Below are 72,089 nucleotides of genomic sequence, written 5' to 3'. Positions count from 1 at the left end.
CAGTACGTTTGCCTTTATAGGAGCAGATGGAGGAAAACAAATTGAAACGGACCTTTCTGTCGCAGGTGGTGGTGGGTTTGGGAGGAAATGCCAAAAATAAATGCCTGTGTTCAGTAATGCTGCATTTGTAGGGGGTTTGTGGCTTGTAAACTCTTTGGGACGCCCCCTAGTTGTGCATCATTCAGACTAGGGAGCATAAGAGACAGCTGTTACTTAATTGTGATTTCTAATACTCTATCAGCAACAAAGCTTCAAACATTATTTCTTAGTATTACCAACATGCCACAGATACGGGAGTTACCTGTTCAAATTCTGCTAACATCAGCTTTTTCTATTCTGCCTGGTAACAGTGACTATGTCAGGTCTATTTTCCCATTGGCCACACCTTTTTGCCTTGTTCAAACAGTAAAAAGAGACTGAATTTACATTTATCATGTAGTTTCCTACATGTGCTGCACCAGGGATACAAGGAGAATGGGTATTGTGGGCTTTCTGCTGCTTGGTCTTGGAGCCCACATAGCTTCCTGCGGTAAGTCCTTTATCTTTCTTATTATAATTACTCTTTTTCTTGTTACTAATATTCATTGTTAATACTCATTAATCAGAATATTAAAAAAAATAGCAGGGATAGAATTGATATCAGAGCTTAAGATAAGAAGAGAAAGATTGTGTGTCGCTTTATGACAGCGGTTCTCAACCTGTGGGTCGGGACATATTTCCCATGGCCTTAGGAATAATTTTATGGTTAGGGGTCATCACAACATGAGGAACTGTATTAGGAAGGTTGAGAACCACTGTTTTATGACAAACTTTCCCTATACAATATGAGGACACTGAGGAAGTGGTTTAAAACCAATACAAGAGATGCCTAATGAGCAAGAATAGAAGATATTCCTGTTAACATGTATCAAGGGGCATAACTCTGGGGAACGGAGCCCCACCATCATGGGTTCTGGCCCCTCTAACGTTACACCACTGCATATATCTCTTAAGACATACAGGTATGGGATCCCTTATCTGGAAATCTGTTATCCAGAAAGCTCCAAATTACGGAAAGCCCGTCTCCCATAGACTCCATTTTAATAAAATAATTCAGAATTTCAAAACGGATTTCCTTTTTCGATGTAGAAATAAAACAGTACCTTGTAACTGATCCCAACTAAGATATAATTACCTCTTATTGGGGACAGAACAGCCCTATTGGGTTTATTTAATGGTTAAATTATTCCCTTTTCTCTGTAATAATAAAACAGTACCTGTACTTGATCCCAACTAAGATATAATTACCTCTTATTGGGGGCAGAACAGCCCTATTGGGTTTATTTAATGGTTAAATTATTCCCTTTTCTCTGTAATAATAAAACAGTACCTGTACTTGATCCCAACTAAGATATAATTACCCCTTATTGGGGGCAGAACAGCCCTATTGGGTTTATTTAATGGTTAAATGATTCCCTTTTCTCTGTAATAATAAAACAGTACCTGTACTTGATCCCAACTAAGATATAATTACCCCTTATTGGGGGCAGAACAGCCCTATTGGGTTTATTTAATGGTTAAATGATTCCCTTTTCTCTGTAATAATAAAACAGTACCTGTACTTGATCCCAACTAAGATATAATTACCCCTTATTGGGGCAGAACAGCCCTATTGGGTTTATTTAATGGTTAAATGATTCCCTTTTCTCTGTAATAATAAAACAGTACCTGTACTTGATCCCAACTAAGATATAATTACCCCTTATTGGGGCAGAACAGCCCTATTGGGTTTATTTCATGTTTTATTGATTTTTTAGTAGACTTAAGGTATGAAGATCCAAATTACGGAAAGACCCCTTATCCTGGGCATTCTGGATAACGGGTCCTATACCTGTACTAGATTTAAAAAAAAAAGCAACGTACCCAAACAGGAACTAGGAGGGCTACTTCAATGTTTCCCCTTAAATAATTCCATGCAGTAAATGTTATTCTGTTTCCTCGTCCTACTGGTTTTGGGAGCTGTCATTTACGTCATGCATGAAGTATGGAAAATATGCATAAAAATAAATATAAAGTTGAAAAACAGCTTCATGTTTCTGGACCCAGTTTAACTGTTCTTCTTGGTTACATTTAATATCACATCAATAGTGTTTACAGTAGCTTTTTTGCTTTTAGGCAGTCACATTCTACATTACTGCATTACTGCGGTGGTTTCAGACCCTGCCTATGGCCTGCCGCAGTATTCCATTGTAGGTTATGTGGATAACTTGCTTATTGGAAGGTACAGCAGCCAAACACGCCGTCCTGAGTTTCTCATACAATCACTGAGAGACCTATTTGAGCACACAGAGGAGCTAACCAGAATTATACATCATAAAGAGAATGCAGATACAATGATAATGAAAGTCATACTATCTTCATTAAACAAGACTGGTGAGTGTACAATGTAATATATACCTTGCAGCCCTCCCTCCCTAGGCCTAATGTTATTAAGTTAATTAAGTGAATAATCATGTTTCAATTAGTTAACTTGTGCAATTGACAACGCCAAGAGCAGCTATAATGGATTGCCATTTCCAGTATATAGAGAATAATGTACTCCCTATTGTAAATGATAAGGATATTAGTAGTCACTGAGGTGTTCTGTGCCCATATAAAGGCACAAGGCTGCAGGCTGAGTTATACAGGGAACTCTGAGTATCACTCATGTATTATAAGGGATAATGTACCCCCTACTGTAAATGATAAGGATATTAGCAGTCACTGAGGGGTTCTGTGCCCATATAAAGGCACAAGGCTGCAGGCTGAGTTATACAGGGAACTCTGAGTATCCCTCATGTATTATAAGGGATAATGTACCCCCTACTGTAAATGATAAGGATATTAGCAGTCACTGAGGGGTTCTGTGCCCATATAAAGGCACAAGGCTGCAGGCTGAGTTATACAGGGAACTCTGAGTATCCCTCATGTATTATAAGGGATAATGTACCCCCTACTGTAAATGATAAGGATATTAGCAGTCACTGAGGGGTTCTGTGCCCATATAAAGGCACAAGGCTGCAGGCTGAGTTATACAGGGAACTCTGAGTATCACTCATGTATTATAAGGGATAATGTACCCCCTACTGTAAATGATAAGGATATTAGCAGTCACTGAGGGGTTCTGTGCCCATATAAAGGCACAAGGCTGCAGGCTGAGTTATACAGGGAACTCTGAGTATCACTCATGTATTATAAGGGATAATGTACCCCCTACTGTAAATGATAAGGATATTAGCAGTCACTGAGGGGTTCTGTGCCCATATAAAGGCACAAGGCTGCAGGCTGAGTTATACAGGGAACTCTGAGTATCACTCATTATTATAAGGGATAATGTACCCCCTACTGTAAATGATAAGGATATTAGCAGTCACTGAGGGGCTCTGTGCCCATATAAAGGCACAAGGCTGCAGGCTGAGTTATACAGGGAACTCTGAGTATCACTCATGTATTATAAGGGATAATGTACCCCCTACTGTAAATGAAAAGGATATTAGCAGTCACTGAGGGGTTCTGTGTCCCCCATATAAAGGCACAAGGCTGCAGGCTGAGTTATACAGGGAACTCTGAGTATCACTCATGTATTATAAGGGATAATGTACCCCCTACTGTAAATGATAAGGATATTAGCAGTCACTGAGGGATTCTGTGACCACTGATTATAACTAATGATATCACTAAGCAGCATTTATACAGATATAATGTACAGGATATTTATGGCTTTTATATTATAAAGATATATTTAAAGCATTTTTACAATTGAATAACTCCCAGTGTGTAACTCCATTACTGTCTTGACTTGGGTCTTATTTATTTGTGACTTTTGTATTGCAGGTGATGGAGATTTTCACATTTTTCAAATAAAGTATGCCTGTGAGCTGCTCGAGGACAGCAGCATTAGTGGTAAGGAAGAATTAGCACTGAATGCCAAAACGTTTATAACATACAATACAGAAAACCCAGAGTATATCCCAGTAGTGCCGGCGGCTCTGACTGCCGCTCAGAAATGGACTGAACTTTATGCCAAACTAGAAAAGGACTATATGGAACATGAGTGCGTCAGTCACCTGAAACTGTACCTTCCTTATCTAAAGAAAGACTTGGAAAAGAAAGGTGAGAGCAATATATTTCTATTTCTACAATTAAAATGGCAATGCCAGCAATAGAAAGGATACGGGGTAACCCCTCTTCTCTCTGGGGCTCATTAAACATTTTCAGCTACAGTTGTGGCCGTGCTAAAATTGCCGCAGTCATTCACACAAATTTACGCCGTGGTACGGGTAAGGGATCTCTTATCCAGACACCCAATATCCAGAAAGATCCTAATTTCAGGAAGACCTTCTCCCTTCTAACCATGAAATAAACCCAATAAGACTGTTCTGCCCCCAATAAGGGGTAATTATATCTTAGTTGGGATCAAGTACAGGTACTGTTTTATTATTACAGAGAAAAGGGAATCATTTAACCATTAAATAAACCCAATAGGGCTGTTCTGCCCCCAATAAGGGGTAATTATATCTTAGTTGGGATCAAGTACAGGTACTGTTTTATTATTACAGGGAAAAGGGAATCATTTAACCATTAAATAAACCCAATAGGGCTGTTCTGCCCCCAATAAGGGGTAATTATATCTTAGTTGGGATCAAGTAAAAGTACTGTTTTATTATTACAGAGAAAAGGGAATCATTTAACCATGAAATAAACCCAATAGGGCTGTTCTGCCCCCAATAAGGGGTAATTATATCTTAGTTGGGATCAAGTACAGGTACTATTTTATTATTACAGAGAAAAGGGAATCATTTAACCATGAAATAAACCCAATAGGGCTGTTCTGCCCCAATAAGGGGTAATTATATCTTAGTTGGGATCAAGTACAGGTACTGTTTTATTATTACAGAGAAAAGGGAATCATTTAACCATGAAATAAACCCAATAGGGCTGTTCTGCCCCCAATAAGGGGTAATTATATCTTAGTTGGGATCAAGTACAGGTACTGTTTTATTATTACAGAGAAAAGGGAATCATTTAACCATTAAATAAACCCAATAGGGCTGTTCTGCCCCCAATAAGAGTTGATTATATCTTAGTTGGGTTCAAGTAGAAGTTAATGTTTTATAATCACAGAGAAAAAGGAAATCATTTTCAAAAATTAGAATTATTTGCTTATAATGGAGTCTATGGGAGAAGTCCTTTCCGTAATTCGGAACTTTCTGGATATGGTTTCCGGATAACGGGTCCCATACCTGTAGTAATACAGGTAATAACTAATAATCACTGACATAAACACCATATTAGTCAAATATATTGCTTTAAAAAAATGATCTACTCCAGCACTGGGTTCTGAAACGTGAATCTTGCAAGCAGTCCTAGCACAGATCATTACATTAGTACAGGTATGGGATCCCTTATCCAGAAACCCAATATCCAGAAAGCTCCGAATTACAGAAAGCCTGTCTCCCATAGACCCTATTTTAATCAAATAATTCTGATTTTTAAAATGGATTTTCTTTTTTCTCTGTAAAAATAAAACAGTACCTATACTTGATCCCAACTAAGATATAATTACCCCTTATTGGGGGCAGAACAGCCCTATTGGGTTTATTTCATGGTTAAATGATTCCCTTTTCTCTGTAATAATAAAACAGTACCTGTACTTGATCCCAACTAAGATATAATTACCCCTTATTGGGGGCAGAACAGCCCTATTGGGTTTATTTAATGGTTAAATGATTCCCTTTTCTCTGTAATAATAAAACAGTACCTGTACTTGATCCCAACTAAGATATAATTACCCCTTATTGGGGGCAGAACAGCCCTATTGGGTTTATTTCATGGTTAAATGATTCCCTTTTCTCTGTAATAATAAAACAGTACCTGTACTTGATCACAACTAAGATATAAATAATCCTTACTGGATGTAAAACAATCCTATTGGGTTTAATTAATGTTTTATTGATTTTTTAGTAGACTTAAGGTATGGAGATCCAAATTATGGAAAGACCCCTTTTCCGGAATACCCTTGGTCCCAAGCATTCTGGATAATGGGTCCTATACTTGTATAGGAAAGGGAAGCAGGCAGGCAAGGGCCATGCATAAATAATCAAGTAAGAGAGAATGAGTTAAAAAAACCATTAAAAACAAGCGGTTTAGGAAAGAAGTTTTGTAGTGCGGTGGAGATCATTAGTGTATAGTCATATACCTCAGCTTAAAGCACTAAGGTAAGAAAGCTGTGAACTCTGACCCTGCAAGGTCACATGGTATAAGCAGACAAACCAATTCAACTGCGCTGCCAGATTCTTCTTCTCAGTCAAGCATTTAAGCCCTGATAGACAAGCCCCAAGGGACCTACGGGTGGGCGATATCGGGCAAATCCAAGCTAATTCGATCGTTTCTCCCCAGGGTGGATGGGTACGACAGGTATAGGCAAAGTCGGTTCAGGGACTGCATCAATGAACCATTGCGGTCCCCAATCCGACTAAATTTTTTAACCTGCCCGATCGATATCTGCCCGATTTCAGGCCAGATGTTGGTCGGGCAGGCCCGTCGGTAGTGCCCCTACACGGGCTGCCGAATACAATTCTGGTAAAACCTGAAAAGTGTCACTATCCCTTTAATTAGCAGGGAAGCATGTTATACTCTATCCTCCATGTCCAAGTGCCCGACTTCACTATCATCTCATTTAGATGAACATTTTATGAGCTCCCTTTGTATTTATTGCTAAATGTTTTCAATTTTCCTGCCAGTTCCCCCCAAAGTGAAGGTTTCCAGCTCAGAGTCAGAGAGCGGTACCAAACTGCACTGCCGGGTGTATGGGTTCTACCCCCGAGATGTGGAAGTGAAGTGGATAAAGAATGGGAGAGATGAGATTCACTCAGAGGAGGCAGCACAGATCCTGCCAAACCCTGATGGCACCTATCAGATCAGAGTCAGTGTGGGGGTAACACCAGAGGGGGGCGCCACTTACTCCTGCCATACAGATCACAGCAGTTTGGAGAAGACACTGGTTGTTCCCTTTGGTGAGTAACTTTATGGTTATTGGGCACATACCAGAGCCCATTGGGCTATAAATGTTGCTTTACTATGTCTAAAATAAAGGCATATTAACATGTATTGATTGTATATCTGCATTGTCATGGGGTAATACCTGGGGTCACTGTTTGGAATGATTATTCTGCATTTATGCTTATTTATATTAGAGATTTGTTTCTCAATTTTCTTAAACAGAAGCCAACAACGGAATGCTCCTCTACATTTTAATCGCTCTCGCTGTGACTGTTATTTTATTGGCTGTTCTCCTGGGAGTATTTATACACAGAAAGAGATCGGGTAATTTCTCAGTAAATGTATATCTTGGTAATAGCTGTAGGGAAATGACTTGGCCATGAACCAGTAGAGACTCAGAGCTAAAGGAAGGTAATAGAACATAGATAAAGATAGAAGTAGTAGAGTTCAGGTTAGTGGGACCTCTTATCCAAAATGCTCGGGACCTAGGGTTTTCTGGATAAGGGATCTTTCTGTAATTTGGATCTCCGTAAACTAAGTCTGCTAAAAATCATTTAAATATTGAATAAACCCAATAGGGCTGTTCTGCCCCCAATAAGGGGTAATTATATCTTAGTTGGGATCAAGTACAGGTACTGTTTTATTATTACAGAGAAAAGGGAATCATTTAACCATGAAATAAACCCAATAGGACTGTTCTGCCCCCAATAAGGGGTAATTATATGTTAGTTGGGATCAAGTACAGGTACTGTTTTATTATTACAGAGAAAAGGGAATCATTTAACCATGAAATAAACCCAATAGGGCTGTTCTGCCCCCAATAAGGGGTAATTATATCTTAGTTGGGATCAAGTACAGGTACTGTTTTATTATTACAGAGAAAAGGGAATCATTTAACCATTAAATAAACCCAATAGGGCTGTTCTGCCCCCAATAAGGGGTAATTATATCTTAGTTGGGATCAAGTACAGGTACTGTTTTATTATTACAGAGAAAAGGGAATCATTTAACCATTAAATAAACCCAATAGGGCTGTTCTGCCCCCAATAAGGGGTAATTATATCTTAGTTGGGATCAAGTACAGGTACTGTTTTATTATTACAGAGAAAAGGGAATCATTTAACCATGAAATAAACCCAATAGGGCTGTTCTGCCCCCAATAAGGGGTAATTATATCTTAGTTGGGATCAAGTACAGGTACTGTTTTATTATTACAGAGAAAAGGGAATCATTTTTAAAAATTAGAATTATTTGCTTATAATGGAGTCTATGGCAGATGGTCTTTCTGTAATTCGGAACTTTCTGGATAACGGGTTTCTGGATAAGGGATCCCATACATGTACAAAAGAAAGGATTTGAAGGAAATACAGTTGTATTTGGATATCGTAGCCAGTGAGGGATAGCCATAGGATAACTAGTGAACGAGAAGAGAAGGGGAGGGAAAATAAAATAAAAAATAGTCTGGTAAGGATATAGTTAACATTTAAAGAGGCATAATAGGGTTGCAAGGTGTGATAGTTTTATCAGCCACTGAATAAAGATAACCAGAAGCAAACAGATTCCTCTGCTTCTCACTTTCTCCCCGTACAAACCTTCTGGGTCCCTCAGGGTTGGGTGTCTCCTTTAGGGGCACCTATATAGCAAGGAAGATACTATAAAGTGAAGTAAAGCAGTAGAATACTGACCACATATTTCAAAAAACTTTTCTTTCTTTTAGACCGACAACCTGTGAACACAGAAGAGACAGATTGAATTGAGCCATTAAATGGCACTTTATCTTATGTGGAACTGCCCAGTAACATGGCTCTTACTTTCTCTTCACAAATACTTCCTTCCCATCTGTGACAACTTCCTGACTAAATAGGAAGAGGTCAAGCAAGAAATGGCATTTACTTCACATACCAAACAAAACCCTGCTCAGAATGAGAGGACAGATGGACGGACACATTTGGGTTTTTGTACCCCCAGAATAGGGTTAGACAGTAGTTGGTAGTGCCGGTACCCCCTGGGTATGGTGCCTGTAGCTTTCTGGTTAATGCCACTTGTAGTGGCAAATGGAGGAGGGGCTGGCAGTGAATGATGGCAAATGGAGGAGGGGCTGGCAGTAAATGATGACAAATGGAGGAGGGGCTGGCAGTGAATGATGACAAATGGAGGAGGGGCTGGCAGTGAATGATGACAAATGGAAGAGGGGCTGGCAGTGAATGATGACAAATGGAAGAGGGGCTGGCAGTGAATGATGACAAATGGAAGAGGGGCTGGCAGTGAATGATGACAAATGGAGGAGGGGCTGGCACTGTATGATGACAAATGGAGGAGGGGCTGGCAGTGAATGATGACAAATGGAGGAGGGGCTGGCACTGTATGATGACAAATGGAGGAGGGGCTGGCAGTGAATGATGACAAATGGAGGAGGGGCTGGCAGTGTATGATGACAAATGGAGGAGGGGCTGGCAGTGAATGATGACAAATGGAGGAGGGGCTGGCAGTGTATGATGACAAATGGAGCAGGGGCTGGCAGTGAATGATGGCAAATGAGTGGACAATGAGGGAGTGTCAGGGGTGTTGCCTCCATATGGCCCTCAGTGTCCATATCTCTTGGATTGGTAATGCCCGATCCCAGCTCTTGGGGGAGACATAGGTGCCTCAAACACTACTGCCACACTTACCCCTACATGTCTGTAAGCTTCCCACCCACTGTAAGCTCCATGGGGCACGCACCACCTTTCTCTTAATAGAGAGCCACTAATTTTGAATGTAAATGTATTTTTGTATTTAGTTCTATTCTATTTTTTGTATTGACCTCTGTGTGTGTTATTATTGTATAGTTTAAATATACAGAGCACAAGGTTCAGTGCTCAGTGGTGATGTCTGCGGTCTGGCCTGTCCTACACTCACTCACCCCCGGTCTGGCCTGTCCTACACTCACTCACCCCCGGTCTGGCCTGTCCTACACTCACTCACCCCCGGTCTGGCCTGTCCTACACTCACTCACCCCCGGTCTGGCCAGTCCTACACTCACTCACCCCCGGTCTGGCCTGTCCTACACTCACTCACCCCCGGTCTGGCCTGTCCTACACTCACTCACCCCCGGTCTGGCCTGTCCTACACTCACTCACCCCCGGTCTGGCCAGTCCTACACTCACTCACCCCCGGTCTGGCCTATCCTACACTCACCCCCGGTCTGGCCAGTCCTACACTCACTCACCCCCGATCTGTCCAGTCCTACACTCACTCACCCCCGGTCTGGCCTGTCCTACCCTCACTCACCCCCGATCTGTCCAGTCCTACACTCACTCACCCCCGGTCTGGCCAGTCCTACACTCACTCACCCCCGGTCTGGCCAGTCCTACACTCACTCACCCCCCGGTCTGGCCTGTCCTACACTCACTCACCCCCCGGTCTGGCCTGTCCTACACTCACTCACCCCCGGTCTGGCCTGTCCTACACTCACTCACCCCCGGTCTGGCCAGTCCTACACTCACTCACCCCCGGTCTGGCCTGTCCTACACTCACTCATCCCCGGTCTGGCCAGTCCTACACTCACTCACCCCCGGTCTGGCCTGTCCTACACTCACTCACCCCCGGTCTGGCCTGTCCTACACTCACTCACCCCCAGTCTGGCCTGTCCTACACTCACTCACCCCCAGTCTGGCCTGTCCTACACTCACTCACCCCCGGTCTGGCCAGTCCTACACTCACTCACCCCCGGTCTGGCCTATCCTACACTCACCCCCGGTCTGGCCAGTCCTACACTCACTCACCCCCGATCTGTCCAGTCCTACACTCACTCACCCCCGGTCTGGCCTGTCCTACCCTCACTCACCCCCGATCTGTCCAGTCCTACACTCACTCACCCCCGGTCTGGCCAGTCCTACACTCACTCACCCCCGGTCTGGCCAGTCCTACACTCACTCACCCCCCGGTCTGGCCTGTCCTACACTCACTCACCCCCCGGTCTGGCCTGTCCTACACTCACTCACCCCCGGTCTGGCCTGTCCTACACTCACTCACCCCCGGTCTGGCCAGTCCTACACTCACTCACCCCCGGTCTGGCCTGTCCTACACTCACTCATCCCCGGTCTGGCCAGTCCTACACTCACTCACCCCCGGTCTGGCCTGTCCTACACTCACTCACCCCCGGTCTGGCCTGTCCTACACTCACTCACCCCCAGTCTGGCCTGTCCTACACTCACTCACCCCCCAGTCTGGCCTGTCCTACACTCACTCACCCCCGGTCTGGCCAGTCCTACACTCACTCACCCCGGTCTGGCCTGTCCTACACTCACTCACCCCCGGTCTGGCCAGTCCTACACTCACTCACCCCCGGTCTGGCCAGTCCTACTCTCACTCACCCCCGGTCTGGCCTGTCCTACACTCACTCACCCCCGGTCTGGCCAGTCCTACACTCACTCACCCCCGGTCTGGCCAGTCCTACTCTCACTCACCCCCCGGTCTGGCCTGTCCTACACTCACTCACCCCCGGTCTGGCCTGTCCTACACTCACTCACCCCCGGTCTGGCCTGTCCTACACTCACTCATCCCCGGTCTGGCCAGTCCTACACTCACTCACCCCCGGTCTGGCCTGTCCTACACTCACTCACCCCCGGTCTGGCCTGTCCTACACTCACTCACCCCCGGTCTGGCCTGTCCTACACTCACTCACCCCCAGTCTGGCCAGTCCTACACTCACTCACCCCCGGTCTGGCCTGTCCTACACTCACTCACCCCCGGTCTGGCCAGTCCTACACTCACTCACCCCCGGTCTGGCCAGTCCTACTCTCACTCACCCCCCGGTCTGGCCTGTCCTACACTCACTCACCCCCGGTCTGGCCTGTCCTACACTCACTCACCCCCGGTCTGGCCTGTCCTACACTCACTCACCCCCGGTCTGGCCTGTCCTACACTCACTCACCCCCGGTCTGGCCTGTCCTACACTCACTCACCCCCGGTCTGGCCTGTCCTACACTCACTCACCCCCGGTCTGGCCAGTCCTACACTCATTCACAGATCATCTATGAAGCAGCCATAGGTGCGGAGTCCCCCCTAAAGTCCTCATCGGACCATAAAAACCGATTTTCCCATATTCCCATAAATAAATTTACATATGTGGGTGAGAACCCCACCCCCATGGCCGCTCCTTTTTATACAATTCAAATTAATTACCTATGTTCACATGTAAATTGGGTAGATTTCTCCAGAAAATATGAAACAGCTTGCAAGCCTAACTTATGTTCAATACTTGTATATAAAGACACTACATCAATTGTGATAAATATATACAGGTATAGGACCCGTTATCCAGAATGCTCGGGACCAAGGGTATTCCGGATAAGGGGTCTTTCCGTAATTTGGATCTCCATACCTTAAGTCTACTAAAAAATCAATAAAACATTAATTAAACCCAATAGGACTGTTCTGCCCCCAATAAGGGATAATTATATCTTAGTTGGGATCAAGTACAGGTACTGTTTTATTATTACAGAGAAAAGGGAATCATTTAACCATTAAATAAACCCAATAGGGCTGTTCTGCCCCCAATAAGGGGTAATTATATCTTAGTTGGGATCAAGTACAGGTACTGTTTTATTATTACAGAGAAAAGGGAATCATTTAACCATTAAATAAACCCAATAGGGCTGTTCTGCCCCCAATAAGGGGTAATTATATCTTAGTTGGGATCAAGTACAGGTACTGTTTTATTATTACAGAGAAAAGGGAATCATTTAACCATGAAATAAACCCAATAGGGCTGTTCTGCCCCAATAAGGGGTAATTATATCTTAGTTGGGATCAAGTACAGGTACTGTTTTATTATTACAGAGAAAAGGGAATCATTTAACCATGAAATAAACCCAATAGGGCTGTTCTGCCCCCAATAAGGGGTAATTATATCTTAGTTGGGATCAAGTACAGGTACTGTTTTATTATTACAGAGAAAAGGGAATCATTTAACCATGAAATAAACCCAATAGGGCTGTTCTGCCCCCAATAAGGGGTAATTATATCTTAGTTGGGATCAAGTACAGGTACTGTTTTATTATTACAGAGAAAAGGGAATCATTTAACCATGAAATAAACCCAATAGGGCTGTTCTGCCCCCAATAAGGGGTAATTATATCTTAGTTGGGATCAAGTACAGGTACTGTTTTATTATTACAGAGAAAAAGGGAATCATTTTTAAAAATTAGAATTATTTGCTTATAATGGATTCTATGGGAGACAGCCTTTCCGAAATTCGTAGCTTTCTAGATAACGTGGTGCACTCTTAGGGCTCTGGTACACGGGGAGATTAGTCGCCCGCGGCAAAACTCCCTGCTCGCGGGCGACTAATCTCCCCGAGTTGCCTTCCCTCTGCCATCCCACCGGCGAACATGTAAGTCGCCGGCGGGATGGCAGACGCGGCGGGGCGATTTCGGGAAATCGCCAAAAAAGCCTCGCGAGTTCGCCGGTGGGATGGCAGAGGGAAGGCAACTCGGGGAGATTAGTCGCCCGCGAGCAGGGAGTTTTGCCGCGGGCGACTAATCTCCCCGTGTACCAGAGCCCTTACCTTCCAGTTTGTGTCTGTATGTTACCCAACCACTTAGACTGTAAGCTCTACGGGGCAGGGACCTCCTTCCCACTGTGTCTCATACCACATGGCACTTACTCCCTGTGTATTTATATATATTTATTGTATTTATTATAACACTTGTCCTCCCAGTGTGTAATTGTGTATATTGTAAGATTGTACAGCGCTGCGTACCCTTTATAAATAAAGCTATACATACATACATTCAAATTCCACCCTCGATGTGTTATTTAAAAGAAGGTTTTTATCTGTGGCAGCTCAGCCTTGTACCAACTTGCCTTTAAAAGGAAGGGAACTCAGAGAGCAGCACCCGTAATGATGGGTCACATGACCTGAAACGTGTAGGGAGCTGCTACACAGGTTTTCCCAAGGAGCAGGAATAAGCCCACCCACCTTCCCTCACTGTTGGCTGAGGATATGAAAGAAAACTGAAATTCTTCAGCCAAAAAGACCAGGAGGACTGCAAAAGCTTGACAATACTGGGGCTCAGAGGAGGAGAAGGGCTCCCATATTGGCTACAGTAGCACGATGAACACTGATAAGTATGATAATTAATATCTACATGTTATGTAACCTGATTGAACAGACTGTTACCTGCACACTGGGGAAAGGCTACTTGCCTGATATGTTTTTATAGAACTACACTGGAGAACGGTGTTTTATTGAATAATAGACTTTTAAAATGTTTTTATAAACCATATTATAGGTTCTTGCCTATAGGCGGCTTGTGCCTCAGAAAGGCTGAGCTGCCTGAGATAAAATAACACATCGAGGGTGGAATTTGAAAATAGAGACAGCGCTGGAAACAATACAGACTTGCATACTTGAAAAAGAAAAAAAAACGTTTATCCCTTTCTAAAAGAGAGTTTCATGTACAGCAACTACTAAATACTTAGTGATATGTGTCCCTTTGCCCAGACAATGTATTAGAACTCTCTTTCAAAATAACTGGCTCCAACACAAAGCCTGCATGTAGAAAGACAGATTGCTGAGAAAGGGGTTTAGTGAAGGGGGGTGTGTATTGTGCAAAGTGCAATTTCAAATGCCCATGTTGATGATGATACCATATTTTTTTTACCCACATTGCATTTTTGTTGCCCAAATTCCAGCATCATTGCGGCAGAGCAATTTGTCATTGGTTCGAGTTACCGTTAAAATGTCCGTATCTGGGGCGGCATCACTTCTGGCCTGTGGTGTTAAGACGTTGGTAACCTGTGATTCTTCAGGTAGAAGTGGGATGTTTGAATGGGCACTCAGTGCAAAATCTTGTAGAGTGTAAGCTCTTTTGGGCAGGGCTCTCTTCACCTCTTGTATCGGTTATTGGTTGCTTTATATGTTACTCTGTATGTCCAATGTATGTAACCCACTTATTGTACAGCGCTGCGGGATATGTTGGCGCTTTATAAATAAATGTTAATAATAGTAATAATGTAGATTGTAAGCTCTTTTGGGCAGGGCTCTCTTCCCCTCTTGTATCGGTTACTGATTGCTTTATATGTTACTCTGTATGCCCAATGTATGTAACCCACTTATTGTACAGCGCTGCGGGATATGTTGGCGCTTTATAAATAAATGTTAATAATAGTAATAATGTAGATTGTAAGCTCTTTTGGGCAGGGCTCTCTTCCCCTCTTGTATCGGTTATTGGTTGCTTTATATGTTACTCTGTATGTCCAATGTATGTAACCCACTTATTGTACAGCGCTGCGGGATATGTTGGCGCTTTATAGATAAATGTTAATAATAGTAATAATGTAGATTGTAAGCTCTTTTGGGCAGGGCCCTCTTCCCCTCTTGTATCGGTTATTGATTGCTTTATATGTTACTCTGTATGCCCAATGTATGGAACCCACTTATTGTACAGCGCTGCGGGATATGTTGGCGCTTTATAATTAAATGTTAATAATAATAACAATATGGAAGTAAGGAGAGGGCTTGTACCTTTTAATGAATATTATTAATACATGCACAGCCTTGGGCCCATCTCAAGTGAAGCACACTTGCCCTTAGGTTCATACGAGATCCCTACTGTGTTAATGAACCAATATAAAATCAAATACCCAGAGGAGCAATGGTGACCATAACACAATTGGATAAATGTTTTGGAAAAAAAATGGAAAAATAAGCACCAGTGACTAGAAACAAGATACACCAAAGAAAGGCTAACAGTGATCAATATAGAAGGGATATTTCAGGGTTTGGGCAACTTTATGCAATGGACTTTATACAATACTTCTTTTTGGATTTCTTGTGCCAGTGTCTGTAACCTCTGTAGCTCTGCACATTGTGAGTTTTTTCCCCTTCAGCTTTCACTTTACATACAGAATGGGTGTTACCCTTTAGTACGAATACAAAGCTGAATGCGTTCTCTTTCCTGTATGGAACATGAGTCTGGCACAGATCGAATAACCTACTTCGGTTACTGTAAAGAACCTTCTTTATGTTTCTGCCTGGCAACTCTGGCTGCAACTGTGGCTAAGGCTATACTAGTTCTATTATTGGACAGAAAATTTAGCTCTGCCAACGCTGACAAGTACTTAACACTTAAGAAATTAACCTTATTTTCTCAATCAGCAGAGCTGGAGTATAGACTCAACTGACAGTTTTGTATAATGGAACAATGAATCACATTGCGGTGCTGCTGTTCAGCCTCGGCGTGTGTGCAGTACATTGTGGTGAGTAGCAATAGCCTGTGCAATGGCTTCTCTTTCTGCTTCTCCGGATGGCACCACGTTATTGTTAAGCGCGGGCACTTATTAGCCGGAAATAGTTTCTGCTTTATTGCTGCATAGTAAACACGTTATATACATAGTTAAAGCTTGGTTAAAAGAAGAAAAATGAGTTTAGTGATATATATGTGCAAGTAACACTTTCCTATGCACTAAATAAGACGCAGGCATCTTAATCTGAATTACATACACAGCCTGGAAGCTTGTTATTTCCCCTGTGGGGCTGGAGGTGCCATAGTCACCGGGCAGGGTTACTAACAAATGGAGATGTTCCCCAAAGGAACCGGTCAGATCTTTGTATGTACAGTATTTCTATGGTGCTACTTATGTACACATGGCTGTACAGCAAAACAATACATTAATAGAACAAACAGGGGTCTATATAATACCAAATACAAATAAATACAAAGTGGGGTGTTTCTGATGATGTGCATTCAGACTGTGAGGGTTGTACTACTCACAATTACACATTAGACATTCTTGCTGGAATAGATCTGTATTAGTTACTGCCTAGGATATGCCAAGATGGCCGCAGATGCTCCTACACCAACTAGTTTCACTTTACATGAATAAAGATGAATAAAACATGAAAAAGAAGCCAGGATATCAGAAAACCCTGCACTACACTGATGAGCCCCAAGAAGGGCGAAACCGGTCTGTAGTTGGAAATCTGATCAGTAGTGATGGGCGAATTGTTTCGCCAGGCATGGATTCGCTGCAAATTTCCGTGTTTCGCCATTGGTGGATTGTTTTGCGGAACAGATGAAAAAATTTGCAGCGGAAAAATTCGCCACACGTCCAAAAGTTGTCGCCGGTGTCAGAAAACAATAGGCGCGGGCGACAAAATAATAGTGCGGGTGACATGCTGCACGACATTTTCGCCGTTTCGCTGATCTTTTGAAAGGTTCGCAATTTTTTTGGCGAAATGGAACAGATTCGCTCATCACTACTGATCAGCTATTATCCCGGCTTCAGCTTTAAACCCAGTGGGTGAGCTTTAGCCTATAGAATAAACCCATGTAAATGGGATTTTCTTGGAGCATGTTTGGAATTAATTCCCAGAATTCCTTTTGTTTATTTGTATCTGTATGAGGCAGTCTCCTCAACCCTAATGATTGGTTTGTGAATCCCCACTCCTGGCTCTACCTAAGCTGATCAGAAAACCCTGCACTATACTAGCCTATAGGATAAACCCATGTAAATGGGATCTTCTTGGAGCATGTTTGGAATTAATTCCCAGAATTCCTTTTGTTTATTTGTATCTGTATGAGGCAGTCTCCTCAACCTTAATGATTGGTTTGTGAATCCCCACTCCTGGCTCGGCCTAAGCTGATCAGAAAACCCTGCACTACACTAGCCTATAGGATAAACCCATGTAAATGGGATCTTCTTGGAGCTTGTTTGAAACTCATTCCCAGAATTCCTTTTGTTTATTTGTATCTGTATGAGGCAGTCTCCTCAACCCTAATGATTTGTTTGGGACTTTACATGAATAAAATATTTTTCTGTTGTAGTGACCCCCTAAGGGCAGGTTTACTAAAACTCTAACATTTTTTTATATTTAAAAATTCGAAGAAACTCAAAGAAAGTTCTTCTAGGGAAGGAAAGGGGCCTCTGCCATCGACTTGATCTACATGATCTCGCCAAGGCCGCCACCCACCCCCCCTGCACATCCAGAGAATTCAACCAGCAGGAAGTGGAGCAGATGGGCGGGGCTAGTGGGGTTTTGGTGGAATTTCTCAATAAATCAGTCCGAAATACAACTTTTTGAAGAATAATCCTTCTATATTTAGCGGAGTATAATCCCTAATAAATAGGGATTATATGAACTTTGCATGTATTTTTCCACTTACTCAATTGTTTATTTTGGCCTCCATATATATTTCAGTAGTAACATACCATAGTGTAGAGGGCACATACACTAAAAATGTCCATGACCTGGGTGCCGTGTTGTAGTTCAATACAAATTCTGAAAAAATAAACCAGCACTCTCCGGATTCCCATACTACAATATACCTGCTCTGTTTGTTCTTGTTGCCCCGCAGGCAGCCACACTCTTGAGTACCACATAGCCCTTGTCTCCTCCCCTGGCCCCGGCGTGCCACAGAGCACAATCACTGCCTACATCGATGGCCTGAAGTATGGCAAGTACGACAGCGACACGAGCCGGGCGAGGTTTCTGACTCCATCGCTGAGTTCCCTGACTGAGCACCTGGATATGCAGACTAAATATGCTCAGAGGTTTGAGGTCATTCAGAAACACAAGATGGAATTTCTAATGGGGTATTTAAACAAGACATATGGTGAGTAGAATCAGGGGCAAATCTGCCAACGTTTACTATATGGTATAGTACATTCTGCCTGTTCATGAATAATAATTTAGGTTAAAAAAATACACAGGTCAAAATAAAACTTGTCTAACTGCTACTTGATCCAGAGGAAGGCGAAAAACCCTTTTATTAAGGGTATTGTATATGTTTATAACATACAGTTTGGTCATTTACCTATGGGACCAAACTGTAAAGTATATCCTTATAAATGTTGCTTAGTGATGTCATCAGTTATGTGATGTAAATTCTGTCACATGACTCGCTAAAGCTTGTATATTATAATCAATAAAGTACCCCCTGTTGTAAAATATAGGGATATTAGAAGTCACCTCGGCGTTCCATGAACTGTATAAAAGCACTTGGCCTTCGGCCTCGTGCTTTTATATGGTCATGGAACCCCTCTGTGACTTATAATATCCCTATATGTTACAATAGGGGGTACTTTATTCACTATATAATATACAGGAGCCACAAATACCCTTTATATGGCCATGGAACCCCTCTGTGACTTATAATATCCCTATATGTTACAATAGGGGGTACTTTATTCACTATATAATATACAAGAGCCACAAATAACCTTTATATGGCCATGGAACCCCTCTGTGACTTATAATATCCCTATATGTTACAATAGGGGGTACTTTATTCACTATATAATATACAAGAGCCACAAATAACCTTTATATGGCCATGGAACCCCTCTGTGCCTTATAATATCCCTATATGTTACAATAGGGGGTACTTTATTCACTATATAATATACTGTTTGTTCATTTTCCTATGGGACCAAGCTGTAAGTGATATCCTTATAAACTGTGCCTAGTGGTGTCATCAGTTATAATCGGAGCTTAGTGATTTACACATTGTTGAATACACCAGCTAATGCTAAGAGGACCTGTTTTGAATTCAAATTCTGATGGACTGAGTTTTCTAGATGTCTTCTAGATTTCCTAGAGAGAAGACAAAAGCCACCAATATGGTATAATAAATAAATACCATTGGGTAACAAATGGGACAACAATATGAGATGCTATGTGTCCCAACCAGGTACATACACAGAAAGCCCATTTTGAAAGTCACCACAATATTTTCCTATACCAGTAGATCTTTATCAAAGTCTGGACCTCCAAGGAGACCTTGCACTAAAAAAGTCCAACAGCCACTGATGTAACAAAGAAGTTTGTACCTGGGTACCCTTGACTTTTTTTGAAAAGTAGTGGATTAATGAGTATGCCCAACCATGCCATACCCAACCCATTTAATACCTGCTTCCACCAAATTAAAGAAGGTGTAGCTGTTTCATGTAATGTTTTATTTGCAGTTAATGGAGGCTTCAACATCTACCAGAGGAAGTTTGCCTGTGAGCTACATGAGGATGGAACCGTTAGTGGATATGAGGAGATTGCATATAATGGCAAGGAGGTTATGATGTTTGATAAAGTGAGGGTGGTGTATGTCCCTGCATCACAGGAGGCTCTGACTATGACCCAGCAATGGAACCAGCATTATAATCATGCAAAGATAAATAAGATCTACATGGAGAATGAATGTATCCAACACATGAAGATGTATCTGCCTTATCTATCAACTGACTTGGAGAGGAAAGGTGAGATCATATATCACTGTTTGCCCTTGGATGTACGTAGTATTTACCCATTGCACAACAATACCAGTACGATTAGATGTACATTGGCCACCACAGTGGCCAAACATTTTTGAACTTGGCATTTATTTCTTCTAAAATGTTGCATTATTTTACGTCCTAATCTTCCTCTTCCAAACCTTTAGTTTAAATGGGATATCAACCTTCCCTAAATATTTCCCATGTCTGCCCTAATTACAAGGAATTCTCCAATGGGGAGCATCCTATCTGCCAGGTTGTTGCTTGCACGTTTTTGGTATATGTTATACCATTGTGTGAAGCCTACTGGAGCCATTATACCAAATCTGTTTTTTTGCTAGTTTGCCCAAAAGTGAAGGTTTCCAGCTCGGAGTCAGACGGGGAACAGAAGCTGCACTGCCGGGTGTATGGGTTCTACCCCCGAGATGTGGAAGTGAAGTGGATAAAGAATGGGAGAGATGAGATTCACTCAGAGGAGGCAGCACAGATCCTGCCAAACCCTGATGGCACCTATCAGATCAGAGTCAGTGTGGGGGTAACACCAGAGGAGGGCGCCACTTACTCCTGCCATATAGATCACAGCAGCTTGGAGAAGCCACTGGTTGTACCATTTGGTGAGTGTCTTTAAAGGGACAGTACACACCCCCTTTCAACATGGGCTCAATGATTAGGACTTCAACTGAACCTACTTTTCCCTATTGTTTTAATTAAGACATATCTATGATTTTTCTGTTATCTCTGCCAAAAATGAAACCAGTTTCACTTTAGCACTTCCTGTTCCTGCAGAGCAGAGGAGGATCTGATAAAATTATAACTAGGGGTAGGCAGAAGAGGCAGCTGCCTAGGGCACAACGATTGGGGGGTGTCAGGCAGCCTCTCCTGCCTACCCCTAGCCTGCTCACTTTAGTCATTGCCTCCTCCGCTCGTCATTACGCGGTGGGGGCAATGATCTATCGCATTGCGAACTGTCGACCGGGTTGTTTAGGGCACCCGGTCATCTTGGCCCGCCCCTGAAATTATTGACCTGTTCCATGATAACGAGCCCCTCAAAGGCTGGAGCTTAGGGAAGGGAGGGACTTGTTTGTTCAACGGTAGATTGGGAGCTCTAAACAAATGACCTTGTTTATAAATTAGTGCTTTAGTGTTGCTTTATTAGTAATACACAGGTCCGTTGTAGTGGAAAAGATTTTAGACACAAAAGGTACATTTCAATGTTTTCTCACCTTATATTACTGTATTTAAACCCAGCAGCAATGTAAAAAGCCAGAAGATAAACTTTTTTCAGGCTCCAGAAAGAGTCTACATATGTTCATTTTTATCGAGTTTATCCTTTTATGTGATTGGTATTTGTTTTATTTGCATTCATAATCGGATTTTTTTTCTCTTTCCCACCTAAATACAGAAGCCAGTGATATACGTAACTATTATATTGTGATCCCCATTGTGGCGGCTCTCGCCCTCGCTCTTGTTGCCCTGGGAATATTTGTTTGTAGAAAAAGAACAACAGAAGGTAGGACTTTCACTTTCTCCTTTTCAGTTAGCTATTGTAATGTGATAGGTACTGGGAGAAACTCTTGAAGTCCTTCATTTATATTTTGTTAGCCAAGCATAATATTTGCTAGATGAGCAATCAATGCACAAATATGTTGAAACAAAGTGACCAAGGGCTCCTAAGGCAGCTCTTAAGTCGAGTGATCGGATGCATGTGTTTGCCCATAGCTATAATGTGTATTCCCTGGAATCTGTCCGGCCTTCAACTGCTTCCTCCAAGTTAGGGTGCACAAACTGGTGTGAGATAGTCTGGGTGACCGACAGCTGGACCTGGTCAAAAAGCGATAAGGTGATCATCATACATCTATACCAGGGTTCCCCAACCTTTCTTACTCGTGAGGCACGGTCAAGTGTAAAAAGACTTGGGGAGCAACACAAGCACCATAAAAGTTCATGGAGGAGCCAAATAAGGGCTGTGATTGGCTATTAGGCAGCCTCTATGCACACTATCAGCTTACAGGGGGCTTTATTTGGTAGGAAATCTTGTTTTTATTCAACCAAAACTTGCCCCCAAGTCAGGAATTCAAAAATAACTCCCTGGTTTGGGGGCACTGAGAGCAACATCCAAGGGGTTGGGGAGCAACATGTTGCCCTGAGCCACTGGTTGGGGATCACTGATCTATACATTACATCTATCATAACACTGTCTTTGTATGGTATTTATAAATTTGCCATAAAGGTATCTGCCTGATGCTTTTACATTCCCTATCTGATCCCCCATGTTCCTCTATGAGGTGGTGGCCATATTTGTGCAGCAGGAGGCCGTTAGCATTAGAAGGTATAACTGACAGGCTGAAAAGGGACAGTCAAGTTGGCCAAACTGTCAGGTTTAGGGAGTTAATTACTTATTAAAGCAGCCCTATCAATGAAACATTACTAACATGACCTATAGGGAACTTTGTATGTAGATTCATAACTTAAAAAGTAGTTTTTTGTGACAGTATCACTTTAAGATCTCTCGAATACCATGTGTTTCTCTGGATATTGATATTATACCCGTAAGAGGGGCCGCTCACTCCAAATTCCCATGGTTACAATGCCACTATCTTCTTCTTTGGATCTGTTGTTTGATGTAACAATTCCTTGCCTTGTGCGATGGTGTGCGATGGTGAATAAACAATATTTTTGTTTTCTTTTAGGATCAAGAAGCAGCCAAGAGAGCTTACCTCTGGCAAATGAAAGCCACGGCCCTTAAACTAAATGCTAGGAATAAGTTACAATGGCATTTAAAAGGCTACTTAGTTTTTCTATTTGCTTAGAACCAGGCCGCTTCTTCCCTAGGGGCTTCACTGAGGGTAATATATGGATCTTAGGGACGTATAAGTGCCTTATAAACCTCCAACCTCTCTGTACAACAGCCAGAGTAGCAGTGAGACCCTAGTCCTGCAGAGGCAAAAAGTGGCAAAAGCTATCTCCTATAGACTCCATTATAATCAAATAATTCAAATTTTTAAAAATGATTTCCTTTTTCTCTGTAATAATAAAACAGTACCTGTACTTGATCCCAACTAAGATATAATTACCCCTTATTGGGGCAGAACAGCCCTATTGGGTTTATTTCATGGTTAAATGATTCCCTTTTCTCTGTAATAATAAAACAGTACCTGTACTTGATCCCAACTAAGATATAATTACCCCTTATTGGGGCAGAACAGCCCTATTGGGTTTATTTCATGGTTAAATGATTCCCTTTTCTCTGTAATAATAAAACAGTACCTGTACTTGATCCCAACTAAGATATAATTACCCCTTATTGGGGGCAGAACAGTCCTATTGGGTTTATTTAATGGTTAAATGATTCCCTTTTCTCTGTAATAATAAAACAGTACCTGTACTTGATCCCAACTAAGATATAATTACCCCTTATTGGGGGCAGAACAGCCCTATTGGGTTTATTTAATGGTTAAATGATTCCCTTTTCTCTGTAATAATAAAACAGTACCTGTACTTGATCCCAACTAAGATATAATTACCCCTTATTGGGGGCAGAACAGCCCTATTGGGTTTATTTAATGGTTAAATGATTCCCTTTTCTCTGTAATAATAAAACAGTACCTGTACTTGATCCCAACTAAGATATAATTACCCCTTATTGGGGGCAGAACAGCCCTATTGGGTTTATTTAATGGTTAAATGATTCCCTTTTCATTGGTTCTTCTGTATGTCAGATATTACAGTATGTACCCTTATGTATATTATTTATTTGTAAATAAATGTAATCACAGTAAAGTAGAGGCAAGGTTGGGTGTTTGATGATGAAAAAATGTAGAAGTTGGGGTCTAGTAATGTTGCCCATAGCAACCAATAAAATCTTTGCTTTAATTTTCTTACTTATCAAATTCAATTGCTTATTGGTTGCTATGGGCAACATCACCGGTGATCCTGGCTTACATAATTACGCCCCTCTGTGTGGTAACCCAACAGCCACCAATCAGCAACCCCACAGCATCCAATAGTCAACTGTCCCAAAAAAACACATCTGATTGGTCTTACCAGTACACAACAGTATTTATCCTTTTTTTGCCCTCCTTTATTCACTTACCATTTACAATATAATGTCACTATATATTTTTTATATTTATTTTCATAAAATAAGAGTATTGTGTCTTATTTAAGCTGGAAGGTGAAATGGGGGAGGGGTAAGGTTCAGTTCAATTGCTGGGTACCAGCAAATCACTGAGCGTATGGACAAAAACAACATAGTGGGAGGGGCCTCCTTTAAACCACCTCCCCAAATTTCCAGCGTTTTTTCAGTGCATAAACTCATTATGACTTCCTATAGAATATTTCTTAAAAAGGCAGGTTGTATAATAATAATAATAATTGGTAAATGAATGTTAGATTTTGCTTCTGTATTTATGAATTTCATAACCCCCCTCACCCCCAATCCCAATAATATAATTGTTTTAGGACATGTATAGATGTAATGTAGAGTTTGGCAGTTATGAGGTATGAGTTTTATGATTCAGTGCATTTATTTAATTTACATTGTGCAATAAACTAAATGACTGAACTTTGATATATGTATCTCTTTCTTCTATACACAAAATAAATGGTTATTTCTTGAGGAAAGATGATGTTTTATTATTGGAAGGGGGGGCTGTTGGGTTACCTTCTCTATCCCTAATTCTTCTTAATTCCTCTACCATAACATTGGTGTGGACGTTTGGTTGGAATAACCATTAAGCCCATGTGGTTCCAGTTTATTTCACAGCTACCTGTGTACGTACTGCACATATAAATAATGGTCATAGAGGACAACCTTGTCCAGTATGGGAATCCATATATATATATATATATATATATACTGTATCCCAAGACACCCTCTTGTGCCCCACAACAACATTAGTCCCTAAACAGACATGACATGCCAAAACCTCCATTAAGAACCCGGACAAATTTCCTCCTGGGCAGTTACCCCATAGCAACTAATCTATGCTGCAGGTAAAACAATAAAGCCAAACATTGGTTGCCATGCACAATATTGATAAATTAGATCCCCCCAATGAGCCCTATTTTCTTGAATAAAATAGCAGCCTTCCTATATGTTTATCATTCTAACCTATTAATTACATATGGGACATTTAGTAGTGAATACTATTGTAGCACTCTCATTCTAAGAGAGATAAGGGTGGGGCTGGGATCACAGAACCTTCCCTGGTTTAACCAAGAATTCAGTAAGCAAAATAGCCAGCAAACTTCTCCTTGTGTAATTAACTAAATGAGAATGCTTTGGCCAGGCATAGTGTGACAATCAAACACCTACAGGTATTAAGGAGAAAATATAGCATTTTTAAATTAAAACCAAGCTCATTGAAGGCAATAATATTATACAATGCCTGATTTAAATGTAAAAAGGTTTGTTACCTTTAAAAATTACATTGGGCTCCCCCATAGGCTCCCTGTGGTTGCTAGGAATCAGCAGTGGGCATGTCCTAACAGTTCTTCCCCAAAGGCACAGTAGGATGTGGGTGTCAAAGGATAAACTGTGGTTTCCTTTCAGGTCCACCAAGCTGCTGTCTGCCCAAAAGATGAGAATTGGCTGGCATAACGCACTGCTAGGTTCTGGGTGCCTGGGGGCACCCTGTATTCCCTCACTTGCTAAGAATCCATCCAGCCCCTTCTTGTACCTATCTAATGTATCAGCCAGTACCACTGATTCAGGGGGGGAATCCCACAACTTCACAGCTCTCACAGTAACGAATCCTTTCCGAATATTTAAATGGAACCTCCCTTCTTCTAAACGGAGTGGGTGCCCTCGTGTCCGTTGGAAGGACCTACTGGTAAATAAAACATTAGAAAGGTTATTATATGATCCCTTTATATATTTATACATAGTTATCATGTCACCTCTTAAGCGCCTCTTCTCCAGTGTAAACAGACCCAACTTGGCCAGCCTTTCCCCATAACTGAGACTTCCCATACCCTTTACCAGCTTAGTTGCCCTTCTCTGGACCCTCTCTAACTCAATAATGTCCCGTTTGAGCACTGGAGACCAGAACTGAACAGCATATTCTAGATGGGGCCTTACCAGCGCTCTGTAAAGGGGAAGAATAACCCCCTCCTCCCGTGAATCTATACCCCTTTTAATACAGCTCAAAACCTTGTTTGCCCTTGCAGCTGCTGCCTGGCATTGCTTGCTACAGCCAAGTTTATTATCTACCAGGACTCCAAGGTCCTTCTCCATTATGGATTTGCCTAGTGCAGTCCCATTAAGGGTATATATGGCTGTACATTGTTACATCCCAGGTGCATGACCTTACATTTATCCACATTAAATCTCAGCTGCCCAGATTGCCAGTTTGCCCAGATCCTGCTGCAAGGTGCCACATCCTGGGTAGAACTGACTGGGCTGCAGAGTTTTGTGCCATCTGCAAACACTGATACATTACTTATAATACCCTCCCCTAAGTCATTTATGAACAAGTTAAACAAAAGTGGCCCCAGTACAGAACCCTGAGGGACCCCACTGAGAACCTTACTCCAAGTAGAGAATGTACCATTAACATATTACCAAACTGCACTGCCGGGTGTATGGGTTCTACCCCCGAGATGTGGAAGTGAAGTGGATAAAGAATGGGAGAGATGAGATTCACTCAGAGGAGGCAGCACAGATCCTGCCAAACCCTGATGGCACCTATCAGATCAGAGTCAGTGTGGGGGTAACACCAGAGGGGGGCGCCACTTACTCCTGCCATATAGATCACAGCAGCTTGGAGAACCCACTGGTTGTTCCCTTTGGTGAATGAATTAAAAATACTGGCGTTGGGGTTTCATTTGAAAAGGGCTTTTATTATTCAGCTTTTTATGTCTGGGTGACAGGTCCACTTTAACCTCAGTAAGGAGACTGAGAGCTCATGTACTGCAGGGCTGATTAGGGGTTCGGTTCAGAGGTACAGTATTCTACACAGCTGTAAAATGATAAGGATATTAGCAGTCACTGAGGGGTTCTGTGCCCATATAAAGGCACAAGGCTGCAGGCTGAGTTATACAGGGAACTCTGAGTATCACTCATGTATTATAAGGGATAATGTACTCCCTACTGTAAATGATAAGGATATTAGCAGTCACTGAGGGGTTCTGTGCCCATATAAAGGCACAAGGCTGCAGGCTGAGTTATACAGGGAACTCTGAGTATCACTCATGTATTATAAGGGATAATGTACTCCCTACTGTAAATGATAAGGATATTAGCAGTCACTGAGGGGTTCTGTGCCCATATAAAGGCACAAGGCTGCAGGCTGAGTTATACAGGGAATTCTGAGTATCACTCATGTATTATAAGCGATAATGTACCCCCTACTGTAAATGATAAGGATATTAGCAGTCACTGAGGGGTTCTGTGCCCATATAAAGGCACAAGGCTGCAGGCTGAGTTATACAGGGAACTCTGAGTATCACTCATGTATTATAAGGGGTAATGTGCCCCTACTGTAAATGATAAGGATATTAGCAGTCACTGAGGGGTTCTGTGCCCATATAAAGGCACAAGGCTGCAGGCTGAGTTATACAGGGAACTCTGAGTATCACTCATGTATTATAAGCGATAATGTACCCCCTACTGTAAATGATAAGGATATTAGCAGTCACTGAGGGGTTCTGTGCCCATATAAAGGCACAAGGCTGCAGGCTGAGTTATACAGGGAACTCTGAGTATCACTCATGTATTATAAGGGGTAATGTGCCCCTACTGTAAATGATAAGGATATTAGCAGTCACTGAGGGGTTCTGTGCCCATATAAAGGCACAAGGCTGCAGGCTGAGTTATACTTATAGTTCTTTTCTGAGCCCCAGTTCAGTTTGTCACAATGTACATAACCTCTGTTGCTCGGCACATTGTTATGTCTTTGCCCTCCAGCTTTCACTTTACAACCAGAATGAGTGTTACCCATTAGTACTAGCAGCTGGTAAAACACAAAGGGGTCTGTGAGTAGGACTATTTACCTATTATCGCTTTATGTTGCTATCTGCACCGTACAGCGCAAGTGTGGCGCAGCTAAAATAACCTTCCCCTAATTACTGCAACATTATTCCTGTTTTCTGCCTGGCAACTCTGGCTCAGGCGCTATCTATTGGACAGAACGTTTATCTCTGCCAAGTCACGGCAAAGTTCTTGATTTTTCAGGAAACTGTAGTTGTTACAGTTTCGAGACGGGTTGGGGTGAGGACTCATCTTGCTAATTTGTATAAAGGATAAAGGGAGAATGATGTACATTGTGGTGCTGCTGTTCAGCCTCGGTGTGTGTGCAGTGCATTGTGGTGAGTAGCAATATCTACTGATTATTGTATATAAAGAATAATGGGGCAATGGGGGACATTGGGGTGAGTAGCAATATCTACTGATAATTGTGTATAAAGAATAATGGGGCAACGGGGGACATTGGGGTGAGTAGCAATATCTACTGATTATTGTATATAAAGAATAATGGGGCAATGGGAGACATTGGGGTGAGTAGCAATATCTACTGATTATTGTATATAAAGAATAATGGGGCAATGGGAGACATTGGGGTGAGTAGCAATATCTACTGATTATTGTATATAAAGAATAATGGAACAATGGGTGATATTGGGGTGAGTAGCAATATGTATTGATTATTGTATATAAAGAATAATGGGGCAATGGGGGACATTGGGGTGAGTAGCAATATCTACTGATTATTGTATATAAAGAATAATGGGGCAATGGGGGACATTGGGGTGAGTAGCAATATCTACTGATTATTGTATATAAAGAATAATGGAGCATCGGGTGACATTGGGGTGAGTAGCAATATCTACTGATTATTGTATATAAAGAATAATGGGGCAATGGGGGACATTGGGGTGAGTAGCAATATGTATTGATTATTGTATATAAAGAATAATGGGGCAATGGGGGACATTGGGGTGAGTAGAAATATCTACTGATTATTGTATATAAAGAATAATGGAACAATGGGTGATATTGGGGTGAGTAGCAATATCTACTGATTATTGTATATAAAGAATAATGGGGCAATGGGGGACATTGGGGTGAGTAGCAATATCTACTGATTATTGTATATAAAGAATAATGGGGCAATGGGGGACATTGGGGTGAGTAGCAATATGTATTGATTATTGTATATAAAGAATAATGGGGCAATGGGGGACATTGGGGTGAGTAGCAATATGTATTGATTATTGTATATAAAGAATAATGGGGCAATGGGGGACATTGGGGTGAGTAGCAATATGTATTGATTATTGTATATAAAGAATAATGGAACAATGGGTGATATTGGGGTGAGTAGCAATATGTATTGATTATTGTATATAAAGAATAATGGGGCAATGGGGGACATTGGGGTGAGTAGCAATATGTATTGATTATTGTATATAAAGAATAATGGAACAATGGGTGATATTGGGGTGAGTAGCAATATGTATTGATTATTGTATATAAAGAATAATGGGGCAATGGGGGACATTGGGGTGAGTAGCAATATGTATTGATTATTGTATATAAAGAATAATGGGGCAATGGGGGACATTGGGGTGAGTAGCAATATGTATTGATTATTGTATATAAAGAATAATGGGGCAATGGGGGACATTGGGGTGAGTAGCAATATGTATTGATTATTGTATATAAAGAATAATGGAACAATGGGTGATATTGGGGTGAGTAGCAATATGTATTGATTATTGTATATAAAGAATAATGGGGCAATGGGGGACATTGGGGTGAGTAGCAATATGTATTGATTATTGTATATAAAGAATAATGGAACAATGGGTGATATTGGGGTGAGTAGCAATATGTATTGATTATTGTATATAAAGAATAATGGGGCAATGGGGGACATTGGGGTGAGTAGCAATTTTCTAAGTTTGCTTGTATTCCTCCATCTATTTAAATGTTTAGTTTAGTCTTCATATACCCTGTGTATCCCAATAGTAAAATATACCTGCTCTGTTTGTTCTTGTTGCCCCGCAGGCAGCCACACTCTCGAGTACCACATAGCCCTTGTCTCCTCCCCTGCCCCCGGCGTGCCACAGAGCACAATCACTGTCTACATCGATGGCTTGAAGTATGGCAAGTACGACAGCGAAACGCGCCGGGCGAGGTTTCTGACTCCATCGCTGAGTTCCCTGACTGAGCACCTGGATATGCAGACTAAATATGCTCAGAGGTTTGAGGTCATTCAGAAACACAAGATGGCATTTCTAACGGGGTATTTAAACAGGACATATGGTGAGTAGAATGAAAGGTAAATCTGAATATATGGTACAATACCTTCTGCCTATATATTATATATTGTTATAACCAACTAATGCCTTTAGGACCAGATTTATCCTGATGAATTGAGTACTCTAGATCCCTTCTAGATCTGCTAGAGAGAAAAGGAGCCAAGTGTCTGGAGGTAGTGTCTCCATTATTCCATTCAACACTACTTTCCCTAATTCTGCACCCCCTGCCCCAGCCCGTCTGGTAACCCATGAACCCAACCAACCCAACTATGAGTCCACCCAATATAACGTGTCTGAAATAATAAAGAAAAACTCTAGTGTTAAACCCATACTGGGGGAGGAAGCATCCTTTGGTATGAATTCTACTGTTTTATTATTACAGAGAAAAAGGAATCATTTAACCATTAAATAAACCCAATAGGGCTGTTCTGCCCCAATAAGGGGTAATTATATCTTAGTTGGGATCAAGTACAGGTACTGTTTTATTATTACAGAGAAAAGGGAATCATTTAACCATTAAATAAACCCAATAGGGCTGTTCTGCCCCCAATAAGGGGTAATTATATCTTAGTTGGGATCAAGTACAGGTACTGTTTTATTATTACAGAGAAAAGGGAATCATTTAACCATTAAATAAACCCAATAGGGCTGTTCTGCCCCCAATAAGGGGTAATTATATCTTAGTTGGGATCAAGTACAGGTACTGTTTTATTATTACAGAGAAAAGGGAATCATTTAACCATGAAATAAACCCAATAGGGCTGTTCTGCCCCAATAAGGGGTAATTATATCTTAGTTGGGATCAAGTACAGGCACTGTTTTATTATTACAGAGAAAAGGGAATCATTTAACCATTAAATAAACCCAATAGGGCTGTTCTGCCCCCAATAAGGGGTAATTATATCTTAGTTGGGATCAAGTACAGGTACTGTTTTATTATTACAGAGAAAAGGGAAATCAGTTTTAAAATTCTGAATTATTTGATTAAAATGGAGTCTATGGGAGACAGGCTTTCTGTAATTTGGAGCTTTCTGGATAACGGGTTTCCAGATAAGGGGTCCCATACCTGTATATAAATCAGTAAAGAGTATTTGTATCCATGTATGATATGTGCTTTTTGAAAAGGAGTGGATTAATGAGTATGCCCGACCATATAGTACCCGTCTAGCAAAAATAAAAAACAAGAACAACAAGGCATAAACGTCCAACACGGTATAATATATAAATATCAATCAAACATAACAAGTTGGACATCAAACCAAGAATGAAGAAACTCCAGTAGCTCACCTAAAAAATACACTTCATCACATTGCTACTGGATTTTCTTCATTAGATGGAGAGCAGGGTTCCGGTTAAGCACCCAACACTTCAACAAGTAAATTAGTGGGCGGGTTGAGTTTTCCTTTATCATCTATCAAACCAAGAATGAGTCTTGGTAAGCTCAATTTTATTTCTATTGTTGTCGTTGTTTTACTTTCTCCAGTAGAAGGTCCTACTACAACCATGCCACCAGTTCTAGGTTCCTATTGAGTACAAAAACCCAATTATATGTATTGAAAAGGAAAAGACTGCTACCCCAATAGTTTTTCCATACATGGGCTGAATCTATGTGGCTTTTCCTAAATCTGGGTCAGTTTATGAAGGAAGATGGTAGAAGATGTGTCCCAACCTGGTCAATTGTTTAATGTTTCTCATATTTGGTTTGTAGGTAATGGAGACTTCCATGTCTACCAGAGGAGGTTTGCCTGTGAGCTACATGAGGATGGAACCGTTAGTGGATATGAGGAGATTGCATATAATGGCAAGGAGGTTATGATGTTTGATAAGGAGAGAGTGGTGTATGTGCCTGTAACACAGGAGGTTCTGACTATGACCCAGCAATGGAACCAGCATTATAATGATGCAAAGATAAACAAGATCTACATGGAGAATGAATGTATCCATTACATGAAGATGTATCTGCCTTATATATCAACTGACTTGGAGAGGAAAGGTGAGATCAAGATATTGCTGGGAGGTGGGCGCCCATATGGGTTTATCCTGAACTGTCTCTTCCTATATGAAGGCATGTTTCATTGTGACAACCGATCAGCAGGTTTAAAAGCAAACATCTTATTGGTTTCTATGGGTTACTGCTATTGGGTAAACTTAGTGCCTTTTGTTATGGGGGTTAAAAGGAATTCAATACACCCGAATAGTGATGAGCGATTTTTTTTTTTTTGCCAGGCATGGATTCGCAGCGAATTTCCCATTTCGCCATTGGTGTATTGTTTCGAGAAAATTCCGTGAAAATTCGCTGCAAAAAATGTGTCGCTCTGATTTTTTTTTTTTTGTGCGTCAAATTGGGCGTGGTCGCGGCAAAAAGGATGCAGTCGCGTCAAAATTGGGCACGGTCGCGTCAAAGGAAGGGCGCAGATGCGGAAAACCGGACGCGGTCGCATAAAAATGGGCGGGGGCGACAAAAATTAGATGAGGGCAACAAAAAAATAGCCGCGGGCGACAAAAAAGATGTGACTAACAAAAAAAAAGTGCAACAAATGTGTTTTGCGAGTGTTTTGGCGTTTCACGAATTTTCTAGCCGTTTTGCGAATTTTATGGCGAAACGGGACAGATTCGCTCATCACACCCGAACAGTAGGTCTTTATAAAAATATATTGTATAAAACAGCCCATATGTGAAACCCTGCTTCATCTAAATAAACTATTTAGTAGTATGTGCTATTGGGTAACCCAAAATAGAAAACTGCCATTTTAAGAATTAAGGGCCGCCCCCTGGGATCATAGGAGTCACAGTGCACACAAACAAGCCAAGGCACACATACATGCTAGGCCCCATCAGCCAATGAATGGGCAGAGTTCTGCCTTTTGCTCCCACACTACTTCCTGTTACAGTTAGAGCTGCATCACTTCCTGTCAGCTGATCTCTGAGGGAGCACACAGCCCAAATGGCGGCTCAAGGGAAAGGATGAAAAAGGGCAATATTTACTGATATATACAGTATATTCCAGTTTGGTGACATTCTTAAAAGGCCACTTAATATGATATAAATTATCTTTTGGTTACATATTCATTCTGGGGGTATAGTTCTCCTTTAATTCGGTGGCAATGCACAAGTAATAGAATAAAAATTGGAATTACTTGTCTTTCTATTTTACTAGTCCCACCATTAGTTTATATGGGATATAAAACTTCCAAAAACCTTTCCCAAAGAAAGATCTTTTAATTGTAAAAGGCACATCTGCCATTGATTTCTACATGATCGATCTCAACAGGTTTTAGATGGTGAATTTTTTCCATTTGGATTCGTCACATAATAAATCATGAAAAAATTGTGTTTTGGTGTCAAAGAACCCCCATTAGTAAACAGCCATTACTAAATTCCCCCTCACGTGTTAGATATTTCCAAGATGCCTTTTGCTGTACACTTTCCCTTTAAACATGTGCTCCCCTCACTGTGCTGGCTGCTGAGAGATAAGGAGTTGGATTCAGGGATATCAGCTGGCAGTTGCGATAAACCTGCTTTATCTCCAACAGCCAGTCTCAGACTTTTTTTTTTAATCATTATCGGAGTTCTCTGTGTGTTCCAATTTCCCATAGAAGCCTGTGATTGTTACAGTGTTGCTTATACAGGTATAGGACCCGTTATCCAGAATGCTTGGGACCAAGGTTATTCTAGATAAGGGGTCTTTCCGTAATTTGGATCTCCATACCTTAAGTCTACTAAAAAAATCAATAAAACATTAATTAAACTAAATAGGATGGTTTTGCATCCAATAAGGGGTAATTATATCTTAGTTGGGATCAAGTACAGGTACTGTTTTATTATTACAGAGAAAAGGGAATCATTTAACCATTAAATAAACCCAATAGGGCTGTTCTGCCCCAATAAGGGGTAATTATATCTTAGTTGGGATCAAGTACAGGTACTGTTTTATTATTACAGAGAAAAGGGAATCATTTAACCATGAAATAAACCCAATAGGGCTGTTCTGCCCCCAATAAGGGGTAATTATATCTTAGTTGGGATCAAGTACAGGTACTGTTTTATTATTACAGAGAAAAGGGAATCATTTAACCATTAAATAACCCCAATAGGGCTGTTCTGCCCCCAATGAGGGGTAATTATATCTTAGTTGGGATCAAGTACAGGTACTGTTTTATTATTACAGAGAAAAGGGAATCATTTAACCATTAAATAAACCCAATAGGGCTGTTCTGCCCCCAATAAGGGGTAATTATATCTTAGTTGGGATCAAGTACAGGTACTGTTTTATTATTACAGAGAAAAGGGAATCATTTAACCATGAAATAAACCCAATAGGGCTGTTCTGCCCCAATAAGGGGTAATTATATCTTAATATTTGTTTTATTACTACAAAGAAAAAGCAAATCATTTTTAAAATTCTGAATTATTTGATTAAAATGGAGTCTATGGGAGACAGGCTTTCCGTTATTTGGAGCTTTCTTGATAACGGGTTTCCAGATAACGGATCCCATACCTGTACTGTTATCAGGTAGATCTTTATGAAATGTCCAAAGTGTGGTCCTTTAATTGCTGAAGTTAGTAGTAAGAAGTCTATGGCCCCTGGAGCTCTAACAACAACAACAGATGGAGTATACCTTGTTTTACATCACAGGGTTAACATGCAATAGACACAGAGTGGCTTATTTATAAACACTGGAAAATTTGCACCATGGTAGTAACCCATAGCAACCTATCAGCGATGAGCTTTTTCCGTAGCCATCTGCAGGTAGACCAGTGAGAGCAAATATCTGTTTGGTTGGTTAAGGTTTGTTTCTGACTGGTCCTGCTGCTTCCTTCAGTTCAAGTGAAAAGAAAGAGAAAAGCTTTCTTCCCAATAGATTAGCCACAATAGGGTAACCCAGAACGCTATATTTATTCTACAGAAAGCTTTACCATACCTAAGTAAAACAGCCCTAGAAGCTCCCTCTGTTTGTTTAAGAAAGCAGCTGCCATTTTAGCTTGGTCTGACTTTACTTCCTGCCTCCATCTCTATGCTCTGGGCTCATATTACAAGCCCATGCCCTGGAGGTTTGAGCAGAGAGAAGGAAGTCTGATACTGAAGAACATTTGTACATAATAGAAGGAAAGAAATGCCATGTTTCTTTTGACAGAGCAGCATTACTTTGAGTGTTTATGGCTGTATTTACATGCTATAATGAGTATAAGTTCACTGCACTTAGCTTTATCATTGAATTACTTTTTTTTCTGTCTTCTTGTCAGTTCATCCTGAAGTGAAGGTTTCCAGCTCAGAGTCAGTGAGCGGCACCAAACTGCACTGCCGGGTGTATGGGTTCTACCCCCGAGATGTGGATGTGAAGTGGATAAAGAATGAGAGAGATGAGATTTACTCAGAAGAGGCAGCACAGATCCTGCCAAACCCTGATGGCACCTATCAGATCAGAGTGAGCGTGGAGGTAACACCAGAGGAGGGCGCCACTTACTCCTGCCATGTGGATCACAGCAGTTTGGCTAAACCCCTGGCTGTATGTTTTGGTGAGTGTAGTTACAATGACAACAATATAAAGGGAAGATGGTGTTTGGTAATAATCTGCCATGTTTTTGCACTTTGCACCCTGCATTCCATGTCATTTCGGAGCACAGAGACCTGCCATGAATACTGTGCTACCCGCGATTGGCAGCAATGTATTCATGAGAATTGAGTGGAGGTGGCAAGGAAATAGGCATATCTCCCCCTCCATTTCCTAACTTAGAGAGCACCAACAGATGCAAGCCACATCAGGGCCCCGTACCCACCACATGCCCTTTGGCAGTTGGAAAAGCCAGGACTGCCTTGTACCCTGCAATGCGGGGCTCTCCCCCTTGATATGGATTTTTTTATTTAACTGTGTGAGACGCAGAGTGCAGCCAGATCCCTGCCAGAAGTGCTGCTGTACTTCAGTCGAGGTTCTTTGTAAATTACCCCTTTTGTACTTACATAATACATTTTGAGCCAATTTGTGTTTATATTAATTATACACATATTTTCTCCCATCTTGTTCATCTACATTTTTTTCAGTGCAACCAACTGATGGTACTGCTCTAAACTCTCTTTAAAATCTATACTGCCTGCATAGTATTTAGGATCAGAATGAGGAGCTGTTTCCTATGTAATTGGAGGAGTCATGGCCAGACTTGGGTGTTTTACTATTGAGTGCTATACTTATATCTATCACTGGGGGCAAACGGGCGTTTTTTTAGCAATACAGCTGTCAGGGAACTGCTACCTTCCCATTGTTTTGCTGATCAGCTGCTGCGGGGGAATGGGAGGGGGTGATATCACATGGCTGTGGCACCCTGGGAAGTGGCTAGCCCCATGTGATATTTCACTTGACTAACCCCATGTGATATTTCGAAACAAAATCTTAAAAAAATCTGTTTGATGTTTTGAAAAATGGATTTCAGTGCAGATCTCTGCTGAAGCAGTGCATTTCCCATGACATTATATCTTCAAATACAGAACAAATTTAGGATTTCACATTTTTATAGAGATTATTCTTGAACCAGCTTATGTTTAATTATTTATTTAATCGTGTCTTTCATTTTGTCACCTTAAAAACAGAACCCAGTGACAGACTGATTGTATACATCATGGTCGCTGTGGCGGCTGTTCTCTCCTTCACTCTTGTTGCCCTGGGAATATTTGCATATAAAGCCAGAAAGAAGAAAGGTATTTATTTCTATTTCACTTTACTTTCCAGTTGGATGTTATGTTGTGAATGGTGCCGAGGTGGTCTATCGTAGTCCTCTATCTGAAGTTATTATTGTTGTTTTTGGTAACCATAGACTGCCAAAGGCCACCAACTCCAGCTATTTGTTTAATGGATTGAGCTGCAGCATGAGGGGGTGAACTTCTCCTTGAAACTGGGTAAAACAGAAAACAATAAGGGGATTCATTTCTCCTTGAAACTGGGTGAAACGGAAAACAATAAGGGGATTCATTTCTCCTTGAAACTGGGTGAAACAGAAAACAATAAGGGGATTCATTTCTCCTTGAAACTGGGTGAAACAGAAAACAATAAGGGGATTCATTTCTCCTTGAAACTGGGTGAAACTGAAAACAATAAGGGGATTAATTTCTCCTTGAAACTGGGTGAAACTGAAAACAATAAGGGGATTAATTTCTCCTTGAAACTGGGTGAAACTGAAAACAATGAGGGGATTCATTTCTCCTTGAAACTGGGTGAAACAGAAAACAATAAGGGGATTCATTTCTCCTTGAAACTGGGTGAAACGGAAAACAATAAGGGGATTCATTTCTCCTTGAACTGGGTGAAACGGAAAACAATAAGGGGATTCATTTCTCCTTGAACTGGGTGAAACGGAAAACAATAAGGGGATTCATTTCTCCTTGAACTGGGTGAAACGGAAAACAATAAGGGGATTCATTTCTCCTTGAAACTGGGTAAATCAGAAAACAATAAGGGGATTCATTTCTCCTTGAACTGGGTGAAACGGAAAACAATAAGGGGATTCATTTCTCCTTGAACTGGGTGAAACAGAAAACAATGAGGGGTGAACTTCTCCTTGAAACTGGGTGAAAAAGAAGATGATAAGGGGATTCATTTTTCCTTGAAACTGGGTGAAACAGAAAACAATGTGGATGAACTTCTCCTTGAAACTGGGTGAAACAGAAAACAATGAGGAGGTGAACTTCTCCTTTAAACTGGGTGAAACAGAAGATGATAATGGGATTCATTTTTTTCTTGAACTGGGTGAAACAGAAAACAATGAGGGGGTGAACTTCTCCTTGAAACTGGGTGAAACAGAAGACAATAAGGGGATTCATTTCTCCTTGAACTGGGTGAAACAGAAAACAATGAGGGGGTGAACTTCTCCTTGAAACTGGGTGAAACAGAAGACAATAAGGAGATTAATTTCTCCTTGAACTGGGTGAAACGGAAAACAATAAGGGGATTCATTTCTCCTTGAAACTAGGTAAAACGGAAAACAATAAGGGGATTCATTTCTCCTTGAACTGGGTGAAACAGAAAACAATGAGGGGGTGAACTTCTCCTTGAAACTGGGTGAAACAGAAAACAATGAGGGGGTGAACTTCTCCTTGAAACTGGGTGAAAAAGAAAACAATAAGGGGATTCATTTCTCCTTGAAACTAGGTGAAACGGAAAACAATAAGGTGATTCATTTCTCCTTGAACTGGGTGAAACAGAAAACAATGAGGGGGTGAACTTCTCCTTGAAACTGGGTGAAAAAGAAGATGATAAGGGGATTCATTTTTCCTTGAAACTGGGTGAAACAGAAAACAATGAGGAGGTGGACTTCTCCTTGAAACTGGGTGAAAAAGAAGATGATAAGGGGATTCATTTTTCCTTGAAACTGGGTGAAACAGAAAACAATGAGGAGGTGGACTTCTCCTTGAAACTGGGTGAAAAAGAAGATGATAAGGGGATTCATTTTTCCTTGAAACTGGGTGAAACAGAAAACAATGTGGGGTTAACTTATCCTTGAAACTGGGTGAAACAGAAAACAATGAGGAGGTGAACTTCTCCTTGAAACTGGGTGAAACAGAAGATGATAAGGGGATTCATTTTTTCTTGAAACTGGGTGAAACAGAAAACAATGTGGGGTGAACTTCTCCTTGAAACTGGGTGAAACAGAAAACAATGAGGAGGTGAACTTCTCCTTGAAACTGGGTGAAACACAAGATGATAAGGGGATTCATTTTTTCTTGAAACTGGGTGAAACAGAAAACAATGTGGGGTGAACTTCTCCTTGAAACTGGGTGAAACAGAAAACAATGAGGAGGTGAACTTCTCCTTGAAACTGGGTGAAACACAAGATGATAAGGGGATTCATTTTTTCTTGAAACTGGGTGAAACAGAAGACAATAAGGGGATTCATTTCTCCTTGAACTGGGTGAAACGGAAAGCAATAAGAGGGTGAACTTCTCCTTGAAACTGGGTAAAACAGAACACAATTAGGGGATTAACTTCTCCTTGAAAAATGTGTCAAGGACAGAATAGTCACTGCCTATTCTATTCATCTGCTATTCTAAATCTCCATAGGACTCACTGGTAGTCGACAGACTAAACCTGCCAAATTTTTTTTTTGACAAAACAAAGTTAACTAAACATTAAGAAATCATGAATTTTTGGTGGGGGGGGAAATTTCCGAAAAACTCAAATTTTTCGGGAAACAATATTAGAAAAGTCGAGAACTGCCGAAAACCCCTTCGTAAATCTCGAAAAATCTAGAAGTTAAAAAAACTACTTTTTCTCAAAATTGCTTAGTAAATGTGCCCCTTAGTGCTGAACTTGATGGCTGTTGTATCTAAGTTTTTTTAAAGTCAAAGAGTACCTTGCAAAGAATGGAAGGGGACCTGATGGAAAAATGTTTGGAGAAAGGTAGAGGCAAAGGAATATTCTAACAGCACAAGGAGATCCATAAATATACCCCTCACAAGGGCGCTATATGGGGGTATGTCTGGTGGAGGAACATTTTAGGGAGGGAGGGAAGGATAAGTAATTACAAATTTAGTGTGCTATTAGCAGTCCAAAACTACTACTAGGGCTACTCCGAGTAAGTTCAGACCAGCTGATGTTTTTGAGTTAATATACCCTTTAAAACCCTTGTGAATGGCTTTTGTCTGTCAACAGCGTAAAACATGGCCGCCTTTCATGGGCCTAGCGATTGGTGTGATATTTTTTTGTTGTTGTTGCCTGTTCAGAAGAATTATGTTCATTTTAATCAAACATTTTTTGTTTTCTTTTAGGGTTGAACAAGATGACAGAGATTGCATTTGGGAAAGCCACGACTCTTCCAGTTACTCACTAGATATAGGTTACTGAGTATTAGTGTGTGCGTTTGAATGCGTTTTTTTAATGCGTTTTAATGGCCCTTTATCAATAAGATGGAAATATAGTGTTATACTAAGCCGGATTAATTAATCAGCAATGTTGAGTCACTGGGAATGGGTGGGCATGAAACCTCCTACTGTGGGTTTCCCTGTGGGTCAGGCCACACTAACATTCTCCCTTTAGAATAGGGTCCCAGGCCTAACTACTCACTTGGCCCTTCCCTCTCATGGTCTCCACTACCTGCACAGCCACTTTATCTATAACTGCCATGGCGAGGAGAAGGTGTGGGAAGGTGTAAGACCCTTCCCAACCTTGAGAAATGGCACATTTGGGTGGGAAAGATTCCCATCCTATGCATTACTGTCAGATGGAAGTTGCTTACTATCCTGTGTAAGTTCCTTTTGCTATTACTTGTGACTAATCAGAATGATTCAGCAGAGCTAACTGTCATATTCATGTTTGAAATGTCTTCCTATATCTCCACTAGGGATATACTATATTCACCCACAGTGAGTAAGTCACTCTTGGATTTGAAGAAATACTTACTCATATTGAGCCTGGCCCCGAAGTTCCCACTGGGCCTGACTTGAACCATTCAGATTCACTCAGGATATGAAGCAGCTTTATATATATATATATTAATACAGAGTATTACTATACAATGAACAGTATTAACTAATAGCTTATATGTCCTAAGAGCTTGTAAGGACATGGAGGAACAAATTCTAATACAAAATGTTGCAGTTTAACCATTTCTTCCTACATGGGACTGATCCCATAGCATCCAATCATCATCCTTGTTTTAGCATAACTGTGTCTCTCTGTCCATCTTTAGGCTTAGGCTTTAGGCTTAACTGTCTCATTCACCCCAAGCAGATAGAATGACCTCTGGTCTTGATGTCTATAATCACCCTACAATTGCAGTTGGTCTGTGCCTGTGTCCTGTTCTAAATCTTTATTCTTTGATAACAACTAATATATGTGTTTATAGGATACATCTAAAACACCAATATCTGCACTTGCACCTACAGACCCTACTGTGCGCACTAAGGTCAATATCTCCATAAACCAATTAACCTGCCAGTTTTTAGTCTGTGGGCAACAACTGGATTAGAAGAACTGCATCCAAACACAGGGAGAAAATATATAAATATTGGAATCCATCACAGAGCCAGGGCTGTATTCAGGTCTAGTGATGCCCTGGGCACTGGTCCTTGGCCCATTAGGGTTAGGCCTTATTGATCCAGTGTGGCATTTCTGTGCAATAGATCCCAGCACTACAAGCAGTTCCAACCATGGCGCCACCTTATGTATAGGGTTGCCACATCTGCCAGCTTCTTTCTTCAGGCAGGGGGTGGGCAGTGACATCACAAGGGGCAGGGAGGAGTGGCCAGTGATGTCATGGGGAAGGGGTGGGTTGGTGGTATCATTGGGGGGCAGGGCTTTGATGTGATGATCCTCAACTTGGCAATTGCCACATCAATCTGAGCTAGTCCTCCCCGGTTTTCAGGGCAGGCAGTTTTGAACTGGGATGTCCGGGTCAAATCCAGGCAGGTGGCAACTCTACCTATGTATTAGGCATGACTAGTTGGGAAGGTGATGCTAAAAAGCTTTAATGGGTAAATGAAAGTATTCTCTGCATTTTTTACTTAGTTATTGGGATGGCATTCTACTAAGGCAGTACTATCATCAACATGAATAGTTTGTATTTGGGTTTGCATTTTGGGGTGTTAACCAAAGGGACCCGTCTCTAAAACTTTGGGTTTGTTTGGCTTGACACAGTAAACACAGTGGGCCTCATTTATCAACACTGGGCAGTAACCCATAGCAACCAGTCAATGATTGGCATTCTTTAGCCAGCTGCAGGTAGAACAATCAATGCAGCAATTTGATTAGTTGCCATGGGTTACTGCCCATGGGTAAATATGGTCAGTGTTGATAAATGACCCCCAGTGCGTTCTCTGCCATTTTGTGCAGTTGCCAAATCACTATATAGTTTTTCCAAGCCTCCTACTACAACAGGGCCACTGACAACACCCCCATCTGCCCCCCCCCCCCCCCACCGTGATAGTTGCCCCGTATTAATGTGTGGTGTGTAGTGAATAGAAAAAAAGACCATTTTCTGCTTTCTTGCAGGCAAAGATTCCTCCTAATTATCTGCCTTCCTACTCCCCCTCCATAACTGCTGGTACCCGGCTGCTTCCCTCTGGGCTGGTGATGGTACAAGGATCTGATAGGTTGAAAAGACAATCCAATAGCACCTCCAGCCTATCAGATCCCTTCACCAACAAAAGTCCAGTGAGAAGCATATTTATTACAGTGTGTAAGCCAGTGATGTTGCCCATTGGCCACCAGTAGTTAGATTTAAACAGTCAGCTACAAGTTAGAAAGCAAAAGCAAAGATCTGATTGGCTGATATGATTGATGACATCACCGGCAATATTGGATTGATATAATAAATATGCCCCTTGGTACAGGAGTCGGAGTAGAAGGAAGACCTTAGTTCTGCAGCAGCTGAGTACAATGTGAAAAGGATTTACTTTCTAATGACGTTGATGTTTATATGGGTGTTTTTAAGAGTGTGACGTGATCTATAAAATGTTTTATTTATTTGAAGCTTTTGTAAGAATTATAAAAATAAAACACTTTGTGATATTATAAATCCTGACTGTCATTTATACATAGGATAGAAATCGCTATTCCTTGAGGAGTAGTGATGGGCGAAATGTTGCGCCAGGCATGGATTTGCAGCGAATTTCCGCGTTTCGCCATTGGCGGATTGTTTCGCAAAACGGATGAAAAACTTTGTCCAAAAATTATCGCTAGAATAGTCGCGTGTAAAACGAATAGTCGCGCGTCTGAAAATTGCCGCAAGAATAGTCGCTGGCATCAAAAGAATAGTCGCGTGTCAAAAGAATAGTCGCGCATCTGAAAATTGCCGCAAGAATAGTCGCTGGCATCAAAAGAATAGTCGCGTGTCAAAAGAATAGTCGCGCATCTGAAAATTGCCGCAAGAATAGTCACTGGCACCAAAAGAATAGTCGCGTGTCAAAAGAATAGTCGCGCGTCTGAAAATTGCCGCAAGAATAGTCGCTGGCATCAAAAGAATAGTCGCGTGTCAAAAGAATAGTCGCGCATCTGAAAATTGCCGCAAGAATAGTCACTGGCATCAAAAGAATAGTCGCGCGTCTGAAAATTGCCGCAAGAATAGTCACTGGCACCAAAAGAATAGTCGCGCGTCTGAAAATTGCCGCAAGAATAGTTGCTGGCATCAAAAGAATAGTCGCGTGTCAAATGAACAGTTGTGTGCGACAAATATTTTTTGCAACATTTTCCCCGTTTCGCAAATTTTCCGCCATTTCGCGAATCTATTGAGGAGTAGTGATGGGCGAATCTGTACCGTTTTGCTTCGCCATAAAATTCGTGAAACGGCGATAAATTCACGAAACACATTTGTCTCGTGGTTTTTTTTTGTCACCCATGTCTTTTTTTCACCCACGTCTATTTTTGGTCGCCCGCCTTTTTTTTTACACGACCGCGCCCAATTTGACGCGCAACAAAAAACATTTTTGCGCGACTTTTCTTTTCTACTCTTACCTGAATCTGAGAAATGAACAAACCTAAGCTACCATAGGAGGCAATGTCCTACATCTAAGGTCCTCCATAGACCTTGGCCATGACCGGCATCGATAGGCAAAAGCCACCCCGTCTCAGACTCTAATCCTCCTGTAGTGTCATAATGCCCATAAGTGGGCAAGGTATATAAGCCAAGGTGGCAACTGAAAACAGGACTTTGCTCAGTATTTCCAGTCTTATGATGTCCTCTGAGCTTCCTAAGTACCTACAACAGACTACCCCCCGGCAAAAGTCTTCGGAAGGTCCTGGCACTAAATTCACTGAGCTGCTGTCTGTCTGTCTGCCCACAAGATGGGGATTGGCTGGAAACATACAGTTCTTGGTGCCTCCAGCAATACTCAATGGCTTGGAAACCAAAAGGCAGTGGAATGGTTGCCTTTAAAGGCACACTCCTTATTTTCTGAGCTCATTTCATGAGATGTTTCAGATGCGCTTTCATAGGTTCCATCATGAACCCACACACTGCATTCTTTTATAATTATCCCATAAAAAAAGGACATTTATATTAATCTCAGTAAGGAGACTGCTTATGTGGCTGCAGGGCTGATTACAGGGATGATCAGTTCAGACATACAGTATTCTATACAGCTGCACAGAAACAAAGGGTGGTTATTGTATGCGCTGGGGATTAAAGAATGTGGTTTAAAAGGAACATTAACGCCAAAAAAATGAATAATTACAATATAATGTACTGTTGCCCTGCACTGGTACAACTGGTGTGTTTGTATTCAGTAAACAAAGCTGCTGTGTAGCTATAGGGACAGCCATTCCAAAAAGAAAAGGCACAGGTTGGATAGTAGATAAAAAGATAAAAATCCATTGTATTGTACAATATTAACCAGTGCATGGTAACAGTGCATTTAAGTGAAATGATAGCGTGCAATGTCTCATACAGACAGCGGGGGTCAGTGTTTAGATAACAGTTACATGGGCAACAATGACATCTATGCAAACCAGGGCTGGGCAATACCTCGATTGCGGTCTACCAGTTAATCCCCGTGAATTTCTGGTACACTGCGTCTAAACCGGGGAATGCTGAAGTGTGACGTGTCTAATGGGCTGAGTTATACAGGGAACTCTGAGTATCACTCATGTATTATAAGGGATAATGTACCCCCTACTGTAAATGATAAGGATATTAGCAGTCACTGAGGGGTTCTGTGCCCATATAAAGGCACAAGGCTGCAGGCTGAGTTATACAGGGAACTCTGAGTATCACTCATGTATTATAAGGGATAATGTACCCCCTACTGTAAATGATAAGGATATTAGCAGTCACTGAGGGGTTCTGTGCCCATATAAAGGCACAAGGCTGCAGGCTGAGTTATACAGGGAACTCTGAGTATCACTCATGTATTATAAGGGATAATGTACCCCCTACTGTAAATGATAAGGATATTAGCAGTCACTGAGGGATTCTGTGCCCATATAAAGGCACAAGGCTGCAGGCTGAGTTATACAGGGAACTCTGAGTATCACTCATGTATTATAAGGGATAATGTACCCCCTACTGTAAATGATAAGGATATTAGCAGTCACTGAGGGGTTCTGTGCCCATATAAAGGCACAAGGCTGCAGGCTGAGTTATACAGGGAACTCTGATTATCACTCATGTATTATAAGGGATAATGTACCCCCTACTGTAAATGATAAGGATATTAGCAGTCACTGAGGGGTTCTGTGCCCATATAAAGGCACAAGGCTGCAGGCTGAGTTATACAGGGAACTTTGAGTATCACTCATGTATTATAAGGGATAATGTACCCCCTACTGTAAATGATAAGGATATTAGCAGTCACTGAGGGATTCTGTGCCCATATAAAGGCACAAGGCTGCAGGCTGAGTTATACAGGGAACTTTGAGTATCACTCATGTATTATAAGGGATAATGTACCCCCTACTGTAAATGATAAGGATATTAGTAGTCACTGAGGGGGTTCTGTGCCCATATAAAGGCACAAGGCTGCAGGCTGAGTTCTACAGGGAACTCTAAGTATCACTCATGTATTATAAGGGATAGTGTACCCCCTACTGTGAATGGTAAGGATATTAAAAATCAGTGAGAATCTCTGTGACCATATAAAGGCAAAAGCTCCCTGTTTGGGAGATGAGAGCCCAGCTTCCCAATTCACTTATTTCAAATCAGCAGTGAAAACAATTGGCCTGAGACTAGTAAGGGGTACCATGTCTCTGTTTTACACCAAAAATTAAGCACCGACACTCAAAAGCAGATACAAGCAGGACAAGCCCTTGCAGGGTTATTGTGAATGTGCCAAGCTTGACAAAGGGGCCTTTGTATCTGCTATTGAGTGCCAGTGCTTAATTTTAGTTCAGACTTCTTGGGAGGGTGCCCTCCGGCATTTGTGCACCAAGCGTCGCTATATTGGGTGCCAAGCCTGTTCTCTTCCTGTTGAGCTGTTCTGCATTTCAGTTTCACCAATAATGTTATTAAGAATACAAAACTCACACCAGTGGGGCACATCCGGGCCGGGCACTGTAGCTAAGGGTAAAGTTATTGTTGTCGGAAGGGAGTGCTGAATGCAGCCGGAGCAAAGCTGGAACAGATGTAGGGCCCTGTTACACAAATATCACACACTGCATTAGTAAGAGTCTTTAGGGTACACCTACATGTTAAAGACACAGGCATGGGATCTATTATTCAGAGTGTTTGGGACCTGGGGGATAAGGGATCTTTCATGATTTGGATCACCAAATCTTGTCTATTAAAGTAATAAACCCAATAGGATTGTTCTGCCTCCAATAAGGGGTAATTATATCTTAGTTGGGATCAAGTACAGGTACTGTTTTATTATTACAGAGAAAAGGGAATCATTTAACCATGAAATAAACCCAATAGGGCTGTTCTGCCCCCAATAAGGGGTAATTATATCTTAGTTGGGATCAAGTACAGGTACTGTTTTATTATTACAGAGAAAAGGGAATCATTTAACCATTAAATAAACCCAATAGGGCTGTTCTGCCCCCAATAAGGGGTAATTATATCTTAGTTGGGATCAAGTACAGGTACTGTTTTATTATTACAGAGAAAAGGGAATCATTTAACCATTAAATAAACCCAATAGGACTGTTCTGCCCCCAATAAGGGGTAATTATATCTTAGTTGGGATCAAGTACAGGTACTGTTTTATTATTACAGAGAAAAGGGAATCATTTAACCATGAAATAAACCCAATAGGGCTGTTCTGCCCCCAAAAAGGATTAATTATATCTTAGTTGGGATACCTGTAATAGAGCTAAATTGTACCATTTTAACACAAAAGCACCAATTACGCTCAACATTTTCTAAGTTTGGTTGATGTCATTTCTGGGTTTCAGCATGAAAGTGATGTGAGCTCCCTATTGTTTCAGTGCATCGGTACTGACACAGGGGCTTAAGGAACGCTGCTGCTGGATTAGAGGTAGCGGCCCCCCTGCATCAATTGGTGCAACGGCACAATATTCAGAACAGAAGGCAAGAAGAACCGAGCTGCGCCAGGGTTGGCCTTGGGGTGTGCAAGGACACCGGGCTGCCACTGCAGGGGCCCTGACCCCCCCAAGGGACCTCCACCGTGGTCCCCACACACTTCCCTGGCGCCTTCCGCCCATGCAACCCCCTCCCCCAAGTGCACGCCGGGAGAGGGAGACCAGCGGGCTCTGGAGCACCCAGCAGGGGTCAGTTCTGGGCCAACGGGGCCCACCAGGTTTTTTTCCTGGTGTCTCACCGGCCTGGTTTGGAAAAAATGTGGTGGGTCCCGGTGGCCCAGACCCAACCCCTGTCGGCGCTCCCCCGGCAACCAGTTGCGTTTTTACTTACACACGCTCAGGGGAGGATGTCGAGTGGGTGGCGGGGTGTTGGCGGGGCACGGCAGGGCCCCTGTGTGGGGTATGGCTGGCAGGGGCACCTTGGGGGGGGTGTGGGGCACCTGAGGCAGCATTCAAGTACTTTCTACTTGGGTAAATAAATAAGCCCTTTGGTGGGTTCCCTGGGTGAGGGGCCACAGATAGCTATGCATTACTGAATCAGGCTGTTGCACAGAGACCCTGCAATGTTATCAGGAGGGAGGTAGGGCATTAGCAATGGCCGCCATCCTCCACTCATTTAACCCTCTTATTTGCCTGACAATGTAAAATGTATGGTACCAACATAAAAGTACCAGGGTGTCAGTGGCACAGGTACCAAACGCCTTAATCTACATTCACCAGTACTGACTGGCTTAAATAGCCATTACAATGGCCTTTAGGCACAAATACAAGAATCACCGATACTGTCCCTTTAATGTTTTAGCCCCCAGCCTGTAGTGGAAATTAAGCAACAGGGGGTGGGACAGACTCTATTAAACAAGTTCTCGTTCGAAAGTTTCACAGTTTCAACAGGAACTTTGTAGCGACTGTGAGAATCATGAACTGCCTCCTCTACTGGAACGTGATCATGTTTGCTCTGTACAAAGGTAAGGCTGATTTCTTTATACTAGGGTAAGTGCAAATGGGGTTCTGCTGCTCTCCTGTAATGGGGTACTCTGAGCATGCTGGGTAATCCTGCACTTTGTATGGGGGAAAGAGTTCAGCTGAAGTCCAATAATACAAACAAATATAATGTAATAACACTACAAGAAGTTCCAAGCTGGGCAGGGATCATTACTGTTCTAGGGTTCTTGATCCTCTGGGCTGGTACAGTAGGTTCAGGATATAAAATATATATATGGCAGATGGTCTGAAAATAAACTGATAATAATAAAGTCAATAAAAATCAAGGCTTATACTAAACCTATGTATATTTGAATGTTATGAAGAAAAAAACCATATTTTACAGTAAAAGGGGTCGGTTCTAACCTAGCTTTCTGTATTAAATTGTGTAATTGATAATAATGTTTGGAATATCCCCTGCCAGGCATTGGGAGTCAGGTCAACTGCGATGACACTATAGAGGTTGACGTTGCAGCAGGAGAAAAGCTCACTCTGACGTTGGAGAGATCTGGAATCAAAGCGACGTCTTGGACCTATAAAGGGAAGCATCTCGCCACAACCAAACCAGATGAACCCATTGACGTGAAGAATCGGAAGCTTGGACCAAGACTGTCCAGTAAACCCGATGGATCATTAATCATTAGTCACATAATCAGCGACGATCAGGGAGTCTATACAGCGGATGTGCTCGGCAAGGAGGAAAAGTATGATTTCACACAATGTTATGATGTCAGAGTGCACAGTAAGTTATCCCTTAGTTCTCTTATCTTTAATGTATCCATCCATAATCCATCAACATCTTTAGTAATGGCAATAGCACACAATTGTAATCTGTAATCCAATCTGTAATCCAAGTCCGGCTTGGGACTCCTCCAGTTACATGGGAGTAGGAGAAACAATAGGTTAGCTGAAAGCAGTTCTAATGTGTAGCGCTGGCTCCTTCTGAAAGCTCAGACTCAGTCACACTTTACTGCTTCACTGCAAGTTGGAGCGATATCCCCCCCCCCCTCACCCCCAGCAGCCGATCAGCAGAACAATGGGAAGGGAGCAAGATAGCAGCTCCCAGTAGGTATCAGAATAGCACTCAATAGTAAGAAATCCAAGTCCGGATTGGGACTCCTCCAGTTACATGGGAGTAGGAGAAACAATAGGTTAGCTGAAAGCAGTTCTAATGAGTAGCGCTGGCTGAAAGCTCAGACTCAGTCACACTTTACTGCTGCGCTGCAAGTTGGAGTGATATCCCCCCCCCCTCACCCCCAGCAGCCGATCAGCAGAACAATGGGAAGGGAGCAAGATAGCAGCTCCCAGTAGGTATCAGAATAGCACTCAATAGTAAGAAATCCAAGTCCGGCTTGGGACTCCTCCAGTTACATGGGAGTAGGAGAAACAATAGGTTAGCTGAAAGCAGTTCTAATGAGTAGCGCTGGCTGAAAGCTCAGACTCAGTCACACTTTACTGCTGCGCTGCAAGTTGGAGTGATATCCCCCCCCTCACCCCCAGCAGCCAATCAGCAGAACAATGGGAAGGGAGCAAGACAGCAGCTCCCAGTAGGTATCAGAATAGCACTCAATAGTAAGAAATGTAAACAATACAAACCTATAATTATTATAAAGATCCTCTGTTTTCTTTATTAGCCTTATTGCCATTCATCTCTGGGCTTTGTCTAATGTATATTAGCTATGTCCTTTCTGTGTAGTTCACCACTGCATAGTCTAAAAGTTAGACAAGTGCCTTATAAAAAACAAAATGAATATATCTAAAGTACTTGACATTTAACTCACTTTTTCCAAACAGAAAAATTGTCATTGGCCAATATTGAGATCAATCACAGAGTCACAAGGAATGAAACCTGCACCGTTACTCTAACCTGCACGGTAAATGGATCAGATGTGACCCCTTTCTGGATTAACTCAAGCGCCGAAGACTTCAATGCGAACGGCAATATTCTTATTGTCTATAAGAGCGACCCAAACGCAACCTTCAGCTGTATGGCAGCTAATACAGTTAGCAACGTATCCAGAACTGCCGCTCCATGGAGATACTGCCAAGAAGGTAATGGCACATAATATAACAGTCACGAAGTTCCAAAATGCAGGGGAATGTTGGGTTCATAGGACTTGACCTACTGCAACAGAGGTTTTTCACCTTGAAATGATGTAGACATTGCTATTCTGAGACAATTTGCAATTGGTCTTCATGTGTTATTCTTTGTAGTTTTTCAGTTATTTCACTTTTGGTTCAGCGGCCTCTCCGGTTTGGAATTTTAGCATTTTTATGGTTGCTAAGGTGTTGTTTAATGAGAGACTGGAATATGAATAGAAGAGGGGCTAAATAGAAAGATTAGGGAATATAAAGTCACAATAAATATACAATTGTAGCCTCAAAGAGCAAAATGTGAAGGATGGAAAGATGAAGACAACAAAGGAAAATAATTCAATAAATGATGAAGACCAATTGCAAAGTTGGTAAGAATGGGACATTCTACCATTCTATAACATAATAAATGTGAACCACCCCAGTGTTCTTGAAAATAAATAGTGGGCATTTGTTCACACTACAGTCTCCTGTCAATGTATAATAATAATATTCTGTTTACAGGCGAAAGTGAGATCCAGAGCAGAGCAGCTGAAAAGTCATCCTCCTTTGCTTTTATTTTCATTTTTGCTGTTGTTATTATACTGATTTGTTTTGTACTCTACTGGAGGAAAAAACCCATGAAAAGCCCCGAGGGTGAGTATTATGTGAGTAGCAGGAGCATCTTTGGATCTTGTTGTGACAGTAGCGGTGTTAGAATTGGCAAAATTGGACAGATCAGGGCCTTGTTTGTGTGTATTGAGGCAGGCAGGGATAGTCAACTGGCTAAAGGGACATGTACTGAGCATGGCTGTCTGTTCTACAGTTTCTAGTTGGAGATGGTGTCAGTGTCGGACTGGCCCACCAGGATACCAGGAAAACTCCCGGTGGGCCCAGGTGTCAGTGGGCCCTCCTGCTCCTGACCATTTGGCCTGCTTCAAGGTTATTTGCTATTTCTGAATGGGAACAAAGAGGAGAAAGAGATGGAAGGATAGATGCTAGCATGTAAATAAAAGACTAGGAGAATAAAGAGGTTGGGTGAGGAAAGGAGGAAAAATAGTTTAGAGAGTGGGACTAGGGTCTAAGGTTTTCTGGTGGCCCCTGGGGTCCCAGTCCGACACTGGATGGTGTACCATCCTGCCTGGATTTGAACCAGGAACCCATTGCTGACTATGCAGGTTTCTAATCCACCACCCAGAAAGAGCCCAATCTCATCTGATCTTGGAAGCCAAGTGGGGCTGGTTAGTACCTGGATGGGAGACTGCCTGGGAATGTGAGGAGTCATAGGCTTCAGCATTCCTTTTCTAGGTTATATTATTTCTCATCATGGCCTGGAGATGGACCCTATCAAGGTGGAAACCCCTTTAATAACTTGTCTGTAATAGTTAGCAAAGCCAAGAAAACACTAAATAGCATCAAGGCCAAGACAATACCTCCACCGGTAAGGCCAGCATGAGCGCTTCAGGAACAGAATTATATATTTCAAAGGCCCTCTTGAAAGTATCTGACAGTTTATAGTATTGTCCCCTATTTGTACATAGTTATTATATATCCCCTTGAGCTCCTTGGCCAGCCTTTCCTCATAACATTCCATAACCCTTATTGGCTTAGTTGCTCTGTGATAGATTCTCTATCCCCATAATGTCCCATTGAGGACTGCATATCATAGACCGGTGCTTTGTAAAAGGGAATGACTCCCATACTGACTTTCCAATCATTGTTAGAAAGGCCACAGGATTAGATGGATTCTAGGCCTTGGAATAAGCCGAAGCTGATAATATATATATAATATTAGGTCTCTTTTGGAGATCTTTGCCCTAAGCACCCACCTTCTCCTCTAGCCAAATGAATGTATTAATAAAACACTTTAATGCTGTGTTTGTAACCTTTCTTTGATTGGTCGTATTTTATATATGCCTTTCTTTACTTCATTATACTTTCTAAATGTAATGTTTTGGGTTTATACTTTTTTCCCCTTAACTTAGGTACAAAAGATGCAGAAAAGGCAGTGCAAGTAAATACAGTTTATGATGTGGTATGTATCCGTTTCATTGGTTTGATTTTATTTAAATCTAGTAGAAATAAGTCTGAAGCAACTAACCTTTGTTCTTGAAAACTTTTCACCACTCATCCGTGTGGCTTCTTCTGTTCAGCTGACTGGTAGGGAATTCCCCGGCATTTAAACCCTTAAGGTCAGCACCGTCATTCTGTCACAATGGTTCCATTGCACTTATTCAGTTAGGGGTGAAACTCACAGGTGTAAGAAGGAATGATCCGGTTACAATGGTACCATGATTCTCAGTGAGGCGTGGTTGTTCCAGTTTGGCATAAAGAGCCTCCTTCACACCTTTTTAAACCTCTTATTGGTCCAAAATATGAGTGCCCCATTATTTTAGATGTTTATAGACGGCTAAGTGTTGTCTTGATGAGTTAGCCCTCCTATGTTGGGCCATTCTCTTACTAAGTAGTTGTTTTGTCTCCCCAATGTATAGACCTGGGTTTCTTCAATACACTGGACACCATAGACTACAATACTATTCATGTGCATTAGTGTTGGGTGTTTTGGGATTATTGGTTCCTGTCTCGGGGTGTTGCTTAGTTTGAAAAACACATAAATATGGTGTTTGCTGAGTCTCCTATGGGATAACTATGTTGCCGCCCCTGCTATGCTCCTCACCTGGTGGTTTTGCTTGACCTTGATATAGTTCTGACAATGGCCCTGTCTGGGTATCCACAACTTTTGTATCCAAAACGTATTTGAGATGCTTGTATTCCTTGTCTTTAGCCCTTGTCATTGGTTGGCACAGTTTCAGGTGGATGTTCTAATAACCCCTGGTTTATGTTCCAGTATAAGTATAAGTATTGGTTTCTGTCTCAGGGTATTGCTTAGTTTAAAAAAACACAGAAATATGGTGTTTGCTGAAAATGCTCCCATGTCTCCTATGGCATAACTATGTTGCCTTCCCTGCTATGCTCCTCACCTCTATTTGTTGGTCTGGTGTTTTTGGTTGACCTTGATATAGTTTTGACAATGGCCCTATCTGGGTATCCACAAGTTTTGAATCCAAAGCGAATTTGAGATGCTTGTATTCCTTGTCTGTAGCCTCGTCATTGGTTGCCACAGTTTCAGGTGGATGTTCTTATAACCCCTGGTTTATGTTCCAGTATAAGTAAGATTTCCTAGTTCAATATCCAAGTTCCCCCCTCTTTGCAGAACCTAAATAAACCAGTTTGCTGTCTTTCACATCTTCTGTTGTGAACTTAATGTTTGTGTCCACCGACTGCATGTGTTCAGTGAAGGCTGGAACCTTATATATCTCTGAACCAATGACTTGGTGCTGTTACCTTGAAGGTCTTCAGGGCTTTCACTTCTTCCATGTAAAGTTTAGCTATGAGAGGAGCTTGAAGTAAGTGGTATAAAGACCATAGATCCACCAAAGAACAAACTTGGTCTGGGGTCAGCTTTGCTCTATTTCTGAGGGCGGTGTCTGTTTTTAGCTCTTTTCTCACTGATTCAATTGCCTCAGTTGTGGATATGCATGTAAATAGTGATGTCCCATCATAGGACACCATCGTCCCAACAGTTTCAAGCAGTGATCCCCAACCAGTAGCTTGTGAGCAACATGGTATTCCTCAACCTCTTTGATGTTGCTCCAAGTGAATTTCTAACTTGGAGGCAAGTTTTGGAGGCATAAAGACCATGTGTACTGCCAAACAGAGCCCCCTGTAGCGTGCTAGTCTACATTGGGCTACCAAATAACCAATTACAGCCCTTATTGGGCAACCCCTAGGCACTATTTCATGCTTGCGTTGCTTCCCAACGTTTTTATATTTAAATGGTGCTCACGGGTAAAGAAAGAAAGAAGAAGAAAGTCCATTTGACTAATTTCTACCACATACTGTATATCATGACCTAAATGAATGAAAATCTTCATTGGACGATTTGAATCAGAGTAACCTTATTATTGGCACCAATTCTTATTAAAGTAAAAGAGAGAAATGGAAGTTTCAACTTCACTTTACCTGCATCCCCCAGTGGTTGGGTGGATTTTGCTCTGCAAAAATGAGAGTTGGTGGGGAACTTACTATTTTTTCAGGTTAATCAAAGTCCAGCTGCCAAATTAAAAATAGAAACGTCTGTACCTTGTTCCGGATCTTTTATCCAGAGCAAGCTGCAGAAGGTAGCCAGACCTCGGACTCAAGGGCTTTATAAGGAACACAGTTGTGACCCCCTTAGTGACCTTGCACTTGTGGCAGTAAATCACCCCTTAGATGTGCTGGCAACCCAGACAGGTAATTTGATTTCTTTTTTCTGCTTGCAGGAGACTATTTAAAACTAATTATGATTGGTTGCTATTGGTAACTTCATTTACCATAAATCAACCCCCTTGTTGTCCTCCATAGCTGATTATATTTAACTACTAAATACATAATTATAAAATATGTTTTTTTATTTCAGCAGCAGGTATTCTGTAAACATACAAATATTATTTTGTCAAGGAATTATTTCTGTCTGCACAAAATTAAAAAAAACATTTTTGTGCCCAATTGTTTTATTGGACCAAATTTAATTTGCTCGGAATTTATTTTGTGGCCATGGAATGCATGTTGTGGTCAAAAAGTGAACATTTTCAGTACAGGTATGGGACCTGTTATCCAGAATGCTCAGGACCTGGGGTTTTCCGGATAAGGGTTTTTTCCGTAATCTGGATCTCCGTGACTTAAGTCTGCTAAAAACCATTTATATATTGAATAAACCCAACAGGACTGTTTTGCCTCCAATAAGAATTAAGTACAGGTACTATTTTATTATTACAGAGAAAAGGGACTCATTTAACCATTAAATAAACCCAATAGGGCTGTTCTGCCCCAATAAGGGGTAATTATATCTTAGTTGGGATCAAGTACAGGTACTGTTTTATTATTACAGAGACAAGGGAATCATTTAACCATTAAATAAACCCAATAGGGCTGTTCTGCCCCCAATAAGGGGTAATTATATCTTAGTTGGGATCAAGTACAGGTACTGTTTTATTATTACAGAGAAAAGGGAATCATTTAACCATTAAATAAACCCAATAGGGCTGTTCTGCCCCAATAAGGGGTAATTATATCTTAGTTGGGATCAAGTACAGGTACTGTTTTATTATTACAGAGAAAAGGGAATCATTTAACCATTAAATAAACCCAATAGGACTGTTCTGCCCCCAATAAGGGGTAATTATATCTTAGTTGGGATCAAGTACAGGTACTGTTTTATTATTATTACAGAGAAAAAGGAAATCATTTTTAAAAATGAGAATTATTTGCTTATAATGGAGTCCATGGGAGAGTGCCTTTCCGTAATTCGGAACTTTCTGGATAACGGCTTTCCAGATAAGGAATCCCCTACCTGTACAATGCACACATTTTGGCATTGTGTTGTCCAGCAAGTGTTATTGTAAAGTACTGATGGGTAATATAGGCTATAGCAACAGCGTAGGGTGACTAACAGTGAATGCTGGGATATATAGCCGTGGGACTGATGGGAAGCCGCTGTTTATTTAGCTTTATTTATAAGGCTATGTTCTTTCTTCCAGGTTAGAAAAGAGGGAAATGAAGAGATGCCAGAAGATGGACATCATACTAAGGATGCTCAGAAATTTCATTTTACATTTTTACCTAAAGCATGACAATGTCAGCCTCCCATCATTAACTGTCAGCATCCCAAACAGTATTTGTCTACTATCAACTGTCAGCGCACCAAAGATCTGCCCTCAATCCTCAGTACACTTACTTCCAATAACTGCAAATCCAAGACTTCTGAGCTAAAAGACCTCCAACATGAGGCATCACAAACCAGAAGAGGGATTTTCTACATTCATCAACCCAGATAATACAGGACTAACCAGTGCCATCACATGGGAGGTAGGGAAGGGGCTATTAAATCAAAAACTCACAGTACGGAGGAGTTGGAGTTCCAAGACTCATTAGTGGCACATATGGCTCAGCTCAATCAAGTCAGGCATAGGGAATGGTACTTACTGGATATACTCGAGTATAAGCCTAGTTTTTCAGCATCCAAAATGCACTGAACTGTGCTTATACTCGAGTTGGGTGCCATGGGTCCCTCCAGACTAGCACCCTCTGTCCTTTGTGTGCAAATTAGGCCACTCCAGTGCCCTGGCCTTCTCCCAAATTCATCTCCATCCACCATCCTCACCTGTCCCATTCTGCACTAGACATTGCACTTTATATTCTATAGAAACTATATATAGTTTTGAAGGATTTTAACTCTTTGTGTTTTAGCTTGGTTGCTGATTGAGCTAAGGGGGGGAGTTACTGGTATCATTGTTGATACCATATTGTTTTTGTTGAGCCTCTTCTCCACTTACAGAGCTAGGCTTATACTCGAGTCAATAGGTTTTTCCAGTTAGGTACCTCGGCTTATATTTGGATCAGCTTATACTCAGGTATATACGTTAAATGTTTAAAAGTTAATGTGAATAAGGCACCAATTCCAGATGGAACACACCCTCAAGTGCTTAAAGAGCTTAGTTCAGTTTTATCCAGGCCTCTATTTCTGATATTCTCTAGACTCACTCAGGAAAGCTGATGTCATTCCTATAATTAAAAAGAGATCACAGTCTCAGCCTGGCAATTACAGGTCCGTAAGTCTGACACCTGCAGTGGGCAGGTTATTTTTCAATAAACAGGTTGGAGGTATTTTTTTTACACCAGCAAATCGTTTTGTGTGCATTTCCTTTTCTCTTTTTGTGCTCATTGATATAGGCACCTAGCCAGGTGCATTTGGAGGATCTGCACCAACGGATAATGGACTCTATAAAGAAGAACTGTGAGTGTATAGACTTGTGTTTGCAGTCTTTTTTAAAGACATGTAAACTTAATAAAATATATTTTTTTACTTCATTTGTATATTGGGATATTTGGACTGCCTGCTCATTTTTTCCTTATTGGTTTAATCCACCACCACTGGCTGTGCTTGGCACCCTAACCCAAGGTTTCCACTGGTGAGTTTATTCACATTCTGCATCTATAGGGATTGTTGTTCCTTTTCTACTGTTGTTATGGGAATTATGTTCCGGAGAATGGCGTTGTGAGTAGAAATCAGTATGGCTTCATGAAGTGTTTGCAGATGACACAAAACTCTGCAGCCCAATTAATTCCATCTTTGCAGCAGGATCTTGGGATGAAATAGGGGGTTACTGATATTAACCCTGGGACTGGTCCCAGTGCCATCTTGGAGTCAATGACATTTTTGACATTGGAAAGGGTTGAGACAAAGGTTTTCGCCTTCTTCATGGATTTATTTAGACAAAAAGGTCGGGCTTGGTGGATCTGTGTGGTTCTTCTACCCCAATGACCATGTATATGGCCCTGGGTATCAACTCAACTCATTGTATTCTACAAAACTTATCCATTATCTGCTATATAACCTGTGCCTTCTCTCCTTTTTTAATTTGAATGGCTGCCCTCATAGCAGCGTATTTATATAAAAAATAAAAAATAAAAAAACATACAGTTTGTACCAGTTCATGGCTACATTAGGTTTAATATCTCTTGCAGTGCTTCACATTGTACGTTGCATTTGTGGTAAACAGGTGCCTCCGTACGTTGGCTTGCCTATGTGGGTTAGTGGAGGTGTCAGCGCTTCTTGATTCTTAGTTTTTTACCGCTTCCTGGAACAAAATATGTAGCCCCCTTAACATTTTCCTTGCAGTTACTTGCATGCAACTTTAACCCTGAGATTCAGCCTACATACAACTGTGATATACTCCTACTGTATATGATACACATATTACCAATCACTGAGGGGTTCTGTGCCCATATAAAGGCACAAGGCTGCAGGCTGAGTTATACAGGGAACTCTGAGTATCACTCATGTATTATAAGGGATAATGTACCCCCTACTGTAAATGATAAGGATATTAGCAGTCACTGAGGGGTTCTGTGCCCATATAAAGGCACAAGGCTGCAGGCTGAGTTATACAGGGAACTCTGAGTATCACTCATGTATTATAAGGGATAATGTACCCCCTACTGTAAATGATAAGGATATTAGCAGTCACTGAGGGGTTCTGTGCCCATATAAAGGCACAAGGCTGCAGGCTGAGTTATACAGGGAACTCTGAGTATCACTCATGTATTATAAGGGATAATGTACCCCCTACTGTAAATGATAAGGATATTAGCAGTCACTGAGGGGTTCTGTGCCCATATAAAGGCACAAGGCTGCAGGCTGAGTTATACAGGGAACTCTGAGTATCACTCATGTATTATAAGGGATAATGTACCCCCTACTGTAAATGATAAGGATATTAGCAGTCACTGAGGGGTTCTGTGCCCATATAAAGGCACAAGGCTGCAGGCTGAGTTATACAGGGAACTCTGAGTATCACTCATGTATTATAAGGGATAATGTACCCCCTACTGTAAATGATAAGGATATTAGCAGTCACTGAGGGGTTCTGTGCCCATATAAAGGCACAAGGCTGCAGGCTGAGTTATACAGGGAACTCTGAGTATCACTCATGTATTATAAGGGATAATGTACCCCCTACTGTAAATGATAAGGATATTAGCAGTCACTGAGGGGTTCTGAGCCCATATAAAGGCACAAGGCTGCAGGCTGAGTTATACAGGGAACTCTGAGTATCACTCATGTATTATAAGGGATAATGTACCCCCTACTGTAAATGATAAGGATATTAGCAGTCACTGAGGGGTTCTGAGCCCATATAAAGGCACAAGGCTGCAGGCTGAGTTATACAGGGAACTCTGAGTATCACTCATGTATTATAAGGGATAATGTACCCCCTACTGTAAATGATAAGGATATTAGCAGTCACTGAGGGGTTCTGTGCCCATATAAAGGCACAAGGCTGCAGGCTGAGTTATACAGGGAACTCTGAGTATCACTCATGTATTATAAGGGATAATGTACCCCCTACTGTAAATGATAAGGATATTAGCAGTCACTGAGGGGTTCTGTGCCCCCCATATAAAGGCACAAGGCTGCAGGCTGAGTTATACAGGGAACTCTGAGTATCACTCATGTATTATAAGGGATAATGTACCCCCTACTGTAAATGATAAGGATATTAGCAGTCACTGAGGGGTTCTGTGCCCATATAAAGGCACAAGGCTGCAGGCTGAGTTATACAGGGAACTCTGAGTATCACTCATGTATTATAAGGGATAATGTACCCCCTACTGTAAATGATAAGGATATTAGCAGTCACTGAGGGGTTCTGTGCCCATATAAAGGCACAAGGCTGCAGGCTGAGTTATACAGGGAACTCTGAGTATCACTCATGTATTATAAGGGGTAATGTACCCCCTACTGTAAATGATAAGGATATTAGCAGTCACTGAGGGGTTCTGTGCCCATATAAAGGCACAAGGCTGCAGGCTGAGTTATACAGGGAACTCTGAGTATCACTCATGTATTATAAGGGATAATGTACCCCCTACTGTAAATGATAAGGATATTAGCAGTCACTGAGGGGTTCTGTGCCCATATAAAGGCACAAGGCTGCAGGCTGAGTTATACAGGGAACTCTGAGTATCACTCATGTATTATAAGGGATAATGTACCCCCTACTGTAAATGATAAGGATATTAGCAGTCACTGAGGGGTTCTGTGACTAAATAAAGCTGCAGGCTGAGTTCTTATATAAATGTTTTGTTTCACAGCAGGGAGTATCTTGTTACACAAGTTTTCAATGGGAATTTAGTGGTATGGCCTGATCAAATAAACTTTGAACTGGGGATTACAGGCTTTGAGGGGTCTGAATGATCCACACATATAGATACAACAACGTTATATTATGTGGGAACTTCTCTAGTTTGGCAAACCCTAAGTATTACACTTTTTAAAATAGGATGTGGTACAGTGGTTCATATAGCAGCCTGCACTGCAGTGTTTGTGTCTAATCTGAGCACTATCTGCATGAAGTTGTATAGTCTCCCCGTGTCTCATTGGGTTTCCTCCCACCATCATAAAGCATTCAGGCAGGTAAAGCGCCTCTAGATGAAACGGACTGGGGCTTGTTGCTCTGCACCTCAAGTGCTGCTAATATTAACTAAGACTATAACAGTGCTATACTTAATACAAGTGATGAGCAATTCTCTCCCGTTTCGGAACAGAATTTTGGGGTTAATGTCACCTAATTTGGGGCACCACCATTGATTCATTTTTTTTTCTTGTTTCATGGATTTTTGGTTCCCTATATCAGCAATATAAGTGAAAAGCAAGAATAAGTGACTAAAGTGACTCATAATACGGCTAGGGCTGGCTATCTTTCTACTTACTTGTTAGTTACGTTTCAGGTCATAGATAAACCTAAGTGGAGTATTAGGGAGGGTTACATAGTTGCATAGTTACATAGGGTTGAAAAAAGACCAGAGCCCATCAAGTTCAACCCTTCCAAGTAAACCCAGCACCCACACCCTATACTTACCAATCTATACACTCACATACATAAACTATATATACAACCACTAGTTCTAACTGTAGGTATTAGTATCACAATAGCCTTGGATACTCTGCTTGTTCAAGAACTCATCCAGGGGTGATTCAGACACTACATTATCTGAAAGGCAAGTATACTGGATCTACCATCTAAAGTCTGTGGAACAGTATGGTGGTCTTAATACGGAGTGGGGGGGTCTCCTACTACTGTTAAAGGGGAAGGAAAGGCTAATAAAGAGTTAATCCCAAGCTGCAGGCATACCTTCAGTTCTCTCAATAGTGCCCTTAAGTCTCCCCATATTTCTCCCGTTCAGATGATCAGAAGCCTCATAGGGAAAAAATGCTGAGCTGTGTCAAGAAAGTTCCCATAATGCCTCACTCCTGCACCAAGACCAAGACCCCTGAACATGCTCAGTGTGTAAGCTTCCTGCTGATTGGCTCAGATCCACATTCCTAAGGGGGGGGGGAGTGAGTTCTTAGCATTCTTGAGGGAGGGGGGAGCAGGAGAGGGTAGAGAGCTGCGTGTCTCTGGCACAGGAAAACAAAGAGACAAGAAATCCTGTTTCTTTTGATAGAGGACTCTCTAGCGTTTCTGTGCTTATGGCTGTTTATGCCTTTACATAGACCTTTCTGATAAAGCTTACTTCTCCTTTAAATGGATGATTGTTGGGAGCTTCTGATGAAGTAGCGAGAAGCCATGAAACGCGTTTCGCTTTAGGTGTAAGACCCTGTGATGTTTTTAATGGACAAAATAAAAGTGACTTTTTAATGAGAAGGTAATTCCGGGGCTCCGACCACATTTTACTATGTTTTTACTTGAATACGTTGTTTGTAGCTTTAATGCTGAAGGCGGTGCTAGGTAGGTAAGGATTATACTTAGGTGAATGGAACACTGGGTATTACGCACAGACACTCCGCTACCTCGTTTGACTCACTCCTGTGGACAGAAATATAACAGCGGCAGAGTATATTCCGAGCGGGTGGGTCTGTAGGTGTTAATGTCACGTTGCTGGAGACCACATGAAAGGAGAATAAAGGAAAAGGGGGGAGAGCTACAAGTAACACCTATTCACTGAGCTACAGGCAGGGCGGCTCCCTTACAAGGTCCCCTCTGTATTGCTACGGGCCATTCTGAAGCAAGTGATTTACCCCAGCACATAGCCACCAAATCTGGGTGATTTATATGTCGAAAATCTAATTTAATTAGTAATGAAAAAGCAAAAATCCCTTTTCTCTGCTCAAATGGATCTTTTTTTTTGCAACAAAATCACATTTCTCTTGTTGAGTTACAAAAAAAATCACATGAATTCTGACTCTTTAAGACTTTGTGTATAAATGTTCCTTATATATGTTTAGTAAGCCGTGTTAGTTTTACAAAAGATAATGAGCTCTGTATAAACCACCCCCTCCTTTCAAACTTTACTTATGACTGTATTGGTTTACTGATACGCAGGAGTCCATTACGAAGGGGGATTATCGGTGCACTTGGATTCTAAATATCTACCTAGCTTTTGTCTTTATGCTTACTAGTAATAAGCCATGTTAGTTATACAAAAGATAACGAGCTCTGTATAAACCAAACCCTCCTTTTGGTTACCTATTTACTGTTTTATCTTCATGCTTACTGGTGCCCTTCTAATAAGCCATGTTAGTTTTTGTCTTTATGCTTACTAGGAATAAGCCATGTTAGTTTTACAAAAGATAATGAGCTCTGTATAAACCACCCCCTCCTTTCAACCTTTCGTTATGACTGCATTGGTTTACTGATACACAGGAGTCCATTACAATGGGGGATTATCAGTGCACTTGGATTCTAAATATCTACCTAGCTTTTGTCTTTATGCTTACTAGTAATAAGCCATGTTAGTTATACAAAAGATAACGAGCTCTGTATAAACCAAACCCTCCTTTTGGTTACGTATTTACTGTTTTATCTTCATGCTTACTGGTGCCCTTCTAATAAGCCATGTTAGTTTCTGTCTTTATGCTTACTAGTAATAAGCCATGTTAGTTTTACAAAAGATAATGAGCTCTGTATAAACCACCCCCTCCTTTCAACCTTTAGTTATGACTGTATTGGTTTACTGATACGCAGGAGTCCATTACAAAGGGGGATTATCAGTGCACTTGGATTCTAAATATCTACCTAGCTTTTGTCTTTATGCTTACTAGTAATAAGCCATGTTAGTTATACAAAAGATAACGAGCTCTGTATAAACCAAACCCTCCTTTTGGTTACGTATTTACTGTTTTATCTTCATGCTTACTGGTGCCCTTCTAATAAGCCATGTTAGTTTTTGTCTTTATGCTTACTAGTAATAAGCCATGTTAGTTTTACAAAAGATAATGAGCTCTGTATAAACCACCCCCTCCTTTCAACCTTTCGTTATGACTCCATTGGTTTACTGATACACAGGAGTCCATTACAAAGGGGGATTATCAGTGCACTTGGATTCTAAATATCTACCTAGCTTTTGTCTTTATGCTTACTAGTAATAAGCCATGTTAGTTATACAAAAGATAACGAGCTCTGTATAAACCAATCCCTCCTTTTGGTTATATATTTACTGTTTTATCTTCATGCTTACTGGTGCCCTTCTAATAAGCCATGTTAGTTTCTGTCTTTATGCTTACTAGTAATAAGCCATGTTAGTTTTACAAAAGATAATGAGCTCTGTATAAACCACCCCCCCCCCCTTTCAACCTTTAGTTATGACTGTATTGGTTTACTGATACGCAGGAGTTTATAACGAAGGGGGATTATCGTTGCATTTGGAATCTAAATATTTACCTAGCTTTTGTCTTATGTTTACTTGTAATAAGCCATGTTAGTTTTATAAAAGATATTGAGCTCTGCATAAACCACCCCCTCCTTCCAACCTTTGGTTATGGCTGGAATTTTTCCCCTCTGCGGCAAATTAGAGAGGCTTCAGATGGGTTTTCTGCTTCCCAAGGGTATTTATTTTTTTATTCAGGCTATATAAAAACCAAAAGGTTAAACTTGACGAATGTCTTTTTTAAACCTTAACTACTATGTTATTATATATGGTTCAAGAGTTTTGTCACAAAATTGGATCAGCAGAATTGAATTCAATGAAACCTTTGTGTTTTATAAACTGATCTATAGCCTTGAAATGGAAGTACTAATGTGTTACCCTATGAGCTGTGACCCCATGGGAAACTGCCAGGGTGCCAAACCCAGTGTCACACGTCCCTTCATGTGTCACAAACCATTAGTCACAAAGTTTTTGCACCTTTGGGTTCCTGTTTTCATATGACTTAGTCTTAATGTCTAAAGTGAAACTAAATACAATAAACTGGAATGAGTTTTAAGAAATCACAAATAGTCCTATATGTTGCCTATACTTTACTTATTGCATTATCCCTTTGTGAGACCAAATAATAATAAACCCTTTTCCCGAACACCTACAGGTGTAGGTGGGTGGGTAGCTATTGGTAGGTAGCTATAGGTGGGTAGCTATAGGTGGGTAGCTGTAGGTGGGTAGCTATAGGTGGGTAGCTATAGGTGGGTAGCTGTAGGTGGGTAGCTATAGGTGGGTAGCTGTAGGTGGGTAGCCATAGGTGGGTAGCCGTAGGTGGGTAGCTGTAGGTGGGTAGCTGTAGGTGGGTAGCTGTAGGTGGGTAGCTGTAGGTGGGTAGCTATTGGTAGGTAGCTATAGGTGGGTAGCTGTAGGTGGGTAGCTGTAGGTGGGTAGCTGTAGGTGGGTAGCTGTAGGTGGGTATCTATTGGTAGGTAGCTGTAGGTGGGTAGCTGTAGGTGGGTAGCTGTAGGTGGGTAGCTATAGGTGGGTAGCCATAGGTGGGTAGCCATAGGTGGGTAGCTATAGGAGGGTAGCTATAGGTGGGTAGCTGTAGGTGGGTATCTATAGGTGGGTAGCCATAGGTGGGTAGCTATAGGTGGGTAGCTATAACCACAGTAGGTTTAAGTGTTTCTAGCTATGACAATTGCCCTTTAAATGGATGAACCAATGTAGTTTCCTGTAACTAGTATTAGTCTTTCCGCATCCCACTAACTGGATCAGTAACCACTTACAATTGCCAATTAAGAATACAATGCCTTGAAACAATGCCTATCGCTGGTACACTTGCTACCTGGCTGGTATGTCACTGACCCGGCCAATACAACAGCAGCCAGGCCAATGCCAGTTTTACTAATTTACCGGCAATTCTGGAAAATTTGTAATCCCCATAGGTTCCACTCCCAGCCCACCCCAAATCTCTCCCAATGTAACTTAAACCCCCAACAGCTCTCTAACCCAGCCTACTCACCCAATCCCCACCCGGTCCACCATGTTTACATCTAAGCTCCATGCTCTGCCATTTCTATGCCAGAGCTCCTCCCCTCCTAGCCACGCCCCCACACCTTTCATTATTACCAGCCCTTCTCTGCCCAGGCCAGTACTGTTACCAGCAACCCTAGTGCCTGAGAAATGGGGTCTGATGGGAACCCTAGCCATAAAGTTTTTTTTTCTATGATCTCTATCTATGTACATCAATTTAGCCACCACACATATATATATATATATATATATATATTCACAACAAAGTCATTTAGTATCAAAATAAATGTGAGGCTTTATTCAATCCGACGTTTCAGTTCCTAAATGGAACTTTCATCAGGGACCGCACGATAGTGTAACCTCTGTTACACTATGGTGCAAGCTGTGAGATGCTCTACAAACATGTTGAACCGGAGGGACCACTCCTTTATTACCCTAAAAATCTCCATGCCGCCACCTACCTGGGGGTTGCACAGTTAGATGAATAGTGCGCTCCTAAAAAATTCCAAAAGCATCACTTGTGATATTGGAAAAGTGTTCTTTGTGCCAAATTTTTTTTTTCCAGAACTTGCCACCAGGTGGCACATGGTCTATAGCATTTTTTATTGTGTTCTGCTGGCAAGTCTCTGCACTCTAGCACCATCTAGAGGCAGGATTTAGCACTCAAACATCTTACATGCCGCTACCTTCTTCCTTTTTGTGCGACCTCCATAGTTAGGGTGGGCACATGTAGAGTAAATAGGGTTGCCACCAGCCTTTGGGTTTGGGGGGGGGGCAGTGATGTTACTTAGGGGGCGAACGTATGGGATAGGGAAATGGGTGTGTGGGGTGGGGTAATGGGCTAGTAGGGTGGGAAATGGGCTAGTAGGGTGGGAAATGGGCGGGGCAGACACTATTTAAAAGGGGCTGATCGGGCATGGAGAGAGTCAGGGAGGGATTTATAGGTAGGGTTGCCAGACTTACCGCCACTAAATTTGTAATACAGGTATGGGATCCCTTATCCGGAAACCCGTTATCCAGAAAGATCAGAATTACAGAAAGGCCATCTCCCATAGACTCCATTATAAGCAAATAATTCTCTGTAATAATAACACAGTACCTGTACTTGATCCCAACTAAGATATAATTACCCCTTATTGGGGCAGAACAGCCCTATTGGGTTTATTTCATGGTTAAATGATTCCCTTTTCTCTGTAATAATAAAACAGTACCTGTACTTGATCCCAACTAAGATATAATTACCCCTTATTGGGGGCAGAACAGCCCTATTGGGTTTATTTCATGGTTAAATGATTCCCTTTTCTCTGTAATAATAAAACAGTACCTGTACTTGATCCCAACTAAGATATAATTACCCCTTATTGGGGACAGAACAGCCCTATTGGGTTTATTTCATGGTTAAATGATTCCCTTTTCTCTGTAATAATAAAACAGTACCTGTACTGGATCCCAACTAAGATATAATTACCCCTTATTGGGGGCAGAACAGCCCTATTGGGTTTATTTCATGGTTAAATGATTCCCTTTTCTCTGTAATAATAAAACAGTACCTGTACTTGATCCCAACTAAGATATAATTACCCCTTATTGGGGGCAGAACAGCCCTATTGGGTCCCGAGCATTCTGGATAACAGGTCCCATACCTGTACCAGCACCAGCCCTAGGGAGGAGGTGCCTAACAACTTGGAACCCCTTCCCCCAGTGATTATACCTCATCTTCCCCTTTATTATATATATTTTTAAAAAACATTAATGCCTAAGGGAATATACTTCTGCACTGGCACAACATTACCATGCCCTATATATAGGAGAGATGTACACGGCCTATCTCATTTGTTTTCCTGCAGACAGGAAATATATATTTGTGTAACGCAGATCAGGCAATGAGATAGTGACCTGTGAGATCTCTATATGAGAATCAGTAAGCGTTAGGCACAGACTGCACTGGGCACTTCTCTGGGTATTTGGTAAGGAACGACTTTTTTTGTTTATTGGTCTTTTATTCTTACTCCCAAACTGCTACCTGGTTTAATTGTGGGGTTTACATCCCTTTTAATTCTATAGACATTGTTACCCACAGTGCATTGTGGGACCTATTTCAGGTTGAGGTGTCGCGGCCCTTTATATGATAAATGCATGGGCAGAGATTCCAGAGTTTATATGGTAAAGGACAGGACTATGTCCCAGCATTGCAATGGGAACCATAACTGCTGATCCAATAACAGGTCATCTGTATGGGCATTACCCAAAGTGCTCAGCTGAAGTATATGCATTAAAAGGCTTTGGGTGAGTCAAGATATATAGAAATATTGGGGCACAAAGCACCCTGCTATAGATCCAGGGTACCCAGGGCAAAAATAAGCACTCACCCCAAATCCCCCCCTAACTGGCCTTCAGGCTGGGCCCCCTTAGCCCATAACAAGGTTACAGATATATAGAAACATTGGGGTAACAGTCACCCTGCTATAGTTCCAGGGGTACCCAGGGCACAAATAAGCACTCACCCCAAATCCCCCCTAACTGGCCTTCAGGCTGGGCCCCCTTAGCCCATAACAAGGTTACAGATATATAGAAACATTGGGGTAACAGTCACCCTGCTATAGTTCCAGGGGTACCCAGGGCACAAATAAGCACTCACCCCAAATCCCCCCCTAACTGGCCTTCAGGCTGGGCCCCCTTAGCCCATAACAAGGTTACAGATATATAGAAACATTGGGGTAACAGTCACCCCGCTATAGTACCAGGGGTACCCAGGGCACAAATAAGCACTCACCCCAAATCCCCCCTAACTGGCCTTCAGGCTGGGCCCCCTTAGCCCATAACAAGGTTACAGATATATAGAAACATTGGGGTAACAGTCACCCTGCTATAGTTCCAGGGGTACCCAGGACACAAATAAGCACTCACCCCAAATCCCCCCCTAACTGGCCTTCAGGCTGGGCCCCCTTAGCCCATAACAAGGTTACAGATATATAGAAACATTGGGGCACAAAGCACCCTGCTATAGTTCCAGGGGTACCCAGGGCACAAATAAGCACTCACCCCAAATCCCCCCCTAACTGGCCTTCAGGCTGGGCCCCCTTAGCCCATAACAAGGTTACAGATATATAGAAACACTGGGGTAACAGTCACCCTGCTATAGTTCCAGGGGTACCCAGGGCACAAATAAGCACTCACCCCAAATCCCCCCTAACTGGCCTTCAGGCTGGGCCCCCTTAGCCCATAACAAGGTTACAGATATATAGAAATATTGGGGCACAAAGCACCCTGCTTTAGTTCCAGGGGTACCCAGGGCACAAATAAGCACTCACCCCAAATCCCCCCTAACTGGCCTTCAGGCTGGGCCCCCTTAGCCCATAACAAGGTTACAGATATATAGAAACATTGGGGTAACAGTCACCCTGCTATAGTTCCAGGGGTACCTAGGGCACAAATAAGCACTCACCCCAAATCCCCCCCTAACTGGCCTTCAGGCTGGGCCCCTTAGCCCATAACAAGGTTACAGATATATAGAAACATTGGGGTAACAGTCACCCTGCTATAGTACCAGGGGTACCCAGGGCACAAATAAGCACTCACCCCAAATCCCCCCTAACTGGCCTTCAGGCTGGGCCCCCTTAGCCCATAACAAGGTTACAGATATATAGAAACATTGGGGTAACAGTCACCCTGCTATAGTTCCAGGGGTACCCAGGGCACAAATAAGCACTCACCCCAAATCCCCCCCCTAACTGGCCTTCAGGCTGGGCCCCCTTAGCCCATAACAAGGTTACAGATATATAGAAACATTGGGGTAACAGTCACCCTGCTATAGTTCCAGGGGTACCGAGGGCACAAATACCCACTCACCCCAAATCCCCCCCTAACTGGCCTTCAGGCTGGGCCCCCTTAGCCCATAACAAGGTTACAGATATATAGAAACATTGGGGTAACAGTCACCCTGCTATAGTTCCAGGGGTACCCAGGGCACAAATAAGCACTCACCCCAAATCCCCCCCTAACTGGCCTTCAGGCTGGGCCCCCTTAGCCCATAACAAGGTTACAGATATATAGAAACATTGGGGTAACAGTCACCCTGCTATAGTTCCAGGGGTACCCAGGGCACAAATAAGCACTCACCCCAAATCCCCCCCTAACTGGCCTTCAGGCTGGGCCCCCTTAGCCCATAACAAGGTTACAGATATATAGAAACATTGGGGTAACAGTCACCCTGCTATAGTTCCAGGGGTACCCAGGGCACAAATAAGCACTCACCCCAAATCCCCCCCTAACTGGCCTTCAGGCTGGGCCCCCTTAGCCCATAACAAGGTTACAGATATATAGAAACATTGGGGTAACAGTCACCCCGCTATAGTACCAGGGGTACCCAGGGCACAAATAAGCACTCACCCCAAATCCCCCCTAACTGGCCTTCAGGCTGGGCCCCCTTAGCCCATAACAAGGTTACAGATATATAGAAACATTGGGGTAACAGTCACCCTGCTATAGTTCCAGGGGTACCCAGGGCACAAATAAGCACACACCCCAAATCCCCCCTAACTGGCCTTCAGGTTGGGCCCCCTTAGCCCATAACAAGGTTACAGATATATAGAAACATTGGGGTAACAGTCACCCTGCTATAGTTCCAGGGGTACCCAGGGCACAAATAAGCACTCACCCCAAATCCCCCCCTAACTGGCCTTCAGGCTGGGCCCCTTTAGCCCATAACAAGGTTACAGATATATAGAAACATTGGGGCACAAAGCACCCTGCTATAGTTCCAGGGGTACCCAGGGCACAAATAAGCACTCACCCCAAATCCCCCCCTAACTGGCCTTCAGGCTGGGCCCCCTTAGCCCATAACAAGGTTACAGATATATAGAAACACTGGGGTAACAGTCACCCTGCTATAGTTCCAGGGGTACCCAGGGCACAAATTAGCACTCACCCCAAATCCCCCCTAACTGGCCTTCAGGCTGGGCCCCCTTAGCCCATAACAAGGTTACAGATATATAGAAATATTGGGGCACAAAGCACCCTGCTTTAGTTCCAGGGGTACCTAGGGCACAAATAAGCACTCACCACAAATCCCCCCCTAACTGGCCTTCAGGCTGGGCCCCCTTAGCCCATAACAAGGTTACAGATATATAGAAACATTGGGGTAACAGTCACCCTGCTATAGTACCAGGGGTACCCAGGGCACAAATAAGCACTCACCCCAAATCCCCCCCTAACTGGCCTTCAGGCTGGGCCCCCTTAGCCCATAACAAGGTTACAGATATATAGAAACATTGGGGTAACAGTCACCCTGCTATAGTTCCAGGGGTACCCAGGGCACAAATAAGCACTCACCCCAAATCCCCCCCCTAACTGGCCTTCAGGCTGGGCCCCCTTAGCCCATAACAAGGTTACAGATATATAGAAACATTGGGGTAACAGTCACCCTGCTATAATTCCAGGGGTACCCAGGGCACAAAAAAGCACTCACCCCAAATCCCCCCTAACTGGCCTTCAGGCTGGGCCCCCTTAGCCCATAACAAGGTTACAGATATATAGAAACATTGGGGTAACAGTCACCCTGCTATAGTTCCAGGGGTACCCAGGGCACAAATAAGCACTCACCCCAAATCCCCCCCCTAACTGGCCTTCAGGCTGGGCCCCCTTAGCCCATAACAAGGTTACAGATATATAGAAACATTGGGGTAACAGTCACCCTGCTATAGTTCCAGGGGTACCGAGGGCACAAATACCCACTCACCCCAAATCCCCCCCTAACTGGCCTTCAGGCTGGGCCCCCTTAGCCCATAACAAGGTTACAGATATATAGAAACATTGGGGTAACAGTCACCCTGCTATAGTTCCAGGGTACCCAGGGCACAAATAAGCACTCACCCCAAATCCCCCCCTAACTGGCCTTCAGGCTGGGCCCCCTTAGCCCATAACAAGGTTACAGATATATAGAAACATTGGGGTAACAGTCACCCTGCTATAGTTCCAGGGGTACCCAGGGCATAAATAAGCACTCACCCCAAATCCCCCCCTAACTGGCCTTCAGGCTGGGCCCCCTTAGCCCATAACAAGGTTACAGATATATAGAAACATTGGGGTAACAGTCACCCTGCTATAGTTCCAGGGGTACCCAGGGCACAAATAAGCACTCACCCCAAATCCCCCCCTAACTGGCCTTCAGGCTGGGCCCCCTTAGCCCATAACAAGGTTACAGATATATAGAAACATTGGGGTAACAGTCACCCTGCTATAGTACCAGGGGTACCCAGGGCACAAATAAGCACTCACCTCAAATCCCCCCTAACTGGCCTTCAGGCTGGGCCCCCTTAGCCCATAACAAGGTTACAGATATATAGAAACATTGGGGTAACAGTCACCCTGCTATAGTTCCAGGGGTACCCAGGGCACAAATAAGCACTCACCCCAAATCCCCCCCTAACTGGCCTTCAGGCTGGGCCCCCTTAGCCCATAACAAGGTTACAGATATATAGAAACATTGGGGTAACAGTCACCCTGCTATAGTTCCAGGGGTACCCAGGGCACAAATAAGCACTCACCCCAAATCCCCCCCTAACTGGCCTTCAGGCTGGGCCCCCTTAGCCCATAACAAGGTTACAGATATATAGAAACATTGGGGTAACAGTCACCCTGCTATAGTTCCAGGGGTACCCAGGGCACAAATAAGCACTCACCCCAAATCCCCCCCTAACTGGCCTTCAGGCTGGGCCCCCTTAGCCCATAAAAAGGTTACAGATATATAGAAACATTGGGTAA

General features: G+C 42.2%; 3 protein-coding genes across 5 annotated transcripts; all 3 read left to right on the top strand.

The window, feature by feature from the left end:
- Positions 1-442: 442 nt before the first annotated feature.
- Positions 443-9,960, top strand: LOC100490728 (major histocompatibility complex class I-related gene protein-like). Its single transcript, XM_031892155.1, has 6 exons — positions 443-529; positions 2,155-2,412; positions 3,853-4,131; positions 6,762-7,034; positions 7,243-7,344; positions 8,738-9,960. The coding sequence occupies exons 1-6, from the start codon at positions 448-450 to the stop codon at positions 8,770-8,772; spliced, it is 1,029 nt and encodes a 342-aa protein (XP_031748015.1). The 5' UTR covers positions 443-447; the 3' UTR covers positions 8,773-9,960.
- A 4,027-nt stretch (positions 9,961-13,987) lies between these two features.
- On the top strand, positions 13,988-43,041 carry LOC100490553 (major histocompatibility complex class I-related gene protein-like). Of its 3 annotated transcripts, XM_031891502.1 has the most exons (7): positions 13,988-14,133; positions 16,169-16,266; positions 30,287-30,544; positions 32,249-32,533; positions 35,785-36,057; positions 37,124-37,231; positions 40,295-43,041. In XM_031891502.1, exons 2-7 carry the CDS (start codon positions 16,212-16,214, stop codon positions 40,354-40,356), a joined length of 1,041 nt encoding a protein of 346 aa, XP_031747362.1. In that variant the 5' UTR covers positions 13,988-14,133; positions 16,169-16,211; the 3' UTR covers positions 40,357-43,041. The 3 variants fall into 3 exon arrangements, with proteins under 3 accessions (XP_031747362.1, XP_017952477.1, XP_002938998.1); XM_018096988.2 differs by lacking the exons at positions 13,988-14,133; positions 30,287-30,544; positions 32,249-32,533; ... (1 more) ...; positions 37,124-37,231; positions 40,295-43,041 and adding exons at positions 18,366-18,623; positions 19,975-20,259; positions 20,616-20,888; positions 21,677-21,784; positions 22,965-23,308 and having other exon boundaries at positions 15,475-16,266; XM_002938952.5 differs by lacking the exons at positions 13,988-14,133; positions 16,169-16,266 and adding an exon at positions 28,357-28,584.
- Positions 43,042-48,319: 5,278 nt separating this feature from the next.
- Positions 48,320-56,648, top strand: LOC100488729 (SLAM family member 9). The gene is made up of 6 exons (XM_002938942.4): positions 48,320-48,463; positions 48,904-49,221; positions 50,274-50,531; positions 51,078-51,209; positions 52,538-52,587; positions 56,132-56,648. The coding sequence occupies exons 1-6, from the start codon at positions 48,415-48,417 to the stop codon at positions 56,222-56,224; spliced, it is 900 nt and encodes a 299-aa protein (XP_002938988.3). The 5' UTR covers positions 48,320-48,414; the 3' UTR covers positions 56,225-56,648.
- The last annotated feature ends 15,441 nt before the right edge of the window (positions 56,649-72,089 follow it).

Source organism: Xenopus tropicalis, chromosome 8 (genome assembly GCF_000004195.4).
Source record: "Xenopus tropicalis strain Nigerian chromosome 8, UCB_Xtro_10.0, whole genome shotgun sequence".
Taxonomy (NCBI): Eukaryota; Metazoa; Chordata; class Amphibia; order Anura; family Pipidae; genus Xenopus; species Xenopus tropicalis.
Note: the sequence above shows the minus strand (reverse complement) of the source record. Positions and strands in the feature narration are given on the sequence as shown.

What these genes read in the sequence shown, in the direction of transcription:
- LOC100490728 (XM_031892155.1), top strand. Translation starts at nt 448, where the DNA reads ATGTGCTGCACCAGGGATACAAGGAGAATGGGTATTGTGGGCTTTCTG. An exon ending in GAAAGACTTGGAAAAGAAAG is followed by an intron (nt 4,132 to 6,761) that starts GTGAGAGCAATA and finishes TTTTCCTGCCAG; the next exon opens with TTCCCCCCAAAGTGAAGGTT. An exon ending in GACACTGGTTGTTCCCTTTG is followed by an intron (nt 7,035 to 7,242) that starts GTGAGTAACTTT and finishes TTTCTTAAACAG; the next exon opens with AAGCCAACAACGGAATGCTC.
- LOC100490553 (XM_031891502.1), top strand. Translation starts at nt 16,212, where the DNA reads ATGAATCACATTGCGGTGCTGCTGTTCAGCCTCGGCGTGTGTGCAGTA. An exon ending in CGTGTGTGCAGTACATTGTG is followed by an intron (nt 16,267 to 30,286) that starts GTGAGTAGCAAT and finishes GTTGCCCCGCAG; the next exon opens with GCAGCCACACTCTCGAGTAC. An exon ending in ACCCCTGGCTGTATGTTTTG is followed by an intron (nt 36,058 to 37,123) that starts GTGAGTGTAGTT and finishes CCTTAAAAACAG; the next exon opens with AACCCAGTGACAGACTGATT.
- LOC100488729 (XM_002938942.4), top strand. Translation starts at nt 48,415, where the DNA reads ATGAACTGCCTCCTCTACTGGAACGTGATCATGTTTGCTCTGTACAAA. An exon ending in CATGTTTGCTCTGTACAAAG is followed by an intron (nt 48,464 to 48,903) that starts GTAAGGCTGATT and finishes ATCCCCTGCCAG; the next exon opens with GCATTGGGAGTCAGGTCAAC. An exon ending in ACCCATGAAAAGCCCCGAGG is followed by an intron (nt 51,210 to 52,537) that starts GTGAGTATTATG and finishes CCCTTAACTTAG; the next exon opens with GTACAAAAGATGCAGAAAAG.